This window comes from Xiphophorus maculatus, chromosome 8 (genome assembly GCF_002775205.1).
Source record: "Xiphophorus maculatus strain JP 163 A chromosome 8, X_maculatus-5.0-male, whole genome shotgun sequence".
In the NCBI taxonomy this organism is placed as follows: domain Eukaryota; kingdom Metazoa; phylum Chordata; class Actinopteri; order Cyprinodontiformes; family Poeciliidae; genus Xiphophorus; species Xiphophorus maculatus.
The window spans coordinates 4,066,507-4,136,816 of record NC_036450.1 but is presented as its reverse complement, the minus strand read 5'-3'; the positions used below and the strand labels follow the sequence as shown (position 1 = coordinate 4,136,816).

At 38.3% G+C, this 70,310-nt stretch overlaps 6 protein-coding genes across 6 annotated transcripts in view; 4 read left to right on the top strand and 2 right to left on the bottom strand.

The window, feature by feature from the left end:
• Positions 1-2,927, bottom strand: part of spag8 (sperm associated antigen 8) — a 3,716-nt gene extending 789 nt beyond the window's left edge. Inside the window, exons 1-5 of the mRNA XM_005813645.2 lie at positions 2,798-2,927; positions 1,717-1,876; positions 1,529-1,574; positions 603-723; positions 388-450 (exon numbers count right to left, since the gene is read on the bottom strand). Coding sequence (XP_005813702.1) covers positions 388-450; positions 603-723; positions 1,529-1,574; positions 1,717-1,876; positions 2,798-2,866 — 459 coding nt within the window. The 5' untranslated portion in view covers positions 2,867-2,927. The remainder of the gene's footprint in view (positions 1-387; positions 451-602; positions 724-1,528; positions 1,575-1,716; positions 1,877-2,797) is intronic.
• Positions 2,928-9,771: 6,844 nt separating this feature from the next.
• Positions 9,772-10,370, top strand: LOC102225761 (pro-MCH-like). Its single transcript, XM_005813644.2, has one exon. It carries the CDS (start codon positions 9,850-9,852, stop codon positions 10,246-10,248), a length of 399 nt encoding a protein of 132 aa, XP_005813701.1. The 5' UTR covers positions 9,772-9,849; the 3' UTR covers positions 10,249-10,370.
• A 19,927-nt stretch (positions 10,371-30,297) lies between these two features.
• Positions 30,298-34,274, bottom strand: ccnb1 (cyclin B1). The gene is made up of 9 exons (XM_005813643.2): positions 34,174-34,274; positions 33,809-33,940; positions 32,954-33,064; positions 32,692-32,880; positions 32,225-32,383; positions 31,911-32,147; positions 31,699-31,839; positions 30,834-30,944; positions 30,298-30,753 (listed from the first exon to the last, which is right to left on the bottom strand). The coding sequence occupies exons 1-9, from the start codon at positions 34,192-34,194 to the stop codon at positions 30,649-30,651; spliced, it is 1,206 nt and encodes a 401-aa protein (XP_005813700.1). The 5' UTR covers positions 34,195-34,274; the 3' UTR covers positions 30,298-30,648.
• A 1,384-nt stretch (positions 34,275-35,658) lies between these two features.
• On the top strand, positions 35,659-41,405 carry LOC102227304 (AN1-type zinc finger protein 5-like). The gene is made up of 6 exons (XM_023337919.1): positions 35,659-35,894; positions 38,374-38,560; positions 38,645-38,783; positions 39,579-39,664; positions 39,819-39,947; positions 40,565-41,405. Exons 2-6 carry the CDS (start codon positions 38,404-38,406, stop codon positions 40,711-40,713), a joined length of 660 nt encoding a protein of 219 aa, XP_023193687.1. The 5' UTR covers positions 35,659-35,894; positions 38,374-38,403; the 3' UTR covers positions 40,714-41,405.
• Positions 41,406-42,736: 1,331 nt separating this feature from the next.
• LOC102227052 (transmembrane channel-like protein 2-A) lies at positions 42,737-57,166 on the top strand. The gene is given in 22 exon segments (XM_023337887.1): positions 42,737-42,906; positions 43,019-43,188; positions 44,025-44,063; positions 44,755-44,824; positions 44,827-45,223; positions 46,122-46,277; positions 46,727-46,817; positions 46,908-46,989; positions 47,064-47,170; positions 47,597-47,695; positions 48,147-48,289; positions 48,367-48,514; positions 48,593-48,781; positions 48,860-49,039; positions 49,599-49,757; positions 50,610-50,738; positions 51,814-51,881; positions 52,617-52,856; positions 54,002-54,127; positions 54,260-54,338; positions 54,501-54,612; positions 55,983-57,166. Coding segments are annotated over 22 exon segments (3,102 nt in total). The 5' UTR covers positions 42,737-42,797; the 3' UTR covers positions 56,192-57,166.
• Positions 57,167-57,386: 220 nt separating this feature from the next.
• On the top strand, positions 57,387-65,554 carry LOC102226793 (annexin A1-like). The gene is made up of 12 exons (XM_005813648.3): positions 57,387-57,632; positions 57,847-57,942; positions 58,475-58,580; positions 58,757-58,851; positions 59,892-60,005; positions 60,752-60,842; positions 61,867-62,003; positions 62,191-62,284; positions 62,984-63,079; positions 64,073-64,131; positions 65,194-65,316; positions 65,397-65,554. Exons 2-12 carry the CDS (start codon positions 57,874-57,876, stop codon positions 65,451-65,453), a joined length of 1,041 nt encoding a protein of 346 aa, XP_005813705.2. The 5' UTR covers positions 57,387-57,632; positions 57,847-57,873; the 3' UTR covers positions 65,454-65,554.
• Positions 65,555-70,310: the final 4,756 nt, after the last annotated feature.

Here is a 70,310-nt window from a genome sequence, read left to right as displayed (position 1 = left end):
AAAATAAAAAATTTAATTGTTTTCTGTGTAATACCTTATTTCATACTTTCCTACACATTATAATATCCTGCAACTGTGCAGGAATCACATTTTGTAACTTTTGAAACTCCAAAATTAATCAAAAAATTTTTCTTGCAAATTTTCAACTTTTGGAGCTGAAAAAAAATTTTTTCTGTGAAATTTCTGAAATTAATCTCAACATTTATAATTTTTTGAGCAAATTTCTGACTCTTCGCCAGGAAACTTTGGGGCCGATGAGGCGGACCGTGATCTTAGTGTGATGCCAAAACGAAAAACGGTTTGACCCCCGGCGGAGGTGAGTCGCTCTCAGTTCATGATTATTTATTATTAACGTATAAAAACATGTAAAGGTGATAAAATCCACACCTGGATCCTCTGGTAGTTGTCGCTCCAGAACGTGATGGCCTCCTCGTTTCTGTAATCATGATCCTGAACGCGACGGAAGAGATGAGAGACGTTAAAACGTTAAAAACGTTAAAAACGTTAAAAATGTTCCGGTTCCTCTGATTTTATGAGAGCTAACTGGTGTTAGCATGAAGCCCAGCAGAGGTCAGGCAGTTCGGAGCAGAAGCTACACGCACCGTCGACGGTTTCGGTCTGCTGGGGACGAATCCTGGAGCGCAGAAATGCCTCTGATGTGTGGTCCTGTAGTCCGGTACCAGGTCCACCGGTTCCGGCTTTATCTCGGCCAGAACCTTCTCTCTGTGGAGGCAGGAAGCGAGCCGGTCAGAGGGAAGCTGCCGGTCCACGTTTACAATGAAGAAAGTTCAACTGAAATAAACCGGGTTCACCTTTAAAACCAATAAATAATATTTTTTATCTGATTTCAGTTTTGTGTTTTCTTTGGTTGAGTTTACTGGAAAGATTTGCTCAAGTTTTCTTACTTAATTTGGATCAAATCTGGATCAGACTGAAGTTTTATTACTGTCTCTGGTGTTTTCCTAACAGGTTCTGGTTCTGACCTTTGAAGCCCCAGAACCTCTTATGAAAATGAACAAAAACATGTTTATTTATGCTCAGCAGTAACACGCAGCAGCAGTTACTCTTTTGCATCTTTTTTTTATATACTGGAAAACTGCATTGTGTTTACTCTGTTCTGTTTATTAAAAACATGTTTTATAACCTAAAACATCCAGACAAACAGTCAAAATAATGTATTTAAATGAGTAGATACATATTCCTCTCTGCATGTGTTTAACTCAACATCCAGAAACCCTGAGATGAACCAGCAGCACTTAGAAAAGAAAGGAAACTGAATATACGGCTTCAGAAGCTCTTCTGCGTTTTCATAAAATTCGTGCAGCTTTTTATTCCCTCTAAGCTCTGACATGCAGCAGGACGTTACTTTCTATGGGGGAGCCCTTCATCAAAATGACTGGCCTCCATGTAAAATAACACCATAAAGTCTGATTTAACCCAGACGGGTAAATATTACCCCATTTTCTCCTGCAACACTTTCCAGAAATGACATTTTCCTCCCCAGGATCAAAAGCGTTGTGTGACTCACCGCATCATCTGGGATAAATGTTTCTCCAGCAGCTCCTTCCTGACGCCTGCGCCACCAAATAAAACACAAACCAACTCAGAGAGCACAGAAAACAGGACTTTTCACAGTAAATCAATAGAAGACAGTCATCAGCGTATGTGTGAAGGCTGGAATGTGATTCTCTGATGAAGGAACATGGAGGCGCTGACCTTTGACCCTCACTCCTGAACCCCGCAGAGGGATGTAAGAAGCAGTGAACAGAGATAAAGTATCCATTTTACACCCTCGATTTATGGTGATGAGCCCCTCGTGTCCTTCCAACCGGATGCTCTTCTTCTTGTCGTCGATGTTGAGAGCCGCCACTGCTCTCTGGCAGGAAGTCACAGAGACAAAAACTGAAATTTAATGTAAATACCAACCAGACACACCTTCACTTTGAAACGTTTTGTGTGTTAATGTCATTTATTCACACAAATTCAATGAAGTAGCGGCAGAAAAAATATCCAAACTGTGAAAAACAAAAGTTATTTGCTGAAAGTAGGGCTGGACGATGTGTTTCATATAAAATCGATATCAATAATTATTGTCCATGGCGACCAGGTATTGTTTATATAAACAGGAACAGCTGATTCCCAGCTATGTAACATACATTTTATTAAATCCTGTCAAGTGTTTTTATTGCTCTGGTATAATATTCTAGTCCTAAATATTGAGTTTTAATTTGCTGTAAACTGATAATTATGACACTTAACAGAAATAAGCCTTTGTGTTATAAGTTTATAAAATGTGTTTAATTAAAGGCTGGAGTTACTGAAATGTATAAATTTATAATTTTTATTAAATGGGGTCTATTGGTTTATTAGATTATAAAAATGCCTGTAAAGCCAATTCAGTAAATTAGAAATGTAATTTAATTTATTTCAGTAACTCAGTACATAATGTACAGACTAATTACACATGTTTGATGTTTTCAAGCCTTTATTTCTGTTAATTAAGATGATTTTCTGAGAAAAGCCAATGAAAACACGCTGTCTAAGATAAGAATATTACATCAGACCAAAATATTTAATAAGAAAGATGTGGGATTAATAAAAATAAATAAATAAAAACTCGTTTAATGTATGCATTTTCAAAAGTTACTTCTAAAATAGTCGGTTTTGATCAACTTTTAAAGTCCATTTTCTACTTCCTGTTTGTTTCGCTTTTGTTTACATCAGCAGTTAGCAGCTCATTATTCTCATTATTATTATTATTATAATTATTCTCTCAGCCAGCGGTAACTCGGCTCACCTCCTCCACCCAGTTGTCCTTAAGGATTCCTCCAGTGTGGCTTTTCTCAGCGACCGGCTCCTCGGCCATGGTGACATAAAAACTGCTGCTAACTCGGTAGCGAAACCACTCAGAAATGTCCTCGGACTGCCGTTTCTCCGCTTATGAGTCTCCCGTAGCAACGGGCAGCGCTTCGCGGAAGTGTTGTCATAGAAACCGTGGTGGACGTATGCTAGGCTGTGTTAGCCCGTTGTTTGTGGATATAACTACGGAAATACTGTAAAGAACAACGCGTTTCCATCTAAGAGGACTCAACAGAACATTACTGAGCGATATGTTTACCTGATAAAGTTTACAGAATGAGAGAGAAACACTCCAGAAAGTCCAAAGAAGAACTTTGAAATTCTTCCAAAAATGATTGAGAACAGTTCAATATTTCAGGAAAGTTTAGCTGTTTTAAAGGAACAGAATCGGTGCATCTCTTAATGGCATTAAAGTTGGTCTTTATGTATGTAAAAATAAAGAGAGAGAGAAAGATATTAAATCCCTGAAAAAATATTATAACCCTTTCAGACCAGAATATTTTCTAGTAAAAAACTTTGTGAACATTTTATATAAACATTCTTCATGTTCTACATGAACATGAAGAAGTCTTCATGTGTTCAAGTGTTCAAGTCTTTATGAATGTTTGACATGTCATTTTTAATGCAAAGCTGCGTTGAAAGTTACATTAAGATTTGCATTAAAACTTTGCACTGTTTGGTAAATACTGACACTTAAAGCAAAGTTGTGCTAAACTTGCATTAAAAGTCCATTAAAAGTGTCATAATTTACCAAATGACACTTCATGACAACAAATTTATCATTGCTGTCATAAAGGTTAAATACAATGTAGTTAATGCTAAATAATACACAGTGCTTTAGCATTAGCTTCTGCTAAATACTGTGTTAGTGTAGCACTTTAGTATTAGCTTTTGCCAAGTATAATGTTAGTATAGCGCATTAGTATTTAGCTAAATACCATATTGGTGTAGCGCTTTAGAATTAGCTTCTGCAAAATACTATTTTGATATAGCACTTTAGCATTCTGCTAATTACCATGTTGGTGTAGCTCATTCATATTAGCGTCTGCGAAATACCACGTTGGTGTAGCGCTTTAGCATTTAGCAATGGCCATAGCATGCTAAATACCATAGCATTTATCTATGGCTAAATAGCTAAATGCATTTAGTTATGGCTAAATGCTATGGTATTTAGCATCCTGCTAAATACCATGTTGGTGTAGTACCGCCTTAGCATTAGTTTCCACTAAATACTGTGTTGTTTGTGTAGCACTTTAGCGTTGGTGGAGCTAATGTTTATGATTAGTGGTTCAGGTTTAGCATGGCTAACATTGAATTAGTGGCACCATATTGCCATATCACTACAAAATCCAGAATTTCTTTAAAAATAATACATATAGTTCAAATGTATACCAGTATATTTAATTCGTGTCATACTGTATGTGGGAAGATGTTGAGATAATGTTGCGTTAGCTTAAAGCTGCATTAGTTAAAATTGCATATTGATAAACCAAAGTTGTGTTTGTTGATTTATTTGTGATTTTATATGTCCTATCATACATTAGTAAAGATTATTAGCTTTCTTAAAAAAAAAAAAAACCTAAATAATCTCATTTTTGCCTGATTATAATATAAAACACTGCTCTCTGAAATCCACTGACGGTTTTTAGGTCTCCTTTCTACCACCTACAATTGAGACGCCTGAAGCAAAACATCACTGTTGTTCTCTAAAAGGTAAATTCATTTTACATCCAAGTCAAGAAACGTCACCACCTTACAACCTCCTTCCTATTTTTCAGGCAACCTCTCTGAATCACTGTATTTATTTATTTATTCATATCAGTGCAAACCCGGCTAAATATAACACTGTGCTGGTTACTGTGGAAATAAAGCACAGAAACAAACCTCTGTTGCTGAGAAACAGCGAGCAGACCTTTCCCTGTAGCGGTCACCAGCAGCTCAGCAGGCAGCGCGGCTGAAACAGAGTCAGGCTGTGTGGATGTCAGGAGCTGGACTGAAACACGGCCGTCACTTTCACAGCGACGTGGGATTATTCCAGCTGGAAGTGACAACATATCCTGGAATTAAAGCAGCAAAATGGAGCCAAATGTAGCAACACATTGGAGCTTTAGGAGGTTTTAAAAGCTGCAGTATGTAACTTCTATAAAAATTATTATTTTGCATGTTTGTTGAATAATCTGTGAAAAAATTGATCTCTTTTGCCTTTTCCCTTTTAACTAGAAACAACCAATCAGAGCCAGGGGTCTGGTCTTAGCGCTGTCAATCACTACCCCATCCTCTCTGTTACTGCATGTTGTGAATGCTAAGGCTAGTTAGCATAACCCCTGATGACAGCGCTTAAAAGTTGTCCTGTATCTGTAAGTTGTTTAGTAGCCAGTATAGTGTTGATTGACAGCGCTAAGACCCTCCTCCTCCTGGCTCTGATTGGGTGTTTTGTCTGACTGGGCCAACCAATCAGAGACAAGCTTACCAGTGACACAAGGAAGAAGAGAGAAATAGAAATTTCATAACTTTATATTTTTAGTGGACAAAAAAAAAGAAGAAAAGGGGGCGGAGCTAAAAGACCAAATCCAGAATAATTAACAGTCAGGTATGAGCAGACACATGCTTTAAACACATTTTGTCTAATATATATATTTATAAAAGAGGATTAGAGACACTGGAAACAAAATATTTGACTTTAGTCTCAGAATTCAAATATTTTTTAGATTAAAGTTAGAATTTTGAGAAAACATCAGAGTTTTGAAAAAAAAAACAGAATTTTGAGGTTAAAGTTGAAAATTTGAGATTATTGTCAGAATATTGCATTCTTGATTTTGATGTGTTGGATTAAGAAACGATCCGCAGTGCAGCGGCTCAGAGGCGCCAGTTTCTCTTTCTCAAAATATACCTGACATTAAACTTTATCCTAGGTTCTGGTTGACCTTTATTTTGCCGTTCTGTTTCTTTATTTTTCAAAGAGCCATTTAAATTGAAATAATTACATGTTTCCAACAACAGGGCCCGGCTCGTTTTGCAGCCAAATGTTCCAGTGAAATGTCCAGTGAGGCGTTCAGGGTCGCCTAGCTGTGAGGCATTCAGGGTCGCCGAGCTGTGAGGCGTTCAGGGTCGCTGAGCTGTGAGGCGTTCAGGGTCGCCGAGCTGTGAGGCGTTCAGGGTCGCCGAGCGTTTTGGGTTCATCTTAACAGCACCAGCGCCGCCATCAGACACATCCTCTATCATCGTCTCCTTCAGACCCCCACAGCTGTTACTTCTGAACCACTTGGATGTTGACTGGCCGTCGCCATGGCGACCGGCCTCCCTGCAGATGTATTGATGAGGGATAAATCTTCGCATTCAGCGCCACCACTTTGGCCACGAGTCACTTCCTCTTGGGCCAAATTACTGAGAGGTTTCAGCTTTCATCTTCTTCACTTTCATCTTCCCCCGAAGTCACAAACCGACCCGAAACGACCAGAACCGACCAGAACCGACCCGAACCGAACCCCCCCACCTGAAGCCGGACCACCGCGATTCTGCAACAACAAACTGCAGCATCCGCCTTTCATCTCTGTCACTTCATTATCGGGTTCAAGGTGACGGAGAGGTCAACCGGATCAGCTTCTCAAGTAAACAAGCAGCAGGCAGCGGCATTCTGAGTTCTGCTCACAGGTTTACGCCTCAGTTTAAAACTACAAACCGAAAAGATTCTCCAGGAACTGAAAGTGGAGAAGCTGCAGCTGCAAGAGCCAGAATAGAAAAGGTAAAGACCGTCCCCTAATGGCGCCTCTCTGTCTGGAACCAGCAGGAGACAAAATCACAGATCAAACTGTCATAAGCACATGGAAATGAAATATTTTTTATTTCTGTATAAATGGAAACTCAGCACGATGGAGGCTTTCCAACAGATAGAAAAAAAGAAAGTAAGTTTCTGACAAAAGTCTCAGAAATTTTTGTGTTTTTTCTAGGAAATTTCTCAGATTGATCTCAAAGTTTCAGTTTCAAAAGTCAAAAATTTGCTTAAAAGACAGTAAAGAATGTAGATATTAATCTAGGAAATTTTCTTTAAAAAAAAGACGTTTGTGAGTTTAAAAAGTTGAAAATTTGCTTGAAAAATCTTGGAAATTTTGAGATTCATCTCAGAAATTTGGAAGAAAAAACGCGGAAATTTCTGATGTTCAGAAGTTGAAAATTTCCACTGAAAAAATTTTGTAGAACAAAACATTTTTTAAAAAATTCTTTGAAACTTTTACATTCATGTCAAAAAAAGTTCTGGAAAAAACTTGGACTTTTTTTGTGAAAAGTCAAAAATGTGCTAGAAAAAAATCTGAGAAATTTTGAGAATAATCTCAGAAATATTTTAGATTTTTCTTTTTATTTCTGAGTTTGAAAAACATTTTTTTTACTTTCCTTGTTTATTCTAGAATATTTTGTTATTTTTTGTAAACATTTACTGATTTCTTCCATCTACACGGCCCTAACTCGCCGTCGTAAATGTTTATTTTAATTTTGAGTCACATAAAGACGTCATTCTGCCAGAATCTGTAAATAAATGATCCTCTGGATGAAAACTACAGATTTGCTGTAACAGGATTAAGATGTTTATATAAAACTGTTCATTTAATGACGATTATTGACGCATAAATGTGATAAATTACAGTCATCAGCTGCAACAAGACACATTAAAGTTTTTTTCTTATTGTCTTGAAGCTCATAATGTGATCGACCCAAACAGCCAAACTGTCCAGTTTGATCCCGACCAGAACCAGAACGTCTCGTTCCTCTTGGGTGACCATTTATTTCACGCTGCGCCAGGAAAATCCTCAACCTGTCTGTGTGATTTCAGCCACAGGAACACGTTCTCCAATCCAACATAATTTAATTTGCTGCTGGATTTTCCTTCCAGGTGGAATTACGCCGGAGTGTCGGCCTTGTGGCGTTCAGGTTGGCACCCAAACTCAGAGATTTTGAGCTTCGGCTGCAGTTTGGGGCGCATTAACATGTTGCCTTTAGAAAAACCTCAGTCTCCAGTAACTAATTGCCTGAGAAACACGTCGACCTTTTGCTGACAGCCGAGGGCAAACATGGAGAAACGTTTCAGCAAGAATGAGGGGAAAGTTATCGGTTCGTTTATTAGCACAGATGGAGAAACAGATTCACATTTATTTCTGCTACACAAATAATACAAGCTAAAATGAAATATATATAAGTATAAACTATAACAAAGTACTTTACAACGCTGCAAATATATACAGTATATATATACATATTTGCAGCTTTGTAAAGTACTTTGTTACTGTACTTCAGGTATCTGATTACTTTATACTTTTACATTTTAAGATAAATATCTGTAGTTTCTACTCTATATCTTCTAATATTCCTTCACTGTAAAACATTTGAGCCACATTTAGTTGTGTTTATCTTCTACGCCACATGTGTCAAACTTGAGGCCCGGGGGCCAAATCTGGCCCACCGTTGCTTTTTATGTGGCCCTCTAGACTCCAAATTACATCAAGGATTTCTTCCAGTTTTTCACAAATAAGCAGAATTAACACAAAATCAACAAATCTCCACATTTTGTTCTGATTTTACTGCAGATTTTCTCAAAATTGGTCAATAATCGTTGAGTTTAATTGTCTGCTGCTTCAGCCTCACGTGATGTTAAGTTATAGCCTGTAGTTGATACGGCGAGTAATAAAGTCACATTTAACATCATACATTAGCACAAATATTGTAAACATTCCTTACAAACATTCCTAAATCTGCAATTTTGATTGAAAAAACCACTAAAATAATCTCAAGATTCTGGAGGAACAGCTATTTATTGATATTTTAACAGTTTAATTGGTTTTATCAGTACTTTCTGGCACAACTGGCCCTTTAAGAACCTTTAGATATTTGACATGGACCAACATGAAAATCAGTTTGCCATCGCTGTTCTACTCTTTGAGTCAAATAAATTCAGCGAGTTTTAGATTTTAATGTTTAAGTTTGTGAAAGATAAACTTACAGTAGTGAGCTGTGTTTACGTTTTATTAATTTTTAAAGAGTTGAATAAACTAGAGTTTTTACTTTAAAAAGCTGAAAGGAGAAAGAGAGGAGTTGGAAATATTTCCCAGAAAATAGGACAACATTATACAACATGTTGTATTTTTTTGGATAAATAATATTCCTAATGCCTAAATATTGATTTTTCTTGCTGCTGATGAAACTAAAACATTTTTTAGACCAGGAAATAGAAAATAATTCAACATATTGACCTTTCTTTTAATATTTTATATAATAAATGACAATTTATAGCCAATGTTTGACAACAAACAATAAAATAATGCATGTTTGGTTAATTAATTGTATTTGAACATTTTTCTGTTTTATCCTCTGATGATTTTGACCAGCATTAAAAAACGTTTGGACATCAAACAGACGCTGGAGGACAAACAGAAATCAGAGGATTATAATCACTTTTATTTGACTATCAAAGCTTTTTTAACGTACTTTTCCTCTATGAACCATAGATGGATTTAAAACCAGATTCCCGTTTCCCTGACTCTTTGACACGTCAGCAGATCTGCTGCTGAAGGACTCGAACACGTCAACAGACGTTTGTTTGCTCTTCCTGTCATTAAGCTTTGGGTCTAAATCCCCTCTTGACAGTTTCTGCAACAAAGCTTTGGGGAAACTGGTTTCTTGGTGAAGCATCGACCACCACAAGCACACCAGGCGGTTCATCCGTCCTCGTTGTTTTAAAGGACGGCCATTTTGGATTAAGACCTTCCACTTTTTCATTTTGAAGTGTCTAGAAGGAGCCAACACACCAGAGGTTTTAATCAACTCCTCTCCACTTCATCTCCGCCCAACTGTTCTCTTCATCCTGACAGACAAAGGACGACGACGTGGTCAGTTTTCTGAAGCGGTATAAAAGGCGATGGATGTCCAAAGTCCAAACCAGAGCAGAGACAATTCCGAAGAAAATCCATCTCCTCCAATAAAACGCCGTCGACCGCTCAGAAGATGAGGCGATCCCTTTTGTCCGTCACTTTTGCTGCCGCTCTCTTCCTCAACTGCAACGCGACACCCATGGGAAAGACTGAAGATGGGTCGTTGGAGCAAGAGGCCTTCGCCTCCATCCTAAACGACGAGGCGATGGAGGGTGTCCTGGGCGACGCGGACCTGGCCTCGGCGGCCAGAGCGCGGGCGTCCAAGGTCATCGTCATCGCCGCCGACCCGACGATCTGGAGGGACCTGAAGGTTCTGCAGAACGGGATGTCCGTCTACAAACGGAGGGCCGATGACAGCAACCAGGGGGGCGAGCACGGAGACGGCGGCCAGCAGCTGAGCATCCCCATTCTGAGGAGGGACAACATGAGGTGCATGGTGGGACGGGTGTACCGGCCCTGCTGGGAGGTCTAGGACTCTTCGTTCTGCTGCGTGAGGCGACCAGAAAGCAAAGAAAGAAGTCCCTTCCTGTCTCACACAATGTGTCTTTGAAATCACTGCAGATCTGTGAATAAATATTATTCAGTTCTGCTTAATGTCTGCTGTTTTCTTAAAGGAGGCATTTTATGCTGGTTAGGATCGGATTCTGTACGATACCAAACATGTTTTTGAACAAAACCATTCTTGTATAATGAGATTTAGGTGCCTATTGTGAGATGCTTTAGAGCCTCTGTCACTTTAAATCCCAAAGCAGCTTCTGGCCTCACTCCCCAACTCAGCATTTACTACTCAAATGTAAAAATGGCTGCAAACAGATGCTCAACTATACAACTGTACATCTTTAAAAAGCAGACGTGGAGCCTCCTGCACAGCCAACAAGAATACAGCAAGAGGTTTCTGGATGGTAAGTCAACAACAAAACACTTTGTCTTTTCCAGCAGCCATTATAGAGAAAACCAGCTGACCAAACCTGCTGGAAGTCTGCTTGGGTTGCTAGGTAACAGGCGGAACTCTGCTTGGGTTGCTAGGTAATGCGCAGAAGTCTGTTGGGGTTGCTAGGTAACGGTACGCTAGCTGCGTTTCCATGTTTGTAAAGCTTTGGCGATATGCCACACATGTTGAAAAAACACAATTTTGCAATTGCGATGTTTTGATTAAATAAAAACAATTAAAATCACATAAACTTGTTAGAACTACAAATCATTAAAAAAACGCGCTGCACCGTCATCCTCCAACTACTTCCTGTCGTCATATTTGTTGTTTCCGTCAGTAGTAACATCCAGTTGTCGATCACATGATCACAAGGTCTTTTCAAACTTGTCATGTTTCCACTGAGCAAATTTATTTTCGTAATTCCAATTTGTGCCATTTTATGGTCAATGGAAACATGGCTACTCCCTGTTACATTTACCCACCATTCATATCATTTTTAAATCTGAATGTAAAAACAGATTTAGAGAAGAAATTTGTCCCGAAGACCAAAACCAACAAACGGCTAAGAAACCCAAAAATAAAGTGTTTAAGGATCTCATTGTTGTCGTTCTGGAGTTGCTCCATTGTTCTGACAGTTCTGACTAATACAGATCAGCACTTTTAAATCCGATCGGGTTCAAGTTGTTTCTGCAGCAGCAGCTGCTCCATCTTGGCCGGCTCCCTGGGTTTCTCCCTGGAGGTTTTACTGGCTCTGATTCAACCAAACATCTGGGAACAGAAGCTTTGATTTCGCCGAGTTTCTGCTTCGCCGACTTCTAAAATCACAGACAGATTTTCACAAAGGTTTGCTACGTCAGATCCTGCCTACTGGTAAATTTCAATTTCTCTTCATTTCTTGACGGTTCGCTGTTTCGGGAAAGTCTAAAGGAATCAATTAGGTATTAGTTTACTAAAAGCGAGAAGTCTAATGTGATAATGGCTTCCCGTTGTTATTCACATGTTTTCAATTCACATCTGTGTGACGGAGCATTTGGGTCAATGAGCCAGAAAAGACAGACAGAAAAAACAGAGTAAATTTACACCAAAGAAAATCGCAGAGTTTTTTTTAGATTAATCTCAGATATTTTCATGACAATCTTGGAAATTCAGAATTATAAAAGTTAAAAATTTGCTAGAAAAAAACTTTACTTTTGGAAATTTTCAGAGTTTCAAAAATTGAAATTTTTCAAATTTTCAAAATTTGGAGCGCAGACTTTTCCTTTTATTTCTTTTGGAAAATTTCTCAGATTCATCTAAACATTCCTGTGCTTTTATTGCAAATTTTCAACTTTAGAAGCTCAGAAAATTTCCAAATGTCTTTTTTTTTTTTACTTTAGAAACTCAGAATAAATTTTTTTCCTAGAAACATTTTCAGATTTATCTCAAAATTTTAGATTTGTTTTCTTAAAAATTTTCAAACTGTGAAGCTCATAAATTTTTCAAAAGTTAAACATTTTCTTCAAAGTTTTGGGTTCGAAATTTACTATATAAATCCATATCAATAATTTCTTATATATAAAAGCAAGATTTTTTCTTCTTATTTAGTTGAACTGTAAATTATATATGTCATAAATAAAGAGAAAATAAGTAGGAAATGATTCATTATAGCCTTGACTTTTATTAGAGGTGTTTAAACTTTTGAGAGACAAATTATTTTTTGATTTAATCATGTCCTCAAGTGAACAAGTTAAACCTAAAATAGGAATATAGAAAGACAGATTGTGTTTAAATTTATATCTTTGGACATTATTAGTGAAAACATATTTCCTTTAGTTGGTTAAAGTTTGTAGGAATGGAAAAACAGCTGAACATTCAGGCTGAGCCAGTAGAAATGTTTCTTCTGGAAATTTCGGCACCTTTTCACTATTTACTATGAGCTTCTGGTTGGAAAAACAGTTAAAACGGTGGCAGATATCCACAATGTGAAAAATTCAATTACCAACACTGTGGTCCTTTAATGCTGCCTGACAACATGAGAAAAGATTTTATGAGGTAAAACTCCTGCAGCTCAGAACCAGCGTAATGACAGCCTTTTGGTTTTCAGGTTGTGGGAACAAGTTTAAATGGACAGAAGTTGTGCTGTTTGTCTGAAAGTCACAACGCCGTGATGCGATTGGTGGATTTCTGTCAGACATTGAAATATTTCCACAGGATTTTGAAGCATTTTCATATAACTCTGATCCCAGGAGGATCAGCTGTAATAACTCTCAGGTCCCTTCAGGTTGTTTCTGCTCCACCTGAAGGTCACGTATTAAAATCAGACTCTCCTTTGATGGGCTAACAGCATCCTAAAGTTGTTACCATTTAAACTAGTTAATTCACCTTTTTAATTGACCTGAACATGACTCTAGACCTGTTTTACTTGGAGTAAAAAGTTTATTTCTAACAGATCGTAACAGTTTTATGACACGGTGAACACAATCACTATGACACTTTGTGTCCACAGGTTGAAATGCCAAATCTTTTTGCCCTTTTAAAACCTCAAATTACATTGGAAGCCTTTTGGCATTTTCACACCTCTTAACACAATTCAGATAAAAGGTGTTTTGTTTTCATTGATGTCAGTGAGGAATAACATCACGGAAACGTTAAACAAAAGGCTTTGAGACAAAATATTAATGTCTGCAGATTAAAATTTGGGTCAATATTGATATCTGACACTATGAAACAAACATATTGTTTCTAACTGTTATTTGAAGTCTAACTGACTCGGTTCAATTCGGGACCAAAACTGCAACATTTGTTACATTTTCAGCTGCTGTGATTCTCTTTCACTCTGCAGAGTCAAACAAACCAAACTAATTTAAAGGCCTGTTCCCCTCCTCGCCTGTGGGGGCGCTGCACCAAGAACCACTGAATGAAACGAGACAAGAAACCTCCTTAGAAGACGCTGAATGCAACGTCCTTCTTAAAATGTAGGTCAGGACCGACGATATGATTGAAAAACGTAAAACAATAACAGTTTCACATTAGCCAATATCGATAATTATTGATTAGTTTTTTGTTTTAAATGTTTGAAATACTGCCAAACCCGGTGGTGTGACCTTTTCCTGATTTATCCACAGTTTTCACTGTGGCGAAACATGAGGCGAAACCCAAATCTGCAGCTGCGCAAGCTACTAAACAGGTTGTTGCTAGGCAACCAAAGAGTTACCTAGCAACTCTCGAGGCTTGCTTAGCTAAAAGTGAGAGCTAAAACCTTTCCTTTGCCTTCATCTCCCAGAATGCTGTGCGGTTCTGGATCGGAGTTCAGGTAATATTTTATATATTGATTATTGAATATTCTATCAGCTGTATAGTTTATTGATATTGATCATGTGTCTATAACAGAATATATATTGCTTTGATTTGTTGTCCAGCTCTAACAAAGTGTAAACAAAAATGAAGTAGCGACAGATTTTAGTGGTTGTAGGATTTGGTAAAATACCACCAATCATTTCTTCTTGCTAGCGCTAGAAAATGAAGTTTGTTTTGGTGGCATTTACCCAGAATGCCCTGTGTTGTAGTCCACTTCCTGCTTTTGGAGCAGCCTCTGGTGCATTTGGCGTTCACTTATGTATTTGAATCTCACTCTGTCTTTGTTCAACCAAACATAGACCGAGTTCAAATTTAGATTTGGCTTGTACATCTCTCCAAATAAATCTGATTTTCTCCAAACAAATTGGACTTGGATTAAACAGGACAGGTTAAAATGCGCCACTAATGTGCTGTGAAAAAATATTAAAATATTTTTAGAGAAGAAAGTACTGAGATCTGTTATATCTAGGTTTTTTGGACATATCTTCCTTTAATAAGCTAAAAAATGTTTGACGCCCTAATTGGCCTAAAATGCAGACTCTGGGTTTTAATTGGAAGATAACATTTTAGCGTCCCAGAGTAAAAACCTTCAGAATTTCTCAGGAGAAACGAAAGTCTAAGGGTTGATAGTCCAAATATTTCTACAAACTACACAGAGACAATAACTTTATCCCCTTATTCTGCACATGGGATGGAAATTCATTCCTTTTGTAATAATAAAAAAGGTATAAATAAGTAAAAAAGTTCAAGTTTTTCATGCATTCATTTTCCAGAACTGTTAAGAACATATTGCAGTTTAAATATTGTTATATCCCATGTTTTACACCTTCATTACACGCCTTCCTTACATGGCAGGAATGTTTTAAAACATGCCAGCTCACAATGTGACAGCGAGTTCCCTGTTAATGTCTGGAGAGACAAAAACGGCTGAGTCAGAGAAAAGGAAGCGAACAGATGACGTCTAATTATAGCAAAAAAAAAGAAAAAAATCTGTCCTCCGTGTGTGGTTTCTTCACGTTTATGTTTGCTCAACACGTCTCGTTTTGCACGGCTTACAATAAATGAGTTTGCCCTCAGTGGGGCAGATTGAGGGGAAAAAAAACCAACATATGGAAGCCATTTTTGACAGAGTGATTACTCTGTCTGCCCTGTCAAGATAACCGTCTCTGCAGAGGTTTTGCACACTGCAGCAACTTTATTTTGTTATTCTGCTAAAATATCTCACCCAGCTAAGTTAAATAGTTCCCTATTTTAAAAAATAATACGACAGAAATGCTTAAAAGCTTGGATTTATTTAGTTAACTTGTACAGCATGAGTTCACCGCTGACCGACGTATTTTCTGGATGTTATTTCACCATGGAAACAGAAAACAACTACTTGCATCTCCTCACAGAAACAAATGAAATCAGAGAGCGTTGCACTGTGCTGGAGGGTCTGCTTTTATGAACAACTAGTCGAAAATATTTCCAAACCTGAGCCGTTCCCTGTTTGGTTTTCATACCAGAAAGCATAACAACAAAGACCCTCATTATGCCTTAATCTCTATGATCTCAGATAAAAAAATACATTTCTGGAAATAATTAAGATCCTCTTCAAGTGTGTGATTTTCTGTGATGTAGTTGGTTGGTGATGCAGCCAAGTCCCGGTCCTCAACAATGGGCCATTTGAGCCGGGCACGGTGGAAAACTGCAGTCATGGTTGGGCTTATTGATCCCTGAAGACGAGGTTAACTTCCTTCGTTCTGGATGTGAGCGGGGAGGACGGGAAGGGGTCAGACATTTGCCGGAAAACCGCGGTCCAGGAAGGTCCCCTGGGTCCGGCAGGAAGTGACTCACTGATCAAACCTTGGAGGTTTCTGCTTGGATTGTTCCAAATGTCAGGACCTCCACTCATGATTTCTCAATAAATGTCAAAAAAATCTGACTTTTATGAAGGAAACTAACCAAAAATGTTCTTTATTATGAAAAAATACCCACTCCTGATCAGAGTTTCTAAATGAATGCCTTTCTCTGATGTGTTTAGTAGAGCGGCTCAAACTGATTGACAAACTGATAAAACATGAATAAACAGCTGCCTCTGCTTCTGACAGTTAGAAATATTCTTTTCACTGCTTTCGGTGTCTGGAAAGTGAGTCGTTTTGAAAAGCTACGTTTCATTCCACTGGGACTGCGCCGTTACCTAGCAACTCCCGCCAAGCCCGGCCCGTCGCCTAGCAACCCAGGTAGAGCTCCGAGTTGAGGGGGGCGTGGCTAGACACTCAAACTCACTAGAAAACTGTTAAAATATCAATAAGTAGTTGCTTCCACATTGTTTGATTACCTCTTAAAGTTAAATAATGTTGAACATCTTTTCATATTAATGTAATTTGGCATCATGCCATTAAAAATGACTTTGATTTGATTGATAAAATATTATTTAATCACGATTTATGCATCCCTGTTGGAGGCTAGAGCCATTTTGACTCTCAGTCCAGATAAATAAAACGTATTGAAAGCCACAAGTGTTGCATGACATTTTTAAGAAAGACAATTTATAGCTGTAATTTCAGATAATTATGTAGAAGATTTGTCATTTCTAAAGAACAACTATTTTATTTCTATTTTGCGGTTGTAAAATAAAGAAAAACTAAACTTTTGCTAAAAGTACATAAACAATTCTGAATATTTGTGGATAACTACATAAAAAAAACTTAATGACAAAAAATAGATCTAAAAATACTTTTGGTACTTTTTGTGTCATTATTTAGTTCATTGAAAAACAGATAAAACTGCATTTGTTATGGCTATATTTCAAAACATTAGTTGATTTTTAATAATTTCTAGCCAAAGTTATTAAGATAAATTGTAAAAGGTCTAAAGAGCCACAGACGCCAAACTATATATTCAAATTAAAATATTTGAATATTTGAATTATGCCTATTTAAAATGTATCTTAATCTTAATAAGTAACCTTATTACTTGTTATAACCTGAGCTAGTGGTGGCATGTAGATATTAAATAGGACAGACCCTTGGATCGAACCTTGAGGAACCCCACACAGCAGAATGCCTAAAAGAGCTGAAAACAGCATCTCCACAACAAAAAACCAAAACATCTCCAGTTTATATGTAATGAGGTTTAACAGGTTCATCTTCACAGCCAGGGCTCTTCATGTTGCCCAGTTTAAAACAGTGTTGGTTCTGTCAGTATCAGCTGAACGTGTCTGGAAGCATGTTGCTAACTGGTGCGTAAAGCTGCACACAAAGCTGTTAGACGGTTTGATTGGACGTTGTTGTTGCTTCCCCTTTGATACGGCTCCAACTCACTACCCCAGTTTTTGCATAAAGAGCGTCTTTTCTCTGTCTGCGCTTGTTTACGTCTAACTGCAGCATACCAATGAGTTTCCAGGGAATAAAGTTTTAATCAGAATCAGATTCCTGTAATTCCTTTTTAGTGTAACAACAATTAAAAATGTTCTCCATTCTTCAGTGATCGCATAGTATTAGATGTCTACAGCTAATTCAGAAAGTCTAAGTACAATAAAAACCTCCTGTAGAACTTCACAATGAGAATCACTGCTCTAATAAACGAAAGTTAGTGATAGTAAGGAGAAATGTGGATAATGGTTAAGAAACATTTTCTTTGTACTGATTTGTTGTTATGGCAGCCAGAATGAGAAATGAACTGGTTTGTGTCTCCAACACCTTTTAATGTGTTTTGCTGATGGAAGTGAAACCCGGTCATTCAGTGAAAGGTTACTGTGATCTGCTGCCTTATTCTGTTTTAACTGAAGTCAAGATGTTTTCAGACCATGAACCTCCAAACATTTCATGTCAAACAACATGAAACAGCAACTAAAACCAGAAGTGATGCTGCAGACGAGTCGCAATCACATCAATAGCTTGAATTTTAGTATTTTTTGAATGTTGTATGGCAGAGCAGCTCTTTTTATACAATCAAAAGGCTATATTCTCTAAAATGAAGGTAAATTAACATACAGAAAAATGTCTAATTTATAATGTACCTAATGCTAGGTAAAAACCTTCAGGGATACTAGCATGCTACCGAATTTAGCCATAAGTTATTCTGATGTCAGTATTATTGCAAACTAGCTATATTTGGTTCATTTAACAAGGAAAAACTTTTCACAAAATAACTGTTTAAAAGTTAACATACGTTTCCTCGTGCCATTAAACAGGACCTTTTATACAAAATGTACATTTTGAATGTTTTTATACTTACATTTGGGTCTAAACTGCTTCTGAAAAAAAACACGGCGGTGTGCAAGTTAATGTTTTTTGGCTTCTGGAAAATTTGCTATTTCAAAAAACTCCTGATTGTTAAGTCACATTCGACCGGCACAGTGCCGTTACCTAGCAACTCCAGGAGAGTTACACCCGTTACCTAGCAACCTAAATAGAGCTCCAGGAAGTTTGATCAGCTGAATGCTCTGTATAATGGCTACTGGAAAAGACAAGTGTTTCGTTGTTGACGTAGCGTCCAGAAAACACATAGTGCGTTTGTGTTGGTTGTGCAGGAGGCTCCATTTCTGCTTTTCAAAGATGTACAGTTGCTTGATGATGCATCTGTTTGCAGCCATTTTCATCTGTGAGTTGGGGAGTGTGGCCAGGAACAAATTATTTGGCTTTAAAGTGACAAGAGACTCTAAAAGAGCTCGAAATATGATAGGCAAGACTGAGCAGACAGCAATCTAACACATTCTAAAAATGATTTTGTGCAAAAAAATGTAATTAACATGTTTTGTTCCTTACATTTAGATCTATCCTGACCTGTTAAAGGAAACATGATAGGTCATATTTAAAAACCTGGTGAGATATTGTCCTGGAAAATATTAATATATTACCAAATTGAGCTAATTTGGTCAAATTACAAGCTTATTCTTTTCCCTCAGTACTATTTGTTTGGCAACTCTCAATTGTTTCTCAATGAAGAACAAACAAAGCTAGACTACAAACCTCAAAATGTAATTTGGGCTCGCAGTAAAACCTAAAAAAGGAAATATCTTCAATGCAACGCCTGAACTGGATGATGAGATGGAAACTAAAGAATGTTGCACTTAAGCTGTCAGCACTATCAAGTGTGACAAAGCATCTACTCTAACAGACTCTGTAGTGCCAGACAGTCCTGGGGTCGGCCTCCATTCTGGAACGCGTTTGAGTCATGGCGCTCACGATAATCCAACATATTCCACATTCATTTCAGGCTCCTAAACGTTCAGCCCTCCTGTGTTTGGGGCCAAGCACTTTATCCATCCCAAATCCCTGCTTTAGTATTCCACACACATCCTTGTGGTGGCTTGCCACATGTTCACATGTGCGAGCGATCTGTAGACCTTTCCAGCCCTCATGAAGCCGACTTTCCCAGATGGCAGGAGTCGGCGAGAGACGGATGATTCTTGGCGTCAGGGATCCTTTGGCCTCTCGTGTCTCTTGTTGCCGGTCGTGTTGATTTACCAAAGCGTTTCAGTGTTTTTGCTGCGTAAACTACAATCTGAGCTTCCCAGAAATGAGACTGAAAAACAGCAGGAGAGCAGAAATACCTCACACTACTGTCAAAACAGTCATAGCTTTTGTTTTTATGCACTTTTAAGATTTTGATTAGCAGCAGGAATTTCCTCCTGCTTTTCCATTTGCATAACTTCCCATAAGAGCAGAAACATGTTGGAAGTCAAGTGGTCATCCTTAACCTTTGTTGGAAGAAGACAATAAGCAGTCAACTCCAGAGAGAAAAGCTTTTTTTACTATCCTGTGTGAAAAATTACACCTTCATTTTACTATTTTATCTAATAATGTGAATTATTACATCTTGCTAACAGGACATTCAACCCTCTGCTGGATTTACAGAAATAAATATCGGTGAAAGTCTTTTGAGATGTATGATAAGTTTATCTCTCCTAAACGCTGGTCAGCAGCTCTTCCCTCTTATTGCGAGTTCATTCACCATCAATGCTGTTATATTTGGTTCGTCCATATTTACAGTTTCCTCTTGACCAATCTGTTGGTAAAGACTTCCGGCAGACCTGTGGTCTTCCACGTCTGACTCTATCATCCAGTCCCATGATGTCTGGCTCCACTGGGCCTGGTGAAATCATCGTTAAAGTCTCCTCCTCCTCGTTCCCATCTCCCTCTCTGTATCTAATGGAGGCGTGGATCTGCTGAGGGGCCTTCTGAATAATTTAGGAGCTCTGGAGCACTTTATAACCCCGGCCTGCGAGGCAAGCCAGGCCATCCAACCATGAGTGCATTAGTATAATATTCAGAAAGGAAACTGGCCTTTATTGACTAATATAATCAATAACTATACCTCTGTGAGCTGTTGAGTCCCCAAAGGATTCTGTCTGTCTCAAATGATTGAGCGCACTGACAGAAAATAGTAACCTAATCATGCTTTAAGCTAAGTTTACCAAATCCAAAGGGATACAATGAGCTGAACTAGTATTGGAACAAAAAAGTTATAAACATTTTCCCATTGTGTTTAGAGTTTGGTCTCAAACAGTTGGACATTTCTATAATCTCTGAAAGTGGTCTCTGGACTTTTCTGATTAATCAGTTAATTGTCAGGATAATTGATCACCAAAACAGTCGTTAGTTTCGGCTGCAGAGTTTCATTGCTGGATGCTTTCTGTCAGCCCCAGGCTAGTTTCGGGGACAACAAAGTGACCCCAGAGGTTGATTTCCATTGTGTCAGCAGCACGTCCCGTCCCGTCCCGTCCCGTCCCTTCCTCCCACCACTCTGTTGGGATTTATCCGACGGCTGCCAGGCATCTGACTCACCACACCGATCAGATTACAACACCCTGCAGATATCAAACGAGTTCGCTACAGATCAGCGTGCTGAGTGTTTACATCACCTGAGATTACAGGGTGCCTCAGCTCATGCCATGACAGGTAAACTCACCTTTTTGCTCAGGATGGAGGCTTATTCTTTCCTGGATTTCAAGCAAAAACTCTAAAAACACTGATACAAACAAAACTACAGCATTTGAGAAAAAGTACGTCATAAGTGTTATCAGTAAAATAAATAATGCATTTCAGAAAAAGAGACCCTAATCACAGGAAAACAAAGGTGCCAGACTCCATCTTGTTGTCATTATTGCTTAATCAAAATGTAAACACTGCCATGTTTCCCTCCAAGTAAAACTGTGATATAACCTCCGATAATCAGCTTTCCATGGCAACATCAGCTTAACAGTGACGTTAAGGTAAATTCAGCAGTAAACTGTAGCAGCCCAATCAGCTTAAAGTATAAAGTTCAGCTTTATGGGTGGTAATAAGGTTAAACACAGGAGCCAGAAAATGAAATTTCAAGAGTTTTAGTCTTGAAAGAGACGTTTGAGAGAACTGCAGCTCTTTTTAGAAAACAATACGAAGTGAGCTGAATTATTTCACGAGTTTCCACTTTAAATGGTTTTCCTTGGGGACGAAGAACCTTCAGGGAAGCTTGTTTACTTTACTGGCGTTCCAGAGAAGAAGCCAAGAGGTTAATTAGCTTCAGCTACTAAATTCCTTCATCATGAGATGCTCTACCTTTCAGCTTCTGGCTCCATGAAAACTGGAAACAGAAACGGGAGGAACGATGATTTCATGGATGCAGAGACTCCACTGGTGGACAAACAAATCACTGGGGTTGTTACCGTGGTTACCACAGATATGGTGGACTCTGGTCTGTCCGTCCATTCAATCATTCATTCAGTACATCTGTAATAAAATATTCTTTTGATAATTAGTGAAACAGAGTCAATCAGAGAAATGCGCATTTATCTTTATATATATATATATTTTTTAATCAGAGTAAAAAGAAAAGCCTTGAAGAAAAGGAAGAAGATATCAATTCTGTACGAAAAACATCTGCTCAGAAACCTTTATCAGTTCATTCTTCCCAGAAAGTTTCTACTTTGTCATTACACGTCCGTCCGTCCGTCCGTCCGTCCATCCATCCATCCATCCATCCATCCATCCATCCATCCATCCATCCATCCATCCCTCCATCCATCCCTCCATCCATCCAGACTCCAGTCTTCCTTTGTTCAGGCTGTGATATCTGTCTTTCTTTCTTTCTTTCTTTCTTTCTAATGAAACAGTTCAGTCGAGTTCAAAATCGTTATTTAAAGTTGCCTCTGGTTTATTCGTGTGCTGCCGGTTCCCGTTGCCAGCTGCCGACCTGTTAGCGCCCCAGAGCTGTGGCTCAGGCCCGCTGTTTGTTTGACTTTGTCATTATTGAATTGAAGTCTGCAGACTTGGTGAATGCAAGGTGAGAAAGGCCAGCCACTCATTTCAAGGGTGCACTTGTTAAACGTCGGGCCCTCGTGGACAATGTTTAGACTAGGACACGCTTCCAAGTGTTGGACTTGAGGCAAGGAAGATTTGTTTGCGGGTTCGGGCCGCATTGCTGGAATATCAGGAGGTCTGAAGACAAGCGTGGCATTCTTTCTGGACCTCAGTGCTGACTGGGGAGTTTTTTAGTGCTGAGCGTTTGGATGAACATGAGCAGAAACATTTGGACTCCAAGTTTGTTCCAAAGATAAATGAGAATCTTTCATCTGACATTGATCATGTGTTTAACGTTCCTTTGGGTTTATAAAGTCTGGTTTATGTATCATAGCTGTCATTTATGTTACCGTCTGACTTATAAGCAGATATAAATACAAAAGGTATTTAACTCTGTTTAGCTTTGGTTTGACTTTCGTTTATGAATTTGAAGATTTCATGATGAGACGAGAATAACCAGTTTATAGATGCTTCTGTTTAAATAACCAGCAACTCTAGAAACATCCGTCCAGACATCCATCCATCCAGACATCCTTCCAGACATGCATCCGTCCAGACATCCATCCAGACATGCATCCAGACATCCATCCATCCATCCATCCATCCATCCAGACACCCTGAACCATCTCAGCTGACTGTTTCTATGTAGATGATCGAATCCACAGTGCTACTTGCTAGCACTAGCTCTTTATTGTTGTGGTGTACGTTCATCTGGCCTCGCCTGGTGACATGTGATTCCTGTGATGGGGATGTGAGGGATATTTGGTTGCACCAGTTCCAGCTGCACGGCTACTGTATTAGAAATGTTCCCTCCTAATAAATATCAGCCCACGGTTTCTGTCAGAAAGACCCAGCGCCGCTCCAGAAGAGTGTTTGCTTTGTAGCTTGGTGTTGTAAACTGATACCCCTGCCCAGTCATGACCTCAGCCTCCAACTATGAAGTATTCTGGGTTTAAAAGCCCAGCTTTTACTGGATAACTGAGATTAATGATCATTTGTCCCTGAGGAGAAGGAAAACAGAAGGCTCTGAAAGGGATATGTGGCATGGCAGTCTCCAAATTATATCAGATAACAGATGTTCAGGTTGGGGGTTTCAGACCAATATAGCCCTGTACATGACTCACTGATGTTTTCTGCAACGGCAGAAAGTAAAATACTTGTTTTGCCGCTAAATTTCTGACGCTTTAGATCACATCTTTGTCGCCCTTTTCAACAGCAGATGACTTTTCAGCCTCTGCCTTTTCAGCAACAGATGTTCTCAAGCTGTTCGCCAAGGACTTCTGGCCTTACGAAGCCGACTCACGTCACCCGGATGGCAGGTGGCCTGAACAACAAACATCCCCAGATCCCCCTTGAGGGATTGGAAGGGTGGTACAAGCCCCCTCCCCAGGGTCTCAGCTGTCAGCCGGTCACTAATAATGACGACCCCCCATCATGCTGTGTCCATTAGCTTTAACTACTTGAGGCCTAATGTTGGAGCTGCTGTAAAAACTTAAAGAATGTCAGTTTGAAGGTTTCAACTGTAAAAAATGTAAGAGTAGCACGAGTTTTACATATTTTTACTCAAGTAAAAGTAAAAAGTATTTGGTAAAAATGTGCCTCAAGTACTTTGTAAATGATCAAAGAATTAATCATTTAATATTTAAAAAATGACAAACAGACCAAAATTTAAACTCCTGAGGAAATTATATCTCCCGTTAGGGCCAAAATGGCAACATTTGTTACATTTTCTGCTGCTTGGTTCTCTTTCACACTGCTCTGAGTCAAATTAACCAATTTGAAAAAGCTGTTTCCTTCCTCGCCTGTGGGGGCGCTGCACCAAGAACCACTATATAGGAAACGACACAAAAACCTCCAAAGACGACACTGAGCACAACATCCTTCTTCACTAAATGTAAATAAAGATGGAGTAGCGTCACATTTTTGCGGTTGTAGGATTTCTCCTGCTAGCGATAGCTGTAGCGTTTGTTTTGGTTGTATTTACCCAGAATGCCCTGCACTGTAGTCCACTTCCTGCTTTTGGAGCGACTTCCAGTCACATAATCAAACCGCACCAGAGTTTAATTCAAGCGAGACTGAAGGTTTTAGACAAGAGACCGCTCCGGACTACGACACAGGGCATCCTGGGTAAATGTAAAAAACTCTATAGCTAGCGCTAGCGGGAGAAATGTATCAACATGGTCTTTAGCCAAAGACGAGAAATCATACAACTGCTTTTTGTTCTGTTCTCCGATATGTGTATTTAATAAAATCTTGAGGCTACACAGAAGCACGCGTGAGACATCTCCATCTTAGCAGGTACCCCCTTTATTCTGGTCCGCCCCGAACACAATACAGCACAAAGGTTCCTATCCACCGATAGCCTGATACTACATCCCCCTTTCTGAATGGGATATGTTATGAGGGTTTATATACGAACATGTAGAACTGTAAACTTAAATCACACACCAGAAAGATGCACCCTGTGGAATACCCAAGATTAACTCAGTATCTTACTAGTACTTTTCCCACAGTAGAATGTGCCAGAACTTTAACTTGTTATTACTGTTTATTTATCTGTTTTACACTAAAGGTGCACAAACTTAAATCTCTTTCCAGTCACAGTTCAGCATTAGAACTAAGACATATATAAATCTCAGAACATTAAGTATTCTCTATAACATTTAACTTTAGCTACTAAGAGGAAGGGGTGGACTACCCAAAACCTCTATCTGAGTGTGGGGATTATTCTGCCCCATGCAGGAAACTCACTCAGTTCCTATGAACAAATATAATCATCCAGATAGGCTGGAGGTCTCCTACTTCTCAGTGAAACTCGACTCTCAGGTGGTGGAGTCTGATGGCTAACCTCCTGCTGGTCTCCATCTGGAACAGGTATGTGTGGAGAATTGTGAAGATTTCCTTCAGGTAATGTCTCGTGTGGAACAGCAGAAGTTTCAGGTGGAACAACAGATGTTTCAGTTGCTCCAGGAGTGTGTGAAAGGTGGTAGCTATTCCTTCTCAGCATGCCTCTGGGTGTCTCAATGATGTAGGATCGAGGTGACCCTGCTCCAGACACTACTGTTCCTCTGGTCTTCAGATCTGTCACCCACACCTTCTCACCTGGATGTAGGAGTGACATGTTGCGGGCCCGGTGCCTCCGGTTGTAGCTTTGTCTTTGTTTCTGTCTATAATCGGTTTCTGCAGTCCTCAGCTTTTCCATATCAATAATCTTTGGCGTTAGCTGAGACTGAGTAACAGGAACAGTTGTCCTTATCCTCCTTCCCATGAGAAGCTCAGTTGGACTGAATCCATTTGCTAATGGAGCGGAACGGTAGGCCATAAGAGCAAGATACGGATCCCCCGCCTTTTTAAGGAGATTCTTGGTAGTTCTGACTGCTCTCTCAGCCTCCCCGTTGCTCTGAGGAAAATTTGGGCTGGATGTTTCATGACTGAAACCCCATTCTTGTGCAAATCTGCTGAAGGAATCCGAAGCAAACTGTGGCCCATTATCAGAACGGAGACGCTCTGGTATGCCATGGCGTGCAAAGATGGACTTACAGTGTTCGATAACTCCCTCAGATGTTGTGGTAGTAAGCTTTGCAACTTCAAAAAATCTGGAGAAATAATCCACGATCATCAAATATTGTTTGCCCTTAAACTGGAAAAGATCAGCTCCCACCATGGCCCATGGTCTTTGTGGGAATTCAGTGGGCAGTAGTGGCTCTTTGTGTTTAGTTCTCTCCCTACAACACGTGTCACAGGTCTCCAACAGCTTAATCAGCTCGCTGCTGAGACCTGGCCACCACACTGAATGTTTGGCCCTTTCTCTACATTTAGTTATCCCCAAGTGACCCTCATGTAGCTTTGACAGAATGTCCTTTCTGAGAGAAGCTGGAATCACTATTCTGCTACCATAAAGAAGCAGGCCATTTTGAACAGTGAGTTCACCTGAAAATGGCAAATAAGGCTGGAAACCTTTCTCAATAGAGAATTTATCTGGCCATCCTTCCACACAGAATTTTTTCAGTCGTTTGAGTATGCTGTCGCTGTCCTGATGTCTTTGGATTTCCCTCAGCCGTGGTTCCGTGGCAGGTAAACATGCAACGACTGAGTCAACATACAAGTTGATCTCCTCTTCTTGCAGTCCTCCCAAATCGTTGGGGATTGGAGCTCTGGACAAAACATCAGCTGTAGCAATATTTTTGCCAGCCACATGGGAAATACTGTAAGAAAATCTCATTAGTCGCATTCGCAGTCGCTGTATGCGAGGAGGAAGCTCGTTTAGACACTTCGACCCCAGCAGCGGAACTAATGGCTTATGATCGGTTTCAATGTGGAACCTCTTCCCGGTCAGAAACTCTGCAAACCTCTCACAGGCCCATGTTGAAGCGAGAGCCTCTTTCTCAATCTGAGCATACCTCTGCTCTGTGTCGCTGAGAGACCGTGATGCATACGCCACTGGCCTCCATCCTGTATCAGCGTGTTTCTGGAGAAGAACTGCACCGAGTCCATACGATGATGCATCTGCTGACACACATGTTTCTGCATTCGGGTCATACAATGCTAGTCCTGGAGGTGTTGTCAGATCTGTTTTAATAGCGTCAAAAGCTTGTTGCTGTGGTGGACCCCATGACCACATATTTGACTTCTTCAGAAGATCTCTCAAGGGTCTGGTTTTCTCTGCCAGGTGGGGGAGGAACTTCCCAAGATGGTTCACCATACCCAGGAAGCGTCTCACCTCACTTATATTTCTGGGCTCCTCCATGGCTCGTATAGCACTCACTTTATCCGGGTCTGGACTGACTCCTGATGCATCAATGACTTGTCCCAAGAACTTTATTCTGCGTTTAGAAAACTCACATTTGTCATTTAGCGTAACTTTCGCCTCCTGGAGTCGAAACAGTGCCGTCCTCAGTCTTTCATCGTGCTCCTGCTGCGTCGTCCCCCAGATGAGGACATCATCCATCTGACAAAGGACTCCATCCAGACCCTCCAGAATCCGTGTCATGCGTTTCTGGAAGTGCTCTGGTGCTGATGAAATCCCAAAGCAGAGCCGATTGTAGCAATAGCGCCCAAAAGGTGTAATGAAGGTGGTGAGCAGGGAAGACTTCCTTGACAGTGGAATCTGCCAGAATCCAGCATTGGCATCCAATTTGGAGAACACTTTTGCTCCTGCTAGCTGTCCGAGCGTGTGCTCTACTGATGGGAGTGGATGTTTTTCTCTCATGACATATTTATTCAGTTCTGTGAGATCAATGCATATCCTCACCTTGCCCGAGCTCTTGGGAACCACCACCATAGGTGCACACCAGTCTGTTGGCTCCTCCACTTTGGTGATGACCCCTTCCTGCTGCATACGGTTGAGCTCCTCTTTAACCTTAGGCAGTAGGGGGAGGGATATCCGCCTCGGCGTTGAGAGGGAGAAAGGCTGCGCATCTGGTGACAGAACAATGTTATACTCGCCCTCCATCAGTCCTAGTCCTGTGAAAAGTTTAGGAAACTCCTGTTTCACAGCATCAATCGAGTCCAAACCTATTTGGTTTACCCTGGCAACCAATTTTAATGCCATTGCGGCACGCCCACTCAGCAATGATGTGCATAAATCCTTCACAACATAGATGTCCTCCTCAGTACTAACACTGTTGTTGCTGAGTGTTGCTGTAAACATGCCTTTCACTTTTAATCCGGTGCCTCCTGGTCCCTGCAGGATTTTCTTTGGTTTATCTAATTTGCCAAATTGGTACTGCGAATACAGTGTTTCTGGGACAGCAGTGACATCAGCTCCCGTGTCTATTTTAAATACAGTCTTATGCTTGTCCACCAGTATGTCAGTCATCCATGGATTGTCTTTAATGTCTGTAGAAAGCGATCCCAGAAAAGCAACATCATTGTCTGTATGTGTGCTTTCTGTTGCAAACCCAGCATTCACTTGACATATTTTTTTATTTCTGCAGACCCTAGCAAAATGTCCCTTTTTCCCACAATAATTGCAGGCTGCTTCTCTAGCAGGGCATTGCTGCATACTGTGTCCTTTCGTGTCCCCGCATCTTCTGCACTGTGCCTTTTTATCTTGTGTAGCTTTTGTGACGACATATTTGTGTGGCGCCTTCGGTTGCCTGGAGCGCGCGCTCCCACTCGCGTGAACGCGGTCCAACTGCGCGCCAGCAATGTCTGACTTGAAGTTAGCATGAAGCATTTCCTGTTGCTTTTTTACTAGCTCGCTCTGACGGGCTCTGTTTAACGCCTTCTCTAGCGTCAGCTCAGCGTCCATTTGTAGCTGTTCTGATAGTCTTTTATCTCTCAGACCCACGACGAATCTGTCCCGCACCATCTCATCATGCAAAGTCCCGTATCCACAGTATTCAGCCAAACAGTGTAACGCGGTGTGAAAGCCGTCAATGGACTCACCCGTCTCCTGTTGGCGCTGATTGAATTTCGCCCGCTCAAATATAATATTCCGGCGGGCTACGAAGTGAGCATCCAGCCGTCCCTTAACAGTCTCGTACTCACTCGCTTCTTGCGGAGTTAGATGCAGGGAAACCAGTATATCTTCTGCCTCGTCCCCCATGGTGTATATCAGCGTATTTACTTGGTTTTCGTCCGCTTGTGTCTCCAAACCAGACGCGATACGAAACCTCTCGAAACGCTTTATCCATTTCGTCCAGTCTTCAGCTCTGAACGTGAACTTTTCTGGCGGGGTGACTTGAAACTGGTTCATGACGTTGTCGTTCTTATTTTATTCGAGCCGTCAGTTCTCACTTGTTCTCTCTTCGCTTAGTAGTCTATACTTCTGACACCATGTTCTGTTCTCCGATATGTGTATTTAATAAAATCTTGAGGCTACACAGAAGCACGCGTGAGACATCTCCATCTTAGCAGGTACCCCCTTTATTCTGGTCCGCCCCGAACACAATACAGCACAAAGGTTCCTATCCACCGATAGCCTGATACTACACTTTTTGTTTCCATTTTGTAATAAAGGTAGTTGCACTCATGTCTTAAGAGGTTTTCACGTCTTTTCTTTAAGTAGTTCTTTGTGCAGTGCAGAAAATACTGTAAATGTAGACCAAAACACAATCTAGTCTTTAATACCCGCCATCTTGTCCCTCCTATGCTGTTAAGCACACTACACTTGAGGCCTGCACACTAAAGGTTTAGGTAGAACAGATGCTTCAGTGGATTTATACCTAGGTAGCTTCTAAACAGGTGTTTTGCTTAGTTACCATAGAAACATGAGACTGAGTTACATCTGTCAGAGCCATTTTGCAAAAGGAGGAAAATGTTTCAAATTTCTTGAGTGGTAAAAAGTGGATCTCAGCTTTTTTAAAGCAGTATTGTGTTTACCTGCCTGAGCTTGCACCTCTTTACTCCTGCCATTACAATCTAAGGTATAAAAGGAGCTAGTTTTGACTCCAGGTGTTTCAAGCCCTGGGAGTTAAATGCTTAAGCTTTGTGCCATAAAACCCTCATTTGAATCTGTAGTTGGTTCTTCAGGCAGATAAAAGCTATTTTCAGAGATCCAGAGAGTCACAGCCCTACAGTTTGACACTCTAAATAAGCATTTAAGACATCCTTTTAGGATTTGCATTATTTTTGACTGAGCTGGAAAGAAATTCCAGCTCATACTTTTAAGTAAAAGTATTTGGTAAAAATGTGACTCAAGTACTTAGTAAATGATCAAAAACATCATTTAATGACAAACCAAATTTTACAATCACAAGGACTTTAAACTGTGAACAAATGGTGCCAAGTTTAACTACATGATAGATCTAGTGTCTTTGCCTCTTTGGAACCATTTCAGCACAAGTTCAGTTTAGGATGGCAAAACTTAGATTAAGGTAATCCACATGTGATAATTACAAGTCCCCCTCACCCAAAAACCAAGCAACTAGTTTTATGCATCCATTAAAGATTTTACTTTTCCACCTGAAACACTAAACAAACCAGTAACTAAGATCTGGTCTTCCAGCTCCCTCTAGTGGCAATTTAGACTCATGACACCAAGTTCTGGTCAAAACCATTTAATAGAAGTTTAAAAATACAAGGCATGTCATTTAAAAAGCATTGCTGTACACATTACAAAAAAAAATCCCTCCTGATAAACTCCACTGAACATTTACACAACCAGCCATCTTGAAGTGGTGCAGTGAGCCTCGTCGTCTGCAGAAGTTGATTCAAAACTTTAGTTAGCCCATACTGTGCAATCATGATGTAGATATAGTGTAAGTCAACTAAAGCAGAAGGACTTGGATTGCAGAACAGAGCAAGATTGTTTGGACGCCAACTGTCCAGCTGCATTAAAAGTCTTTAAAAGAATCATTGTACAAGTCAGCACACTGTGCCGATGGGAGTCCGGTCACTGAGCAGCCTGCTTCGCTAAATCCTTAACCACTGAAGACTTGAGCTGGGGGATGTTGGCGATCCTCATCTGTTTTGAGGTGGCGTATTTACCTTTGACGGCCTGCGAGACGGTAGACATTGGGCCGTTAAGGTGGTTTTAAAGGTTTAGCGTCATGATTGGTTGAGAGAAAGCAGACTTACCATGTGTTTTGTCAGACCGTCATTCACCTTCACAACATTTTTAGCAATGTGCGCCATAACAGGAAGCAAACTCTCTGCTGTGTAGTTCATGTAGTGCTGCAGAGTGACATCCTGAAGGGTGAAGAGAGTAGCATTAATCACCAAGATGTAGAGTAGGGCTGGGTGATTTGTTTCTGGAAAATCCAGATTTTTCAACCAATGCACTCTTTGGGTTTCCATAGAAATGGAAGCAAGGCCAAGGCAGCCATCTTGTTTTACAGCCTCCATTTGAACTTTGAATTCAAGTCAACTCTGACAGGAAGGACCAGGCTATAGTTTTTCCATTTTTAATCACAAGGCAAAAAGTTATACCAAAGTATAATTTACAAGATGCTTAACATGTTGAGTTAATAAAGTTTTACACCTGTGTTATGCTAAAGTGTTAAAAGATTAAATACTTCAGCAAAATTTCACATCTTGGCACATGTTGCCAGGTGTTTGCTTTTGAATGAAAACAAAGTTGCCACCAAAAAATTCAAGATGGCTGCCAAGGAAAATTACCGCATTCAATTTGCAAATATTTATCATATATCAACAGTTTCAAATCACATTTTCAATTTCATGGAAAATTAATGCTTGCATTAAAAATGACCAATTAGACAAATGCTGTGTCAAATCATAGCGTTCACATATTCCAACCATTTAAGTCTTTTTTGGGGCCCATTTTTCCTCAAAATGGCAGCCATGTGTAATCAAAGCATCTTGCATAAAGCTCATTCAAGTCATGAAAACTGGTAACATTTTATGCCAATTAGTTGGCTCTAAGACGGCAGCCATCTTGAAAAGGCAAGTGGTTAGAGTTGCATCACCCAGGCCTGATACCTACCCAATCTCCTGCATCCAGGATCTTCAGTGTGAGCGCCAGAGCAGCGCTGGCCACCATAGACGGCGGGAAGTGAATCATCTCGTAGTCGACCATGGTGAGCTCCAGCAGGTATTTGGCCAACGTGTGCTGCTCTGCGGTTACCTGCGGCACAAACCAAAGCTGCTCAACTATACACTGTCTGCATCAGCAGGGTTTTAGAACCGCCAACCCACCTCGTAGATCTTTGAAGCCCGCCTGAGGAACTGCAGGGGCAAAGGTCGTCCGAGCTGGAACTTCAGCACCCGCAGGATTGTCATCTCCATGTCGCGGATCTGGGCGGTGGTGTAGGCCCGGTCGGTGACGTAGGCGAAGTCGGAGATCTCTGGCGGGTACATCTCCTCGTACTTTGAGGCGAGGAACATGGCGGTCACACCAACCAGCTGCAGTTGCTTCTTGGGGACTGGGTGGTCCTGTTGGTGGGGCAACCAAACACAATTAGCAAAAAAAAAATAAAATAAAAATTGATAGTATGTGCGTTTGCAGTTACCTGAAGAAAACGGTCAATGATCCCGACAGTCATGTACATCGTCTCCTGCAGGAGCCGGAACTTGAGGTTGACCTGAACCAGCCAGTCGATCAGGATGGCCCTCATGTTACTGGTGACCTCCTGACCTTGCAAGTAGTTGGGTTTGACGTTCTGCTCGACCTGAAACCAGAATTCATTGTGAACCATCATTCACCATCCACATGGAGACCATTTTAGCTGCTGCCACAAAAGTTTGTCATTTAGCATGCAGCTACATTGATTCAGCTGTTTGGGAGTCCAGAAGTGAAGCTAAAATAACTTTAGTGGAAACCGATCTGGCAACACTTTTGTTTGATGTTCTGCCGCTGTTACAGTGCCACCAACTGACCAAACATACTCAGTTTCTACAGCACTGCCCTCTTAATTTACAAAAATATACCCTGCTCATCTCCCCAGGTTAGAGGTCAACTCATCATTTTGTTGCTCACCTCAAGCTGCCGGAGGTACTTGTAGATGTCCTTTACGTACTCGCTGCAGAGCATGGGGTTGTCGTAGTCGTCCGCGTCGACATCCCTGATGGCGGTGTCCAGGATAACGTGCGAGAAAGCCTGGCAGAGTTCAGCGGGCTCACAGCCGGAGGTCTCCATTGGAGTGGGAGACGCTGGCTCAGGCTGAACCTGAAAAACCCAGATGGTCGTTTATAAACAGAAACGTTGGGGTTACACAGCCACCAAGATGTGATCAACTCACCTGGACTTCAGGGATGGGCTCAACGGCAACGACGGCATTTTGCTTTGGCTGCTTGGTCTTTTCAGTTTTCTCTGTGACTTTTGTCTTCTTTACCACATCAGTCTTGATGTTCTGAAGAACAAATTGAAAGTTGGTCTACAGTAGATAAACAGACACCTCAAAAACTGCAAAAGCTGTAGTATACAAAACTTTACTCCATTTAGTGCCCTCATTACGAGTCAGAACCAGCATATTCTTCACCGTAATATTTAGTGTAAAAAAAAAAAGAAAGGAGCACAAATCCAAATGTAAAATCTGGTTTATAGGCAAGAATAACTGACACTCACTAAAAATTAGATTTAGCATAGCAGGACAATTTATGAAGTACAAAGTGAAAAACCTCCATTTGTTTCATTACTACGGACTTGTTCAGATTTAAAATGAGCAAAATAAATTCCATTCTAAAGCCAAAATTGTTTACGCTTAAAAAAAAAAAAAAAAGATTAGCATGTGGCTCCAATTTCACAAGCCCATCCCAGCCATTTTATGATAAGGTTGCTTGCCATAGCAGAGTCGCCGACTCGCATAAGGTTTATGTCAAAAAAAAAAAACATTACAATGAGTTTGTGTTCAAAAAGAGGGTTATATGTGAACGACATGGGCCAAGTTGTTGCTTTTGACATTTTAGTACAACTTAATGCAACATATTTCCTGAATGGTTGACGAAAAACCATAGTGCAATCACAGATAAATAGCGCCCCCTTGCGGAATGCTAGCAAACACGCTGCACTGAAAATACAGAGTTCTAGTCATTTTAAAGCGTGTTATGACAACCATGTATGATTGAAAATAAAAGGGATTTATAAGGAGTTTCACCTTTTTCGGGTTCTCTTTGTTAGCTGCGATGTTTCCGATCTCACCCAGCGCAGCCCGAGGCTTCAGCCCGGGCCCAGCCACCGCGCAGGCCTTCACCCCTCCGAGCTCGGTCCTGGAGGAAGCCAGGCGATTCTGCAGAAAAAGAGGAGAACATTACTATAAGAAATGCAGAAAGCCTCGTAATGTTGCTTTAAAGCACGATCAATAGCTTTAACATGGAGTAATGATTGCTTAAAGCATGAAGGGAAACCCCGTGTAGCAATAAAATATATAAAATACCGCATTTCACATCTAAATATCAGCCAGAAGTAACTAAATATGTTCCAAACTACTGTAAACAATAATAAAAGTACATAAATACTCACTCTGGTCACTCGCAGAGCCATTCTGAAATGTGCGTGGCTTCAGCAAACAAGTGAAGAGTCGTAATGAAAGGAAAATCTGGTTTGGTTACGAGTCCTGTAGTGTTGGTTTAAATCCTCGCTCCCTGAAAGCTGATTGGCTGCGCGCTGGCTCTTCCGCGACTCTGGTTGGTCGAGCGCGGCTGCTTTAAATGCGTTCCCTGGACAACCGGTGGTGACGTGACAACAAGGCGTATTTCCTCTTCCTATTACAGAGCGGCCAAAAATGGTAAGTTACTATCATAATATTTTACGAGAAGTCTTGTGTCCTTTTTTCTTTCTATTTTTTTTGTAAAACAAATGTTTATTTATTGTTTTAATTTATTGTTTATTTATTGTTTTAATGTACTTTACTACGACGGATTGTCATATATATATATTGTCATACGTGAACGTGAAGAACAGATACATGTGAAAGCCAAATATCTGAAACTGGATGATGATAAGGACAAAAATGTTTCAGTTTTTTTTTTTTTTTTTTGCTCGTGGCTGAATTTTGACTCAAAAAAAATAAACATCAATTCGCACAACTTATATTTGCTTTTTATAAGCAAATAATATACATATATATATATATATATATATATATATATATATATATATATATATATATATATATATATATATATATATATATATATATATATTGCTGTTATTACTTTCCAATTTTTTTGGCTTTGCAACAATAGTAACTGGCAGCATATCCTTCACAACATGTTTTCCAGGATCAACAAACAACAACACTGTTTCAGCTGATGAACATTCCCTCCTTTAATACGTAGCAACATGAAACTGCAGCCCAGAAAAGCAGCTTTGCTGTTTCGCAAGGTGTTGAAATCTTTGGTGGCCGCCATCCAATCGCAGGATCACAATTTCCGTGACGTCTACTACCGGAAGTACAAAAGATGCACAGGCAGCGGTGATGTGTCGGTTGTGGACGATCCGGTTGGAAATGCTAATTAATTGATATGAACTATTTCTTCCACCAGAATGAAAATTAAAGCTGAATGAAAACTAAAAAATGACTAAACAATTGTGTACCCAACATAGTTTATGTATAGTTCAAGTCAAAGAGACCAAATGTGAGCCTAGGGCCCATTTTACGCATTCAAACAGTAAAAGAAAACGTTACAAAAAGAAAGAAAGAAAAAAAAAGAAACACTGTTTTTGTATTAGACCCAAATTTTAAATTCAATTATTCTTATTTTCTTTCCCCTACATTTTATATGTATATATTCAGGGGAAAACTTTGACTCAGTGATATAGTTGTTTCATTCTATCTCAAAGCCAATGTCTCTGATTTTAAAGACCGATTTAGTAATAAATCACTAAAATATATATAATTTATTGTAGTGAGGAGGCCTAAAAAAAGAGAGTCGTATCTTTAAAATGATCTCAGCCAAATGACTCGGATACCGAAACAGATCCGTAATTCCCATCAGCAGAACGCCAACACGTAAAACAAAACAGATGCCAACACAGCGCTACAGACCGAGGGGCCGTCGATAACAAAATTAGCCACCATCCCCAAGGTGAGGAACGTCCGAAACGAAGGAAAGAAAGGAAAAAGACTCACCTAGACGGCCCTAGTTCGTTGGACAGCTAGTTAGCTTCAGGATAAGTCAGGTTTTTTGGTCGTGATCGCTAAACCGGCTACAAAAAGCAGCGTTCCTCAGTCACAAAGGGTAAGTTAAAACCGTCCTGTTATATATTTTCCTATTGCTTTAAACGTTAAACACATAAAGAATAGTTTTAAAAATACACTCAACTTGCGCGAAAATGCCCGAAAACACAATTGAAGCTTATCTAGAAAGTTGTTAAAGTACAAATCAGATAGAGAACGGTTTGCTAGCACGTGTCGTCGGAAACTTTACCTGTCCTAATTATGAGTTTTTTCCTACGAATAATCCATATTTCGGTCAAATAACAACTTATTAGCAGCAATAACCTTTACTAGGTTTAATATAAAAGTGATTACTTTAATATTTTACATGTTTTAACTTGGCTAACGTTAATCTGCTAGCAGCAGAAAATGATCATTAGCTACCACTGTGGCTAACAAAGCTAGCACCGTTTATTTACTTGAATAAATTATATATGCAGGAGTATAATTTTAAGTTATTGCTTTTAATTCAACATACATGTTCCTTACGTAAACTTAGTATTAAAACAGTTGTCCTAATAAGTTTTATCGGGGGGTTTCTTCAAAGCGAAGCTGTTAGCATCGGTCGTTAGCCTGCTAGCATGACTCAGTGGATTTGTAGATTTAAAACGGCTGTGGCCCAGAAACCGATCAGGAAACAAATGAAAACAACAGATTATGTTATTGATTTAATTCAATTTTACTCAAAATGTTTTGGGGTTGCGATTTTAATTTTTTCTTAGCGATATAATCAGGTATTCTCCACGCTAAAGCTAGAAAAGACTAGCTAGTCTGTCATGGAGTTCCTCATTAGAGGCTTTTGTCTCAGTGATCTCCAGGTGCATGGGTTAAATAATCAATATAATTTACCATTTTCATTTGATTTGAGCCGCTAGGAGTTAGTTTGAGCTATTTTTGTATCAAAATCACAGATTGATCTGGTCCAACTAGAGACATTAGCTCAAAAAGAGACAACTTCATGTTGGTGATAGTATTATATTTTTCTTTCATTTCAAATTAAAAATGTCCTTTTTAATCCTAGATTGAAATTAAATGTTTTAATTTACACCATTTTACTTAAAGAATTGCTGTAGATACTGATTTCTGTTTTTAGGAAGTATATCCTGTTGCTGTCTGTGTTGCAGTGAATCTGAGGAAGCCTCTGACTGAAGCAGCATATTTTAAAGATTTTAATATATTTGGGGGGGAAAGTAACAACACAAATCTACAAACGATACCAGAATTATAGATTCAAAGTTAAAGTTAAGTTAGTGGAGTAAATTTAATTGAATTTAAAGGAATTTAATTTCCCTTTGGGATTATGAAAGTATTTTTAAATTTAAACATATAAGGCCCTTTAAAATTTGTTTTATTTCTAAATTGTCCTTTTTCACTCTTAACCATAAAAGTTATGGTTAAGAGGGAACTCCATATTTACACATAAAAAGTGTAAATATGGACTGAATGAGAATAATTTAGGAAAAGGGCTAAATTTATCTAGCAAAGCATGAAAATGCATTTTTTTTAATTGTAATAAACATAATAAATCATTGGACAATTTATATCATACAAATTAAATGTAGAGATATTTTTATTTACATATTTCTTCACAGTGTTTTCCAGTTTAGTGATGATTTGGTTTTAAATGCATTTATTGTTTGTTCTGTATTGGATTTTCACATGATTATTATTATTTTCTTTCTTTAAACTATGACAAATTGTAAAACTATTAAACAGTCAGTGATGTCAATTATTCACTCTTTAAGTCACTTTCCAAATAATTTGTGAGTAAATAGTTACTAACAAATGATGAGATAAATAGATAAATTTTTGTTTGTTGTGAGTAAGGGGAAAAGTTTTTCAACTTTTCTTAGCCAGCAACTTTAGCTTGAAAATAATAGAATGAATGAAAATGAGTATAAAAAAACAATGTAAGCTGATTCCCTGTCTTTTAAAACATTATTATATTTAGTGTTTCTGGAAGTTTGTGTCCCTGATGTCACACAGCACACAATGTACAGCCGGTTCAAATACTAGCAACCTAATTTTGGGTACAACCAAATATGACGGTGCGGCTACGCTAACATGTTACCGTTTATAGGACGAGCCATGATATTGTACCTCAGGACAGACTGCCTAAAAAAGAACAGAGAGCAGCAGGGAGGCTGGAAAAACATGATCAGTTTTTATTTATTTTCACTTTATTCTCACATAAATTCATTCTTGAAATTTTATGGCTTAATTCTCAAAATTTTATCGCTTTATTATTGTATCATTTTCAAATTGTTCCCCTACGCTTTTATTCTCGGACCATTATGATTTTAGTCTTGTAATATTTTGACTTTATTTGTGTAATTTAATGTATTTTTTTTCTATCCAGGCCCTAATACTCCATCATAGTTATTTACATTTAAATCTGTATGTTTGTTTCTCGGCTGACCGTTCTGTAATTCCCCTGCGCGGTGACCCATCTGTCCTCATTATTTTCCCTATCTTTGACGTGAATCTGTTTGCGTCTCCAGGATCTGTCAGTCGGTGGCGGACATTTTGCCATGGCCCAGGAGACCAATCAGAGCCCGGTTCCCATGCTGTGCGCCACTGGCTGTGGTTTCTATGGCAACCCCAGGACCAACGGCATGTGCTCCGTTTGCCACAAGGAGCACCTGTCGAGACAGAACAACGGCGGCGTCAGCTCTCTGAGCCCGATCGGTGAGAACCTCAGCTTCTGTCTGCTCACTCTGACCTGCTTAGATTGTTCCTCCATCTTGATCCTCCATTTTCTTCCCCCATCAGGCAGCAGCTCCGCATCTGAGGAGTCCGCCATCCAGAGTTTAGAGGACACTCTGAACAACGCTGCAGCCGCCGCCGCTGCCGCAGAGGAGGCGGCGGCGGCGGCGGCGGCTGCTGCCTCCGACACCACAGATCCTCTCAGGTGAGAACTTCCTGTTGAAGCTCTTTCACAATAAATTATATCCAAACAACTTGATTTTCAAACCCCCCTCAAAAAGATACTCAAGAAAGCAATATTTTATTCAGTATTTTGATTCTGTAGTCTCAAGAACTTATTTGCTCTTTCAACCAGTTTTTCCTTCCACTCAATTTCCACATTAAATTATAATGTGTACTAGGTCCTGTTGAGTCTTATTTTTCAGTTTAAATTTTGAAAATAACCTTTTAATCAGTTATAAAACATGTTTCATTAATCGCACATTAGTTTTTTATAGGCATTATGTAATATTCTAATTTTAAAAGTTGTCTTTATTAACTGAGTGGAAAATAATAATTTAACAGAAATAAAGGCTTTCAAACATCTAGCCGTGTAAATGAGCTACATAATATATTTCACATTGTGGTAAATTTAATAAAATAAATGGTCTTTTTAATAATAATCTCATGTATTGAGCAGGTCTGTATCAAAACGGAAAAGAAACACTTTAGAAATCTGTTTTGTTTTTAAATAAAGTTTAAAATAAAAAATTTAGGATATGAAATTTTGTTTGTTCCTGATCTGAACAAGTGAAGGAAAAATACATATTTTTTAAAATATAATGTTTAAATATTATAAATAAATTGATTTTTTTACATTCTAGTTCATTTCCTGCTTCATTTTCTGAATTAAATGGAGGATTAAAATGAACAGAGAGACTCTGTTTCAGTCTGAGGAAAAATTGAGAATATATTTTCTAATTCATGATTTGTTGCTCTTCGTCCTCCTCCTCCTCCTCAGTGGGAGTTCAGCTGCTGCCTCGGTAACGCAGCAGATGACTGAAATGAGGCTCTCGTCTCAGGAGAAACTAGACGACACAGAAGCAGGTTGGTACCAGAAACAGACCAGCTGATTTTTAACGTACACGCTTTTTGGTTTTATTAAAATCAGAATCATAATTTATTTATGTTTTATGATACGGAGCACTTTGAATGTGCTGTAAAGATAAACTTGGTTTAAAACCCGTTTCTGTGTCTCCAGTTGTGAATCAGCCTCCCAGTTCAGTTCCTCAACCCTCCACTGCTGGCAGTGAAGAAGTCGGACCCTCCGAACCCACCAAGCCCAAAAAGAACCGCTGCTTTATGTGTCGCAAAAAAATCGGCCTCACTGGTAAGAAAACATGATTGTTTTGCTCCTAATATTCTGTCTTCCTTAACGTTTTCCAGTGATGCTGCTGAAAGTTAATGATTTCAGCAATTCATTAACTTTCAGCCTTTTTCTGGAGATTTCAGCTTTATCTGTTTATTATTAAAATTTTTATGTCTTTTAAGCAAGTTTCTTAAACTTTTTGATCTGTTGTGGTTTTTCTAAAATCATGTTTGGAGTTTTTACTCTTTTTCCCATTTTACTTATTTTTCCAAAAGCAAAAAAACAAATGATGCTGTTAGTGCAAATTTCACTCTACATAAATATTTTATGCATCAAAAAGTAGCAGTGGGAAAATTTAATGGGAATATAAAACACTGAGTGCCGGCAGGTCACCTTCCTCCATTGAGCTCCATGTGAAATATTTTCACTGCCTCTCTTTAGCTCCGTCTCTCCTGATTCGTTCATTCAGAATCTTTTTATTCTCACGGCTGTTTCACAAGGAACAGCCATTTTTCTAGTCGTAAATAACAGTCTAAATCCTTCCATCCTGATTTATTTTCGTTTTTCTTCCTGGTGTTTGTCTAAAATCCTGTTCCCGTCCTCATGTTGTGTTAATAAATCCTCTCCGTCTCTTCCAGGTTTCGGCTGCCGCTGTGGGAATCTGTTCTGCGGGATCCACCGCTACTCCGACAAACACGACTGTCCGTACGACTACAAAGCCGACGCCGCTGCCAAGATCCGTAAGGAGAACCCCATGGTGGTGGCCGAGAAGATCCAGAGAATATGAACACACGACTCTGTTGGACTTTTAACAGATTTCAGAACACGGACCTGAACTCAACTTCTCTTCCTTCCTTCTCCCTCCGGTTCTGACCCGGTTCACATTTTCTGCTAACGTGATTTTTCTTCTTCTTCTCGTGATTCTCTGCGGCGTTTGGAGCTTTAATGCTGGCTGAGGAGGCGGATTAAGGTGTGGCTTCCCTTTAAAAACATCCTGCTGATTGCTTCCCGCTCCGGTGTTTTTTTTTTTTTATGAAATCTGCCCGGTAACAGCGTTACCTCGGACTAACGGGCTGAAATCTGCCCGGTAACGACGCCAACTCGGACTAACGGGCCGTCTACGCTTGCTCTCTGCTGGCTTGAGTAGCAAAAGAGATTCGTTCATCCCTCTGGATTTCTGCCAAGACACAAACCCACAACTTGGATTCCTTCTAGGAGACATTTTTGCCAACTTTGTGCTTCACTTCCGGTCGCATTGGGCTCTAATGGAGTCCCCAAACCGTCCAAGACTGATTGTTGCCGTTACCGTGGCTTTCCTGAACACTAGCGTGTGTGCAGTTTGTTCAACTGGTTTTGGAAGGGGTTCACCTTTCACCTGTTGTTTTGTTTCTTTAAGAAGTGACGTTGTTGGGAACTGATGATTTAACTGATTGGTGGTTGAAAGTTTTACGATTTCCATTAAATTTGTTTTGTCTTGTTTTGGGTCTTGCTGCTTTTTTTTTTTTTTAACCCCTCTTAGTTCTAAAAGTTTGTACATCGTATTTATATTCTGCTGTGTGTGTGTGTGTGTGTGTGTGTTTAATCTTCCATTATTGTATTATGTAAATAAATTATGTTCACAAATGCACAAAAACAAATGTTTGGTCATTTTTTAGTGTGATGTAGATTAACATCAGTGAATTTATTTCAAGCTGTTTTCACACTTTTAATGATCAAAACAGTTTTTCCTACCACTCAATTTTCCGCTATAGAAACAAATACAACAAATCTCATTTCAGAAGCTGTAATTTTTTTCTATTTATACCAGTATATGTCTTCCTTTTACAGTTAAGGGTCAACATTGATCCTGTAAATGTATTGATGACCAATTGTCTAAAGGCTGATTATCAGAAATGTGACTTTTACGCCACCTAGTGGCCAATCAAACCTTTTCTGAAGCTGAATTTCAGGAGAAAAAGAAACTACTTTTGCATTTCTTTCCTTTATAATCCCAGCTGAATATTTCTGCCCTCAGTTAAAACTAATATAACTTATTTAGAGGAAAATAAACAAAAAAAGGCTTTTCTTTTAGGAAATATTTATTTCCTGACCTTTTTTTCTTCACCTGAGGTGTCAAAGGTCAGCTGGCTGTGAGACCAGTCATGGATAATGACTGTGTAATCGAGTCATTATCCCTGTGAAACATGAACGCTGCTCGGTTTTTAACGAGCCAGCTCAGCTCTCTCACCTTCCTCTCCAGGATCGGCTGATTCCTCATCCAAACTGCACCAAGAGAAGAAGAAGCTATGGGAAGCCATGTGTGCCACAAATCAACACTTTTATCATGCATCTGTGACTTTTACCATGAAAGTCACAAAACACCTGGCGGCTTTTAGGAGTTTATGACTTAAAATCCTATAAAGTGCAAAAATCCTGTCAAAACATTACACAATAAGTATAAATTGCATAATTTTTTATAACATAGTATTGCATAGGCTTTTGCCACATTTTACAGCTTTCTGAGCCATAAGCTGGCTTTTTTTTTTAAAACGTTTTAGCCAGACTTTTAACTGGTGGCACTTGTGGCACTTTTGACCTTCCATAATAAATTCTCAGATGCATGATCAGTATAAACGGTGTAATTTTTAGAACGTAGTCCTTACAACAGTGTAAAAAACGTCGTTTTAAAAGGATTTTCACCATATTTTACTGCTTTCTGAGCCATAAATCGACATTTTTTGCATGACTTTTTGTGTTACAAAAGAAATTGTGATTTGTGGCTCTTTTGGCTTTCCGTAGAAAGCCTCTCAGATGCAGAGCCACGTGTTCGTATTTACAGGTCGCTAAACGAGCCTCTCACAGGGAAACCTAAACCTTCATTAAATCTTTAAGATGGCTGCCGCTGTCTTCTCGGGTGACAGACCGAGTGAGAGTGTTTCAGCGACTCTATGCCAACTTTTTGTTCCCAGGAAAGGAAACCTGCGCCATTACACCTGGACAGGTACGACACTGCCTCCTTTTCAGGATCCCCTCCCCCACTCTGGGCAATAAAGCAGAGGTTTTACTTCATCACCTATTTATTTATTTTTTTTTACTAATTTATTTTTTTGCAGATCTGCACCTCACAACAAAACACCCTTTGTTACCTGCGTGTGGCCGTCGCCATGGCAACAGAGCTGTTAGACACCTGAGTTGGGCTCTGGCAGGAAGCCGAGGCAGAGCAGACGGAGGGCGACGGAAAGAGAGAAGATCATGCCGAGAAGAAGCGCAGCGGCGGAGGACGGTGAGGCGATAATCCAGGAATCTGCCTTTAATTTAATCACGTTTCATTTTAAATATGTTGCTTTTTGTTTCGGGAATATTTCTAATTTATGAGTTTGGTTTGCAGCAGATTATTCTGATGGATTTCTTATTTCTTCAGTCTAAATTATTTGTTATCTAAGACAGGCTGGCAGGGCCACAGTAGGTAAAAAAAAACTCAGAAAATTTGAGATTAATCGTTGATTTTTTTTTTAGAAAAAACCTGGAAATTTCTGAGTTTGAAAAGTTGAAAAAATTTTATGAAAAAAACCCAAAAGTTTTTATTCTCAGAAATTTTCTCGAAAAAAAAAAACCTGGAGTTTTTCCTAACTGGAGTTAGAAAAATCAAAAATTGCCAAAAATAAAAGAATAAGGATTTTTAAAAATTAATCTCAATTTACTGGAAAAAAACTGGAAATTTAAGCGGGTGAAAAAAACATACATTTTGACGTTAACTTGAGAAATTTTCTAAATAAACTTGGACATTTCAGAATTTGTAAAGTAAAAAAAGTTAGTTCCACTTTCAGATTATTTCACTTAAAACAAGGGAAAATGTCTTTTTACATGAATGAACTGGAACTTTTTCATCAATATTAAATTATTTATGTAAAACAAGAAGCTCCATGTCTTGCTAAAATGTTAACCTATAAGTAAGTTTTTTCTTATTTCAAGTGTGAGAAGATATTTGCACCAGAAACTAAACAAAAATATAATTTTGTGTTTTTGCAGTTTATATTTTTAAACCAGTTCTGCTTACAAGCTTGTCAAAATTAATCCTTTAATAAATAAAACTTTTCTTTCATCCACGGTTTTCCTCAGTCGGAATCGAGATTGATGAAGATGAGACCGACAGCGATGGTGAGTAAAAAACTTTTATGTTGAACGACGGCGTATTAAGGGCCGTTGTAGATTTTTTGAAATAGAGCAAATTTTCGCCAAAAATAATCAGAAACTTTGAGATTAATCTAAAAATTTCTGAAGTTTGAAAAGTCAAAATTTTGATGGAAAAAAATTTAGAAATTTTGAAAATCATCTCAAAGTTTTTTTTATTTTAGAAAAAACAAAGAAATTTCTGAGTTCAAAAAGTCCAAAATTTTCTACAAAAACTCAGAATTTAGAGATTTTTCATATACAATTTCTAGAAAACAACTTGGAAACTTCTGAGTTTGATTTTTTTTTTAATTTAGAGGTTTTTTTTATTTCTGACTCAAAAAATGTACAAGTTTTTGTAGAAAATTCCTGAAATTAACTTCAAGTTTTCTGCAATTCTCTCTAGCAAATATTCAACTCTGAAATTTCTAGAAAATTCTTGAAAATTTCTGAGATTTATTTCAGTTTTTTTTTTCATTCTGAAATTTGTCTCAAAATTTCTGAGATTCTTCTTGCAAATATTCAAACTCAGATTTTTTTCTCTAGAAAATTCCTGATTAATCTAAAAAAAAAGTTTTTTGGCAGAAGTTTGCTGTTTTTTTTCTGTCTATATTGGCTCTAATTTGCCTCCGTAGCTCAGGATTTCATATTGTGTTCGATGTGATTTAACTTTTAAAAGGCGGCAACTGGAGGAAAGCCAACAGGAGGCCAGCAGGTGGGCGAGGAGGAGGAGGAAGAGGAAGAGGAAGAGGAAGAGGAAGAGGTAAGAAGGCCGGCAGCGACGAAGAGGAAGACGATGAAGATGAGGCTCCAAAGGGACGAGGAAGAGGAGGAAACAGGAGGAAGCCCGGCAATAAACGAGGCGGCGGTAAGAACAACGGCGATGATGATGACAGCGAAGATGAGTCTCCCAAGAAGAAGAGAGGAGGAGCAGCAAACCGGAAGAAAGGCGGCAAAGCCCAAGACAGTGATGAAGACGACAGCGACGACGGGAAAGGAAAGAGAGGAAAGAAAGGAGGGAAGAAAGGAGGGAAGGAGGAGGAGAGCGGGAAGGGAAAGAAAGGCGACGCCAAAGGAAAAGACAAAGGGAAAGACAAAGGGAAAGACAAAGATGACGACAAGAAGAAGAAGAAGAAGAAGGGTGACAGGTAGGAGAATGTATTATTATTCTACTCCCTTCACCTCCCCTTTAATCAAACATGCTGCCCTCTGGTGGACGATCTGAGTATTACAGGTGGTCATTTAAAGGTGACCCATTATTTCTCTCTGAACAGTTTAGGAAATCAAATTGTTTTGCACAACATCATTCTTAAATAATGAGATTTTAGCTATATAACTGTACATCTTTGAGAAGCAAAAGTGGAGCCTCCTGCACAACCAACAAAATGCATCAAGTGGTTTCTGGATGGCAAGTCAACAGCAAAAGACTTTGTCTTTTCCAGCAGCCATTGTACAGCAGTAAAACCAGCTCCAGACAAAACATGCTGGAGCCCTGCTTTGCTTGCTAGGTAACAGGTGGAACTCTGCTGTGGTTGCTAGGTAACGGTGCCTTCTGATTTGTGACGTTACATTCTGGAGGTTTTTGAAATTTCTCATTTTCCAGACACCAAAAAGCATCAACTTATTACCGAAAACCAGCGAAGTGATTTTCTTTTAAGTGCTTGGAGTTTTTTTTTTTTTTAAGCAATAGAAACCAACATTTTTGCATAAAGTGTCTGCTTTAAGTCAAACTAAAACATTCAAAAATGTGATTTCTTATTATTTTAATCAAAAATCACATATAAAACATTGGATATCACCACTGACATGTTACTATTTTTACTATTACTAATAGATGTAGAAACAAAAATAGTGCAAGTTAAATAAATGTTTAAAATATGTATGAACACGAATGTATCAATATGACTGTAATGTAGCTCCATACAAGAGTGATTTCCTACTAAAATGTATTTTCTGATCACTTTTATCAGACTTTGCTTTAAACTGGAAAGCGAATGTCGGACCTTTTAATGTTTAAAAACTAATTTGGCTCCGTTTCTCCTGCAGTTCGTCGGACTCCAACTCGAACTCAGACGAGGAGGAGGAGTCCATGTCGGAGGGGGAGATGGCGCGGCTAATGGAGGAGGTGGAGGAGAAGAAGAAACTGATCGCCACCATCAGGAACAAGCCTTGGCGGATGAAGCGGCGGCTCGTTCTCTTAAAGTAACGTCATAAAAACTCAGATTCCTCAATGTCTGTGTCTAGAGAACAAAGGTGGAAAATTTAAACAGAGCCGGCCCAATTCATATGCAACATAAGGATCTATTCAGTGTGTAAGTATAATTAAAATACTTACACACTGAAATCCCATTCTGCATCTCAAAATCCAAATAGTACTATCTTTTGTTTGTTACTCCTGTAAGGTTAAAATCAACAGCCATAACACTGGCATGATGTAGGCTAATTGCTAATAATGCTAATGCTACACACATAGATTAGCTTAGGAATGATGAAGGATCTGGTGTTCACATGCTGGTATCGGGGACCCAAATAAAGCTCTGCTTCGGGACCCAAAAATTCTTTGGCCGGCCCTGTTTAGACAAATATAAACCAACCACTGCATCATCTGCATATTGTTGGAGTTTTTTGAGTGTTTTTCTGCTGCTCTGCAGGGAAGCTCAACAATTTGTGGATAAGTTTGAAGGTGCTCTGGGAAAAGGAAAAGGCAGGAAGTGGTATGCCTACAAAGTGATGATGACGAAGGTTTGGACAAAAAAACAACACATTTTTGTCTTATTCTCTTTGATTTAGCTTTTGTTTTCAGACTATGTGCTTTGTCATGTTTTGTTTTAGAAATGGATTAAGTTTCAGAGAGATTTTGAAAATTTCAGAACAGCCTGCATCCCCTGGGAGAGGAAGATTAAAGAGGTGGAAAGTAAGTTTGGTTTAACAGAAAACCAATTGGATTTGGTAGACACCATATTTACAAATGTGTTTCTGAATCTCTAGGTCACTTCGGGTCATCAGTCGCTTCTTACTTCATCTTCCTGCGATGGATGTACGGCATGAATCTCGTCCTATTTGGTCTCACCTTTGGACTCGTCGTCATTCCTGAGGTGAATTTCTGCAGTTCAGCGTATTATTGTAAACAGACAAAAAGGAGTCAATTTCTGCCAAAATTGTTTGATGAATCTCAGAAATTGTCTAGAAAATAAGTTGAAAATCAAATGAAAATCAAATTTTCAACTTTAGAAAAAAAAAATCTAATTTTAATCATTTTGACTTATCAAACTTGAACATTTCCAAGTTTTTTTTCTTGAATTTTTTTGAGATTTTTCTATCAAATCTGTGGCTTTTCAAACTCAGACATTGTAAATTTTATTTTGAATTTGTTTTAGATTAATCTCAAAATTTCAGATTTTTTGCAGCAAATTTCTGACTTTTCATACTCAGAAATGTCTTTGTTCTTTCCAGAATATTTATGAGATTAATTAAAAAAATTCTGAGTTTTTTAAATGAACTCTTTACGTTAAACTGTCCAGGTCCTCATGGGTCTTCCTTACGGGTCCATTCCCAGAAAGACGGTACCGAGAGCAGAGCAGGACACTGCTCAGGATTATTCAGTTCTCATGGACTTCAACGTGAGTCTCAGAAAAGACGGCATTTATTTCCTCCTGCCTTTATCAACGGGTCGTTAAGGTTGCAAAAGGTTTTAGTTTTTGCTGTTATAAATGTCCAACATTGTCCCACGTTGACGCAAGATTATTTGTTGCTCTATCAGTTGAAATTTCACATCAGCATTCTTACTTGCGGTGGGTAGTGTGAAAAAAGGTTAGCGCTGCTAACACTAAAGCAGTAATCAGAAGCTAACTCTAAAGCGCTACATCAACATGGTATTTAGAGGAAGCTAAAGCTAAAGCTCTGTATTCAACGATGTGACCAGCCCAATTGGATGGAAATCCGCTCAATCTGGCAACATTGCCCAAATCCTGTACTCAGAAAATGAGAAGATTTTGACGCTCCGTTAGAGAAAGCTTCCATAAGCACTTGGCCAACTCCCTGCCTTTCTGAAAACCCTTTTCTACCTTTTAGGGATACTGTAAATACTCAGTCCTGTTCTACGGATATTACGACGACAAGAGAACCATTGGTCCGCTAAAGTTCAGGTTGCCTCTGTCCTACCTCTTGGTGGGTATCGGGAGCTTCGGATACAGCCTGATGCTGGTGATCCGGACGTGAGTCTCCAAAGCATCGTCTCACATTCAATGGCCAATGCCAATTAGTGGCAGTCTGTTTCTGGTTGGTTGTTTAGAATGGCTAAAAATGCTGACGTCGGCGGAGGAGATGGAGAAGAAGGCGAGTTCACCTTCGCCTGGAAGATGTTCACCAGTTGGGACTACCTCATCGGCAATGCCGAAACCGCTGACAACAAGTACGCCTCCATCACCACCAGCTTCAAGGTACCTCACAGCCTCTGAGATGGCATTCACGACTTTAACCACCCGCCAACCGTCAACGTTGTTTCTTGGTAAGAACAGGAATCCATCGTGGACGAGCAAGAGAACCAGAAGGACGAGAACATCCACCTGCGGCGGTTTCTCCGGGTTCTGGCCAACTTCCTGATCACCTGCAGTCTTGGCGGCAGTGGGTACCTCATCTACTTTGTGGTGAAGAGATCGCAGGAATTTGCCACCAGGGATGACCTCAGTTGGTATGAGAAGAATGAGGTAAAGAAGTTAGATATACACACCAGGAGAAAACAAAGACTACTGGTTTCTGTTGATGGCTACGGCGTGTCTCACCAGTTGGAGATCATCATGTCCCTGCTGGGTTTGGTGTGTCCGCCTCTGTTTGAGACCATCGCCGAACTGGAGGACTACCATCCTCGAATCGCCCTGAAGTGGCAGCTGGGACGCATCTTCGCCCTCTTCCTTGGAAACCTCTACACCTTCCTGTTCGCCCTGTTTGATGAGGTCAACAGTAAGGTATGTTAGCGCTAACGCTAGCTGCGCTTCTGTCATTTTGTTGTTTTTACCAAATAATGCACAGATAATCGAATGTCTCAGTAAAATCATTCACATGTGGATGCAACAAGGCACAGATGTTCCCAAATGAACGTTAGCCACTGAAAAATTCAAGATGGCCGCCACAGTCAACAAGGAAATTTTATTTTTGCGTTAGATTTGAAAAATATTTGTCACAGATGAACAAAAGTTGAAAACTTGCTAGAAAAATCTCAGAAATTTTGAGATTAATCTCAGAACTTTTCTAGAAAAAACGTAGAAATTTCTGAGTTTCAAAAATTTCGGACTGTTTATCACAAATACTCAAATCACTGAGTATTTGTGTAAATGACTGGATTGTACTGGTATCCAGTTAGTTTAGAGTTTATATCTGTATCACTGGGAGTTAACTGGATATGTTTGACTTTATAACGGAGTAAAAACGTTCCACACAGAACATCAAATTAAAGTTTTTTGATGCATTTCAAACCTTTTTACTGGTGTTTATTAGAAACCTGACTGGGTTGTTTTTCCCTTCCAGCTGGACGAGGAACAGTCCATCAAGAACGCCTCCATCTGGGCCATGAAGGAGTACTACGCCAACTACTCACGTTTGCTCAACGATTCGGACGCCACTCCGCCTCCGATGAGCCCGGCAGACGTCATCAGAGGCCCCTGCTGGGAGACGGCAGTCGGCATAGTAACAAAAATCACGTTTATCTCTCATAACATCCATTATTTTACCCTGAAAGTTTGTTTTAGTCAGAAATTTTACTCAAGTAAGAGTAAAAAAAGTATTTAGTGAAAAGTCTACTGAGTAACTGATCAAATTATCAATCATTTAATATTTAAAAATTACATCATCAGATGGATCAAAATATGAAGTTAAGTGGAAATTTTGGTATTTTAAGGACAAAAATGACAATAATTCATATAAATAACAAAATCAGATAAAATAAATGTTTTCACATCATTTTATTTCAATAAAAATCTTATAAAACTTTGACACAAACTGCAGGTTTGTGTCTTTGTCTGGTGAGGTTTTGGTTAAAACATTTTGTTTCCAACTCTGGTTGCCTGAATTATTGTCATTTTGTTCCTTAAAATTAAAATTTCCACTTTATATTTTGGTCCGTCTGATGATGTAATTTTAAAATATTAACTTCATCAGTTACTCAGTACTTGAGTAACTTTTTAAAAATTTTACTTTTACTTGAGTAAATTTTCTGGATTTTCTACCCACTGAATGAAAAACTAGTAAGTTATGAAAGTTTAAGTTTTATATTGAAAGAAACTGATTTGTAAAAAAAAATTGTCTTTTGCAAAATTTTATTTTTTGTAACAAGTAAGAGTAGAAATACTTGATAATAAAATTACTAAAGTAAAAGTAAAAAGTAAAAATACTCCCAAAAGTAAATTTTTTCCAAAACGTTACTCAAGTAAATGTAACTAATTACTACATAACTCTGGTTTTTACACTTTTACGATGAAGAATCTCAGTTTTATATGAAAATAAAACGTAATTTTCCTGGAAATTCTCGCTGTGCTGCAGGAGTTTGTGAAACTGACCGTCTCAGACATCCAGGTGACCTACCTGACCATCCTGATCGGCGACTTCGCCCGCGCCGTCATCGTTCGTTTCCTCAACTACTGCTGGTGCTGGGACCTGGAAGCTGGTTTTGTAAGTCACTGGAAACGCTGGTTTGTAAGAGAAACGCATAAAATATGCACAGAGTTTTTCTGCATTCAAAACTTTGACTGAAATTTGCATCAGATGGAGACAAAAACCTGGACAATGAAGGTTTCGTGCAAAAGTTGATCAACCTCAAGTTGCTAGAAGATTTTTGCTCTGAGTAAAAACTGGTAATCAATAGCACAGGTAGGACGATAAATTGTCCGAGAAGTTATCGCGATAAACGATAATATTGTTGTTTTGAGACGATTTTCAAGATATAACATATTCTGAAAGATCAATAAACTTTAAATTCTAATAAATATTTAACACTGGAACTTTAAGACATCTTGAATATCAATCAATATTTTAAATGATCAATTCATGTTTTGCTTTTAGTGACAGGTTAATTGGGCAGTTTATCAGGGTTGGTGTACATTTAAAAAAAAGGAGTACATTTCTGCCGAGTTTTTCTCAGAAAAGCTTAGAAATTTTCTAGAAAAAACATGGAAATTTGTAGCTTTGCAAAGTCAAACATTTGCTAGAAAAAAAGAAAAATTTTGCTTAATTGCAAAAAATGTTCAAAATATTTTTTTTTTATTTCTGAGTTTTAAAAATTTGCTAGAAAAAATTACATTTTGAGATTAACCTAGTCTAAAATTTTAGACGTTTGGAAATTTTCTGAGTTTGAAAAGTTTAAAATTTTTGATTTTGAAATTTCAGGTATTTGTTCACGTAAATCTTTAACTTTTGAAAGTCATGGAAGTTTTTCTCTCTAAAAAGTATAAGATTAATCTTAAAATAGTTTCTTCTAGGAAATTTTTTAAACTCCAAACTCAGAAATTGTTGTTCCTTGAGATTGTTTGGGTGGAAACGTATCCCTTTGTTGTTTTCTTTTTTTATTTACAATGACCCTAATACGCTGTCGTACTTAAACACCAGATTGTATGAGAAACATATTTTATTGTCTCACTTTAGTTTCAGGTCTAAATAATTCTCTAAATATGATTCAAGGCACCTGGAAATATCTTAGGTTGGACCCATTTCTCTGTCTTGGTGGTAATTGTTGTCTGGTCACTTTCAGCCGTCTTACGGAGAGTTTGACATCAGTGGAAATGTTCTCGGACTGGTCTTCAACCAGGGGATGATCTGGTAAAAACTAAAGACGTCGTCAGTGTTTTAACTCCTCTCCATGTTTCTGTTTCTTGGTTTTGCTTCATTATGGTAAAATGGAGTCATTAAAGGGCCAGTATCATGAAAATAAACTTATTTTATCTTTACATCATGTCCTGATGTTATTCCCTCATCCAAACAAACCCGGAGTGCTGCTTTGATTCCTTCATGTTTGAGAAATCCTTTAATCTCCATGGCAACCATTCAGCTGGGCAAAACGCCAGGATGGGCCCAGCCCCGCCTTCCAGGCAAAGCTCCTCCCCCACTCAGCTCCTTCAGACTAGCCAGCAGCAATTAGCAAACACCTGCTGAGCTCTTTATAGGAGCTGCTTCTCTGGGGGAAAAAACGCCGTTAAAGGGTTAAAAGAGGAGCCATGTTGGGATGACTTCCTATAGGCGGAGCTTCAAAAAGAGACAGAGATCCAATTTCAAGGCGTTAAATTAGAAATTGAGTTTCTTTTAGGTCAAATTTGGCATATATAGCATTTTAACAACAACTGAAGGTAACATAGTTACTTGATTTTGCTATAAAATTATACTATTTGGTTGGAAAACACTTTAAAAACAATCACAGACCACAAGATGCTGAAAGAAGTCTTTAAAAAACCCCTAAAATATCTACAACCGTTAATCCTGAGCTAGGTTGCATCATTTTACTCAGAATTCTGACTTTAATCTTGAGTTTAAAGTCACAACTGTGTTTTTCTCCGACAGGATGGGAGCGTTTTACGCCCCAGGGCTGGTGGGTATCAACGTGCTCCGCCTCCTCAGCTCCATGTACTACCAGTGCTGGGCCGTCATGGCCACCAACGTCCCCCATGAGAGAGTCTTCAAGGCCTCCAAGTCCAACAACTTCTACATGGGGCTCCTGCTCCTCATCCTCTTCCTGAGCCTCCTGCCCGTCGTTTACACCATCATGACGCTGCCGCCGTCGTTTGACTGCGGCCCCTTCAGGTACCGAACAAAACCAGCCCAGACTTTATGTGTGCAGATGAGGGCAGAGAACCCAAAAATAATAATAATAATAATTAAAAAAATAGAAAATTATAAAACAATAACAAAAAAAAGAGTAAAAGTAACCTTGAAATTTCTGAGTTTGAAAAGTCAAAAATCTGCTAAAAAATAAACAGAAATTTTTAGATTAATCTCAGAAAATTTTCAGAAACATTTTTGGGAAATTTCTGAACTTGAAAAGTAAAAAATCAGAAAAACCTGAAAAAAAGTAAATTCTGAGATTAATCTGGTCTAAAATTTTCGACTTTTGGAAATTTTCTGAATTTGAACAGTTGAAAATTTTTGCATTTTGAAACTCAAAATAATGGTATTTTAAGGACAAAAATGATAATAATTCATATAACCAGAGTTCTCTAGTAACTAGTTACATTTACTTGAGTAACTTTTTTGAAAAATGTACTGTTAGGAGTATTTTTACTACTTTTACTTGACAAATTGTATTATGAAGTATTTCTTCTCTTACTTTAGTAAATTTCTGGATTTTCTAACCACTGAATGAAAAACAAACATGTTTTAACTAAAAATTCACCGAACACAGACACACACCTGCAGGTTTTGGTAAAGTTTCACAAGTTTTTATTAAAAGAAACTCATTTGGGAAATTTTTCTTTTGCCTATTTTTTTGTTACTTATATTGTCATTTTTGTTCTTAAAATACCAAAATTTCCACTAAACTTTATATTTTCCAGGTGGATTTTTGGTTAAAACTTGTTTGTTTTTCATTCAGTGGGTAGAAAATCAAGACGTTTTACTCAAGTCAGAGGAGAAATACTTCATAATAAAATAACTCAAAGTACAGCGTAGTTAAAGTGTAGTTATTTAAAGAAGTTACTCAAGTAAATGTAATTGAGTAAATGTAACTAGTAACTACCCGACTCCTGCTTGAGTAACTTCTTGTGTGGATATTTTTTACTTTTTCTTGAGAAAAATATACTGAAGTCGTCTTTCTGTTACTGTCAGCACAATTATTGGGTAGTACAGTTTAATAAAACTAGTTCTAAAAGTACTTTTATCCCCAAAAGGTCACTTGTGTAAATGTAATAGAGTAAATGTAACTAGTTACTATTGTCTGTGTGACTCTGCAGCGGGCGGGCGAAGATGTTCGATGTGATCATGGAGACGATCAGGCTGGATCTGCCGGCCTTCATGGGGACCCTGTTCAGCTACGCAGCGAACCCCGGACTCATCATCCCGGCCGTGCTGCTCATGGTGTAAGTCCGGGTGCCAAACTGGAGGCGCAGGGGCCACATCCGGCCCGCCAAAGCCTTTTATATGGCCCTCTACACTCATTAGTCAAATCAAAGCCAAAGAAACAGTTCTTTAGTTCAGTTTATCTGTTACAGGCTGGCCATCTATTATCTGAACTCAGTCTCCGAAGCTTACCAAAACTCAAACATGGAGCTGAAGAAGAAGATGCAGATGGTGAGTAGATGATTATTAATGGTGATGATTTATTTTTATCCCAACGGGAATCACTTAATGGCTGTCCAGTTGTTAAGGAAACGTTGTTACCTCCTAGCTTGCCTTTCCATTATTGGCTAAGCGTTTAATTTTTCATATTTCCCTCCATCTCTTTGTGTCCAGGCCCGTGACGAAGAGAAGAACCGGAGAAATAACAAAGACAGCACCAACCAGGTCATGAAAGACCTGGAGGACCTGCTGCCCAACCGATCCCTCAGTCCGCCGCCGGAGCCTGGTCAGTCACACCAGAACCACCGTCACGGCTAACAGAAGGGAATGTTAGCAGCTAAACATCAGCTAAACATGAACACCTGATTTAATCATAAATAATTATCTCTATTGAATTATTAGATAATTAAAAAAGATAATATCTAAATAACATCAAAGCCTGTTAGAAATAAGTAGAGAAAAGTGTCACAAAACATAAAATTAACTTTAGCTAATGGCTAATTGTTTAATACGGGTTTTCCTTGCTCATTTCAAACTAGCAGATCTAAATTTAATACCTAATAAACAAGTTATTATTAAGAGTTCATGATTACATAATCATCAACAAGCAATTACTTGTCATTGTTAGCTATTTACCAAAATCATTGCTAGCTAACAATTCTTTAGCAAATACCATATTTACCCTGACTCTTCATACAATGTTATCATATTATGAGATAATAAAAAATGGAATTAAGTTAAGATGAAATGATTATTAATTAGTCATTATGCAGCTACTTAAGGAAATGTTTTCATAAGTTCTTCATAAGCTAACTGCTCATTAGCAAGTATCACACTATCTTCTTACAATCTTACTGTTTATTAAATTGTGATGAGAAATATTAGCTTTCTGTCCTTAATTTGTCTTGTTTATGTTTACTGATGTCAAATTATTAGCTAGTACTGAGCTAGTTTTAAAACATATCAAAACGAAGCTGTAATTAGTAAGATGGCTACCATTTAGCCACTTATAGCTAACTGCTAGCTGTCCTGATTTGTTCCTCTTTTTTTATTGATTATAGCCTAATTTAACAAATTTAAATATGAGATTATCAAAGGACTAAAGCAATCTGATGTATATTTAATCCATATTTAGCTAACTAAGTAGCTACATGAGGATGAGCTAAAGATAACTCATAAGACAACGGTCCATTAGCAAATAGTCCTTGATTTGTTTGTCGTTCTTCTCTTTGTCGTTCTAACTCTTATTATGAGTTAGTCAACATAACTGTAACAGTTTAACAGTTAAGTAATCACAATACAGCAACGGCTGTGAAATATTTTCAGATTTCTTCTGTTTTTGCTAGCTTCTTGCAGTGTAGCTACTTGGCTAATGGTTCATAAGCAGGTTGCATTTAATTTTTACTGAGTTGGTAAAAATAATGCCCTTATTTTATACTAATGTAACAATTTGACTCCTTCAAAATGTTACCTGATTATTATGCAATCATAATTAAGCTAGCTACCAAAATATAAGCTATTGCTAATAATTCAGAAGCTAATTTCTTAGCCCTGATTCTAAAGTGTTACCTTTCCCCTAATTTTCATCTTATTGGTTTTGTCTGGTAACCCATTACGGTCGTAAAGCCAAGTTTTAACTGAAGCCTTTCTTTGCAGAAAAACCACCAGAACCAGAAGCGAAACCCACCAAAACAAAACCTGGTTCTGCTGGAAAAGGAGTAAACTTACAGAAGGATGTGGCTCTGGCGTCTTCCAACCCAAACGTTCGAGGGCCAGTCGACCGGGCACCAGGACCGAGAGGACCCGGGCCGGGTCCGGGTGCTGGACGTGGCCGAGGCCGTGGGAGAGGAGCCCCTCCCAGTTAATATTATGAGAAAACCACAAAAAGAGAACAAAATAGACAAAGTACATACACTTAAACCAATTTATTGTTAAAATTTGAGTGTAAATATGCAACATTCACTACTGCAATGAATATAAAGAAAAGTCACGCAAAAAATATTGTATTTTAATTCAAACAAACATTAATTTGTCCTTAAATTATGTTGATCAGTAGTGACACCCTGCAAGATGATTGACATAGAAAGAAAATTGTCTTGTGCCTTTTCTAATTTGTGATGTTTATACATTTAATGTCTGAAGATTTAAACTACAGTGGAGAAATTAGGTTAATTTAACATGTCTGTTTATTTTTTACAAACATGTTTCTGATTGGCCCATTGACATGAAACACAACAGACATGAACTTCAACCCAAGTAACCAACACATTCATGGTTGATATTGATTTGATTTAAATAAATAGTAATATATATACAGTATATATATATATATATATATATATATAAAAATAAAGCAAGTGCTAAATCTGCTAATTTCTTTTTGCAGTGTTTTCAATATTTCATAAATTATTCAGTTAACTGCACATACCTTTTAATTTATAAGTACATTTATAGTTTAGGTTAGATAAGTAGATTAGATTTATTTATTATGTAGGCTAGATTTATTTGTGTGAGTGGATTATTTGTTTTGTTACCAACATCTGGTGGGAATTTCCTGTCAACATCCCCATTTTGATTATGTTTACTGGAAAAAAATTTACATGATTAATACTTTTTTCACTGTGCATTTTGCGTTTTTCGATTGTTTAAGCTTTCAAACCGTACAGCAACACGTTCACAAATAAAGACTGCAATGTATTAAGTGTGGAGTTGATTTAATGGACTTTGTATTCAAAAAACTGTTTAATTAATTCTTGGTCTACATGTCCTATTTTCTAAGTTAGCTAGGAATAAATCTGCCACCTCCAGCTATTCATGATTTAACTCCAATCATTCCTTAACTTTTCTATCCTACAAAACAGTTTTTATTTTATTTATCATCAAAGCCTCCTAACTGCAAACTCCATGTTCTGAAGTAACATGATTTCGGGTTCATAGCTTTAGTCCAGCTCTCCTTTAACACCAAACCTCTGAACGGAAGAATGTGGACCGTCTGGTTCAGCCGTCGTTCAACAGAACCACGCTGGGTGTGTTCGTGGATTCCAGTCTCTTTTGTCAGCTTGTCGTTGTCAGTTGTTGTCGGCTTTTATCTGATTCCTGAATCGTTTCCATGAGTCACAATCGGATTGAGTTAAAGGGGTAAAAAGGTGAAAACTGAACAGGAGCTGCTACACCTGTCAGAGACCTGGTGGGAAAGCTGACAGGTGATTGGCTGATGCCGTTCAGGTAAAACTACCTAGAAAAGGGTGGAGAGGGGCGTGATCTGAATTCACTGCAACGTTTGTCTGGACGAGCTTTGTGACTCCGGTAAGATCCTAAATGTTTAAATCTGTCAGTTTTTTAAATTATTGTTTTGTGTTTTTTGCATTTTGTTAGCTTCCTGTCTTTGTTTCTCACCAATTACGCACCAACCCATCTTTGTTTCTTCTGTTTTTCCTTGTTTGACAGCTGAAGTTCTTCTCTCCATTTCTCTTGTGACAACTAAATTACTTACAAATCTCCTATTTTTTGTCCCCTGCAGGTTTGTCCATTTAAAACTCGAGTTAAAATGTCTCTTTTCAAGAAGTTCTTCAAAGGTATCATCCACAACAGAGACCCAAAGGAAGAAACCGTCAATGTGAGTATACAGGTGGAGGCTAATACATTTAGAATATCATCAAATCAAGTTCAATAATTCAGTTCAAAAAGTGAAACATTTACATTCAGTACCCAAAATTTATTAATTTTGATAATTTTGATAACCACAAATTGGTTTTCATAAAATTAAAATATTACACAAGATCAGTCCAAATGTCAACTATGTTAAATATTTTTAAGCCATAAAATGTATTTTCCTAAAAATAAAAAAAAGAAGCAGGTAGCTTAGTGTGTTTTATGCAAGTATGGAAAGCTTAGTGGAAGAAAAAACTGAAGTGTAAGTTATATTCATCACAGTAAACACAAAAAACAGCTGAAAACAGAATAATTTCATATGCAATTCACTTTTTGAATTGAATTATTGTAATAAATCAGTGATAATCTATGTTGAGATTCATCTTTGGACTGATTTCTGCAAATCAAACACGTCCATTATCATTTCCTTGAGCCGTATTATGTTTTCCGCAGTATTTATTGTTTTGGTAATAATCTAATCTTGGTTGTTTATGAAGGTGAAGGAGAAACCCAAACCAAAGTACTACGGGACGGTCACTCCGTATCCAAACTTCAATGCTAGCAGTGACGCGTCGATCCTTCAGAGCGCCATTCAAAGTAAAAGTGAGTGATCAGAAATGTTCTTGTTTCTAAGTTTTAGATACAAAGGCTATGAAATGTGTTTTATTTTTGATAAATTACTGAAAAACTTTACCATTTCAGGTCATTTGAGGTTTTTATTGAGGTTTTAGCTTTGTAAAAGTGACTATTTAGCAATGGTTGTATTTTTTTCTTTCTAGAAGTGGATGAGGATGTGATCGGTGCCATTCTGGCGAAGAGAAACAACGAGCAGAGGCAGAAAATTAAAGCCGTTTACGAATCGTCCTTTGGAAAAGTAAGTTGTTGCTGGATCCTGAGTGCACAAAGATGCGTCATCACAGATCCTTCCTCTGCAGCCGTCAAAGCGTCCTTCTTTCCCCGGCTTTAAAGGGAACACTGGTGTATTCTTTCTCAAGGTTCCTGGCCGGACAAAGAGGAGATTTTTGTTCTTGTAAAAATGGCAGACAGAGCGGGAAAAGATTACAGTTTTAAATAACTGAAAACGGTTGCATAGTCATGTTTTTTTATTATTATAAATTTGGTACAAATTTAATTTAATGAAATGTAGGTTTAACTGAATAATAATAAAGTTCAGCATCATTGAGACACAGGACACTGAATACTACAATAAAATTCACTGTTATGTATTGAGAGTTTACTAACAATAACATATTACATAAATACATTAAATAGAGAAGCTTTAACGGCTTTAGAATTGGTGGAATTTCTGATGTTTTTCTTTAATCTCATTTTCTAAAATGGAAACAAGTGTTTTTTGATTAGTGTGAGGGTATTTGTGAATTGGCTAAGTTTATAATAAGATTAAAAATATCGAATTGTTTTTACTTTAAGGTATTGGCTGGTCAATGAAGCCAAACAATGACGGAGAGATCCGGTTCAATTTTCTTTTAGCTTTTTGCTAGCTTGTGTTTAGCCTCGTCACTGTTGCTATGCAACGGAGCATTCGCTGAGGATAAGGGCGGGAATCAATCTGAAAGCTCGACCGTCCATTTCGACAGCCGCTCATTTCCGGTCGTCTTATTTTGTTGTCAGATTTGATATTGTGAGATTTTATTTTCCCTGCTTTCAAACAGGTAACTGTGTCCGTATGCTTTTCTTTTCAGCACTTTTAAAAGGTGAATTTGAAGAAAAGTTTAGTTAAATACAGTATTAAATGTCACCACCAGAGGGTGCTACATTCTACTAATGGGACTTTAATGATGCTTAAACTACAGATGCATCTCAGTAACTTCAGCAGGAAGTTTATTTAAGTAATTCAGGTTCAAAAGTGAAAAGTGATTAAATAAATTTAATCCTTTGATGTTGTTTTTCCAGAATCTGGTTAAATCCCTGACGCCAGTCCTCAGGTCACATTTGGAGGATGTGGTTCTGGCTCTGCTGATGCCTCCAGCTCAATTTGATGCCTACCTGCTCAGGAGAGCCACCAAGGTAAACCAGTAATGATTTACAATCTTAACTGTGATCAAAAATACCGAATCCTTTCTATCTGTAGTACGAAGAAAACAAGTTAAAATGCCACTATTCATAAATATAAACATAAAAAGATGCACTTTTGTTCTATTTTCAGTACCAGAATGAAAATATTAATATTTAAAATGAATTCATATAAATTATCTAGAAGTAGGGATTATGTAGAAGAAGAAGATCTCAGGATAATTCGTCAGATTTTGGTACCAGACCACCAGCAACAAAATGGTGAAAAAATGCCTTAATTTTGGTCCAACATTTTTGTCTTTTACCTTTTTTGGGGGGAATTTAGTTTAAATTATGATTTTTTTCCTGTTCATTCTGCAAAAACATAAAACCTTACCAAATAACTTTGGTCTAGATTCTCACACAAATATCTTAGTGCACTTGAAATATTAACTCACAAGTAACTTCTTAGTAAAATAGGAGTTTGTTTTAAAGAAAATAATTCCTTAGTATTGATGAAACAGTTTTAGTTCTATTGGCAGATAATTTCACTTATAACAAGTCATTTTTTAAATGACTATTGACCACCATGTGCTGGTGAGATAAGCTAGTGTAATTTTTGAATTGTGGTCGGGGGCCCACGCAAAATCAGCCCAGGGGCCACATATGGCCCGCGGGCCGCCGTTTGGACACCCCTGTGTTTTAGGATCAACGTTGCCGTGCGTTGCTGATAAATTTCTTCGTCCTGTTTGCTGCCACAGGGTCTGGGAACAGACGAGGACGTCCTCGTCGAGGTTCTGGCGACGAGATCCTACGCAGAAATTCAAGAAATAAAGAAAGTCTTCAAACAAGGTTTTTATGAAATCCTCCGTTTACACGCGGTTCTCATGTGACGTCGTACTTCCGTGAACTTTGTAACTGACAGTCGGCTTGGCAGGCGGTTGCTATGGAGTTGCTATGACAACAGTAAACAAGCTAGGAACTAGCTCTCGTTTCGTTCCTATCTAACTTATAAACAATAAAAGCACATTACAACTATTTCATAACTCTATCCACCTTTGTGTAATAATAAGATAAAATATCTGTTATATTTACTGTATTTACTGCTAAACTAGTAAATGTAGCATAGCTACTGTAGCTTTTGTCTGCTAGCTAACACAAACATGTAGCCTGTGTTTGTTACTGCATGTTCTTACTCTGCCAGTCACCAGAACCTCGTTATTCACTTAAAGAGTTTGTGAGTCTTTTATTGATCCGTTTAAACACTGATTGTATTTGTCTATAGATTTCAGGCCAACTCTTTGTTTACTACATAATAGTATGAGATGAAAACACTGCAAAAACACAAAATCTTACCAAGTAACTTTGGTCTAATTTCTATTTCAAATATTGTAGTACGTTTGAAATACAACAAAAGTAACTTACAAGTAACTTTTCAGCAACATCTAGGAGCTTGTTTTAAGTAAATAATTCCTTAATAATGAGAAAACTATACTAGTTTCATTGGCAAATAATTTTACTTACAAGGAAAAAATGTTTTGTTGTAAGTGAAATAATCTGCCAGTTAAACTAGAACTTTTTAAAATCAATATTAAGGAATTGTTTACTTAAAACAAACTCATATATCTTGCTGAATTTGTTAATTTTAAGTTAGTTTTGTTTTATTTCAAGTGTAATAAAATATTCACACTAGAATCTAGGCCAAAAACACTTAAGATTAAGGTTTTGTGTTTTTGCAGTGAGGAAGCTCCGTCTCATACAGGTCGATCCCGACAGCAGCCATTTTGTTCCTGTATCTTTCTCACTGGTCAAGACTGTCCATATATTTTCTTCTGTTCAGTTTAAAAGTTGAACATTTTGATCTGAATTTTGTCAGAGTACCAGAAGGAGCTGGAGGAGGTGATTAAGGAAGAGACCGGCGGTGACTTCACCACAGCACTGCTGGCCATGCTCAACACCAAGCGGGACCAGAACACTGCGGTCGACATGGAGCTGGCCAAAAAGGACGCCAAGGTAGAAATTAAATTAAGAAACGCAAGTCTGAGTCATTCAACTTTGGTTATTTTGTGATTTTTCTTTATTTTTATAGTTTTGATTTGTGTACAAGTATGAAAAAAACATAAGTTCATGTGTTGAAGTTGAGATTTTAAGATTCAGGTATTTCTTTGTTCTCATTTTATTTTAATTTTTTCTTGTCCAGATTTTGTTTGAAGCTGGTGAAGGCATCGGCAAAGCAAATGTGTCGACCTTCATCAACATCCTGACCACGCGCAGCGGGCCGCAGCTTTCTAAAAGTGAGTCACAGGAAAGTGTTGATTGTTGGGTTTCACCTGGACAAACAGGTGGAGCAGCACTGACAGGTGACCGGGTCACACCTGGGCACCAAACAGAAGACTGGCTGAGAAATATTCAATAACCTGAACAAGTTATGTCACAATAATTTGAGGTGATGTTGCGTTTTAATCATACAGGAAAGCATTCAGGCCACTAGGGGGGGTACATTTTTCTGAGATTAAATTTAGGATTCTGATATTTTCATGGAAAATATCAAACTTTCTGCTAAAAAATCAATATTTCCCTCCTAAAAAATTCTGGATTCAAAGAAAAAAATTATTTATGAGGAAAAACAAAAATTTTGAGATTAAAATTAGAATTGTGAGTCTAGAGATGGGATTTTTTTTGACATTTTGAGAGAAAAAGCATTCAAATTCTGAGGAAAAGTCTATTTTTTTTTAAGATTAATTAGAATTTTGACATTAGTGGTAAAATTCTGATATTTTTGAAAAAGTGGCCATAATATTCTTCCGTATGGTCATGTAATCCAATTCAACAATTATTCTTAGCTTTTCAAGAAAAAAAAACAATATACAATACAACAATAACAACACAATATCTTCAACTTTATAGCAGAAATATATTTAAAAGCAGTACAACACATATTCCGTTCAGTCGTTCAAACATGAAATGAAAGTTGTGTTTTTGTTTCCTGCCAGCGTTCCAGCATTATGCTGCCATCAGCGACGTCACGCTGCCTAAAGCCCTGCAGATGGAGCTGAAGGGAGACATCGAGGACTGTCTCATTGACATCGGTAGGAGGGCCTGTCACCAAAACTCATCACTCTGTGTTATTATTATCACGATAAACAACAGTACTGCCATTAACAGACCATTCCCAACTAATAATATGATTAGTAATGGCTTGTTAATGCAGGTATACTCACTGAAATATAAAAAGTCCTTAATTTCTAAAGAGAATTTAACACTCCAGCTCAAACATTTTAAATATTCAGAGTATTAGAATTTTATGTCTCACTTGTTGAATTTGTGAAAAAGAAATACAATGAATTGCTCCCTCTAGTGGTGGTTCTAGATGTGGCAGCTCCTTATAAATCCAATAATTTACACATTTACATCCTAATCAAATTTTTGACTTTTCAATCTCAGAATTTATTTTATTTTTATTTTTTAGCTTTTCTGAGATAAATCTCAAATTTCAGAGGTTTTTTTCTCAGAAATATTTCACTTCTGGATCTCCAAAAATATTTTTTATTTTTTTTATTTTCAGACTTGAGTCAAAACTGAGCGTTTCTCAAAGTCTTCTGAAATTAATTTAAAAAGTTTTTTTCTAGCAAATCTTTTGACTTCAAACTCAAACTTCTGCATTTTTCTCTTGAAAATTTCTGTTATTAATATTAAAATTTTGAGTTTTTTCTATAAAATGTTTGACTTTTGGATCTCAAAAATGTTTCTAAAAATGTGAGTTTTTTGGGCAGAAATTAGCTATTTTGTCTTTATCTATAATGGCCCTAATATGTTGTTTTGCTCTTAGAATTGGATCTCAAACTGAACAGAAAATTGTTTATTTTTTGTTCAGTTTCAGCCCAGCAGCATCCAGTTGGTTTAAATGTTTCTCACCTTTTCGTTCATTTTAAAAAAGGTTCTGGACGCGTTGAGCTGAACCCTGAAGCTCCACAGCTGGGAGACACAGAAACATCTGGACTCTGTTATTTTTAGCCTGTGACAGAGTTTTTATTTTTGTATTACGTATTTTATTTTTACGGAGTTTCCTCTTTCATGTCCAGTGAAATGCGCCTGGAACACACCGGCTTTCTTTGCTGAGAAACTCAATCGGGCCATGAAGGTGAGTGAACGCGTCTGCTGCTCCTAATCCCACTAAAAACATGGTTAAAACAGGGATTAAACTGGATTATTACGACTACAGTGTTCATATTTTACCATGTTTTAATAAACTTCTTAGTTTGGAGTGATATGGAAAGCTATTTTAACATAAAATCAGTTTTAGCTGTCTGTCATTAAATTCCAGATGTGTAAAAATTGTTTTGTATGATGCCGTATTAATACCAGTGTAGATAGAAAAAAGGTACAATTCTGCCAAGAAACCTCAGAAAGTTTTACATAATCTCAGGAATGTTCTAGAATTTTTTTTTTTATTTCTGAGATTGAAAAGTCAAACATTTGCTAGAAAAATTCAAATTTTGACTTCAATCTCAGAAAATTGCTAGAAAATTCTTTGAAATTTCGGAGTTTGTAAAGTTCAAAATGTGCTAGAAAAATTCAAATTTTGAGATTCATCTAAAATGGGAAATTTCTGAGGCTGAAAAGTTGAAAATTTGCTAGAAAAAAATCAGAAATTTTGAATTTAATCTCAGAAACTCTTTAGAAAAAAAGTTTCAGAAATTTCTGAATTTGAAAATTCAAAACTTTGTTGGAAAAAACAGACATTTTCTAGAAAAAAATTGAAAAGATGAAAATTTTAAACTTTTGACAAGAAATTCACTTACAACATGATTTTTCCTCGTGTTATACGTAAAATAATCTGAAAGTGAAACTAGAACTTTAAAAAAAAAATCTATATTAAGAAATTAATGACTTAAAACAAGCTCCTATATCTTGCCCAAAAGTTACATTTTGAGCAAGATATAGTTTTGTCTTATTTAAAGTTTACCAAGACATTTGAACTGGAAACTAAACCAAAAATACTTGGTAAGATTTTGAGTTTTTGCTGTGTAGAAAGTAACTTTTGGCAAAATATATTTCTAAGATTGTTAACAGTTTTTTATGCAACATACAGTTTTTGTTAGAGTAACCACACATAATAATTTAACTTAACTTAGTTTGATCCATGAAAAGGAATCAAAATTTCCAACTAAAACTTCATTTGGTCCATTTTCTGCCTTACCAGGGTCACGGTACGAGTGATCACACTCTGATCCGGATCCTGGTGAGCCGCTCCGAGGTCGACCTGCAGAAGGTCGTAGAGGAGTACCGGGCAATGTTTGAGAGAACCCTACATGAGGACATCTTGGTAAAATACGTTTCCCAAACTGTTTCTATGTTTACGTTTCAAACCACATCAATAATGTTTCTGATTTTGTTTTTTAACAGAACGACACCAAAGGACATTATCAGAAAGTCCTGCTTGCGTTGTGCGGACCGAGTTAAAACCTCGGCCTCTGAGGAAGCAAAAAATCAGTCAAATTCATGCTCTAATAAAGTTTCTCTTTCCACTATTTGTTTTACTGCTGCTGGTGGAAAAAATACAAGAAGTTTGTTTGTTTATTTGTTTGAATTTGAGATTATATCTGGAAATTGTGTTTAAATGGAGACGTGTCTGATCCAACATGCCTGCAGGAAGGACATTTTATGGCTAATACTGAGATTAACTGACACAAATTCAATAAAAATACCTTTTTGATCCCAAAGGAAAATTAAATGTTTTAACTGATATTATCCAAGGTTCTTCAGAGTTCACCAGAAACAGACAACCTTCACTTCCTCGACATGAATATGCTTTTTATTCTCTATGTAACAGAAGTTTGATGTTTTTTTTTTGTAGTGTATTGTTTTTTCTGCAATTATTTAGAAGTTATGGATCCAATTTGATTGAAAACACAAACAAAACTTGTATTTATGTTCTACATCTCCGCTAAGACTTAGTGGAGATGTGGAATAGTGAGTTAGCTAAGTCATAATTATGAGATTAAAGGCTTTACTTTCACTAGATTGGCAGAGCTGGTATCTGTAAAAAGTCACAATTCATCTGTTGTACTAACGATTTAAAAAATACTGTTTTTAAACTCAAAAGAGCCGTTTTCCGCAATACCTTTAAAAAGCTAACAAAAACATACTGAAACTATAGATTACAACATTCTTTGTTTTAACTGACAGCCATGTTGCTAGGCAGTTGCTATGACAACATAAACAAACCACAACAATGCTAGCACATTACATCTATTACTCATTTACAGTTTTGAGTTTTAAGTCTGATATTAACAACGAGGCTTAATCAATCCTAACCAACTTTCAACAAGATTTATAAATCAATAGTTTTAGTTTTTATATTTTACTTTTCATGGTGTTTACATCGATTTATTATAAATTTTCTTTCACACTCCCTTTTTCCACAATACAAAAGAAAATAAATGTTTGACTAAACAAGCAAAATTAACTTCAAAATGTTTAGATACTGAAAAAAGTTCTATAGATTATCATATATGGCATGTGTGTCAAACTCAAGGCCTGAGGGCCAAATCTGGCCCGCCATAGCTTTTTATGTGGCCCTCTAGACTCCAAATCATAGCAATGGGCCCCTCCAGTTTTTACAAATAACCGCAAAATTCACACAAAAATCAACAGATCCCCTCATGTTTTCTGAGTTTATCAACATGTTTTCTGAGTTTATCAACATTTTTCTGAGTTTATCAACATTTTTTCTCAAAATTGTCCATAAACATTTGGGTTCAAGTGCCTGCTGTCTCAGCCTGACCTGATGTCAAGTTATAGTCCATGACCGATAGAGCGATTAATAAAAGATCACATTTAACATCATATGTTAGCGCAAATATTGTAAAAAATTCCTTACAGATATTTCTAAATTAGCGCCACAAAATCTGTGATGATTGCAGAAAAGCACAAAAACAATCCTGGATGAACTGATTAGTGTGAAAAGATGTTCAATATTATGTTATTTTAAGAAACACTTATTGATGCTGAAACACCTATATATTGATATTTTAACAATTTAATTGGTTTTTATCAATATGTTCTGGCACAACAGGCCCTTTATGAACATTCAGGTTTTTGATCTGGCCCAAAACGGAAATGAGTTTGGATAAAAACGAGTGAATCATGGACTATTTTGAATGTAAACAAGAATAAATAGTGAGATATTTGGTGGTGGAATGATGTCACACTGCCAGCAAAGGCAGATTCTGTGATGTCACTGGCGATGCAGTCTGTGATGTCATCAACTCAGAATTGTATGTGACACAATTCTGCATATTTTTCATTGCTTGCAATATCACTGACCAGTTCAGACGTGCGCAAAGCTCTTTCAGGTAGTTTACCAATCGACAACTTTAGTGATTGTATTGAGGAGAAATGTTTCACTTATTTCAGCAATACTGCAACAAAATGATGGGACCCCAGGCGAGAACGGGAGTCCAGCAAAACCCCCAAGGCAGCTTCGCTCCTGCACATCTGGATATCTTAGATGAGGAAACCCAAAGACTGGACTCCAGTCTGGAAATGGAGAGCGCCAGGATAGAAGACAATCAAAACATGGCCGACCTGGAGGCGGAGCTGGAAGAGATGGAACTCCGGCTAAAACAGCAGGAAGCCCTCAGAGAGAGATTTATCAACGAGGTCAAAGAGGCAAAGAGAGAACTTGAGAGACTAGAAAGAGAAGAGAGGGAAGAGATGTCCAGTGATCCAGGAGACCTTAACTCTGATGTCACTGCTTCCAAGGTTCACAACGATGTGAAAGACATGAAGGAGAAGCCTTTGCAACAAGACTTTGAGGATTTGAAGTCTTGTTGCAAGGGGAGGTTAGAAGACGACCAAAACCCGGCCGAGCTGGAGGCCAAACTGGAAGAGATGGAACTGAGTCTAAAAAGGCAGGAAGCTCTCAGAGAAACTCTTATCAACGAGGCCGAAGAGGCAAAGAGGGAACTAGAGAGACTAGAGAGACTAGAGAGAGAAGAGAGAGAAGAGATGTTCAGTGATCCAGGAGAACTTTACGCTGCAAACATTGCATCCAAATTTTACGACAGTGTGAAAAACATGAAGAAGAAGACCTTGCAGCAGGAGTTTGAGGATTTAAAGGTGGCCCACCTCCTCAGCCAGGAAGCATTTGTAGCTGGAATACAGGCTGAGAGAAAGAAAACTGAGGCTGTCCAAGAAGAACTGGACCAACTTAAGACTTCCTACAAGGAGCTGCAATGTAAATATGATGCAGACATTTCTCTGGTAAGGCAGGAGGTGAAACGTGAGAAAGACGCAAACATAGAAAGACAGAAAGAGAGTCTGAAGCTAGTCAACAAGCTGAAAGCTGAGAAGGAGGAGCTCTTTCGAAAAATGGCTAGAGAGATTATAATTCTGAGAAAGAGAGAGAAGCAGATGCTGAACGAACTGGATCAGGTTCACATTTCGCACGAGGAGATAAAACGTAGGTTTGAAGGAGACAATATGGATTTACAGCAGGAGGTTGAGACATACAAGCAGCAGGTAGAGCAGGAGAGAAAAGCTCACCTGGAGCAAACAGAGGAGGACAAGAAGCTTCTAGAGAAGCTGAGAGCTGAATATGCCATCCTCCAAGAAATCACAACAACAGAGAAGAAAATCCTGCAAGACAAGGAAAGGAGTGCCAAGGCTGAGCTGGAGAATGTTAACGGTTTGTACATGGAGCTAAACAGTCGGTTTGAAGCCGAAGTAACTGCATTTAAACAGCAAGTAGAAAAACACCAGGAGGAGCTCATTTGTGTGAAAAATGATTTAAAAAAAGCAAGAGACGATCTACTGCTGGCCGACACTCTGAGAGCCGAGGAAGAAGGTTTCCAACAACCCATCACAGTTTCCCAAGAGAAGGAAGAAAACTCACAGAACCAAGTTAAAGTATTAAATCAAGAGGTTTCTTCAGAGGAGGATCTCTCAGGAGAACCTTTACCAGGTTCTTCCACGGATCCAGAATCCTCAGAAGAGACCGAGGTCGCTGGAGAAACCATCCTGCAGGATTTGGACAATCCAGATGGTAAAAAAAAAAAGTCTAAAATTTCATTTTGGAAGAAGGTACGAAACACTCTGGGATGGAAGAAGCCAAAAAAGAAACAAACAAGTGAAGACCAACAAGAACGTGTGTAAAGTTCTTGATTTTGATATTTAGAGAAGGAGAAAGACGTGCAGGAGACGAACCGAGGACTGGAATCAAACACATGGAGGTTGTAGCCTCTGTGAACGGGGCGCCATGCCACGCTCCGTCAAGACCAAATTTAAAAAGTTTTATCCCCCCATTGACAATCTAGAAAATAGATCCCTTCCCAACCCAATTGGAAAAAATGTGGGCAGCACGGTGGTGCAGCGGTTACCGCTGCATCTTCACAGACACCATCTGTGTGGAGTTTGCATGTTCTCCCCGTGTTTGCGTGGGTTTTCTCCGGGTGCTCCGGTTCCCCCCACATCTCCTAAAACATGTAGGTCAGGTCAGTTGGTCACTGCAAATTGCCCCCAAAGATTTGAAGAAACCCCAAACACATGTGCAGCTTTATTGTTAAACTTTAAAATTAATTGAATTAGCCGTACGTTAGCCCTTTTCCCTTCGCTGTTTTAGCGCCGCAGCAACACTGGGCTCAATTTTTATAGCAACAGCTATATCTCATCGCCCAATTTGCCAGATTTTTTGTGCGTAGTCAGAGAGCACTGCCGAATGCGTAGGTGCATATCGCTTGGTGGACGGGTGCGGGAACTGTGCCAGAGAGTCTACAGTGGCTGGCGGGTGGCAGTGCCGGCACCCCGCGGTGGCCAATAGGCCGGAGCGGTGCTGAGCTGCGAGGGCTGCACGACGCCGCTTGCAGCATTAATTTATTTTATAATTTTTTTATCCAATTACTCGATTAATCATAAGAATAATTGATAGATTACTAAACAAAAATATTTGTAAACAAAATATTTGTTTACAACAGGCCTAGTAAAATAAAGTTTTCTGAAAAATATTGTTGTTCGGAAAACAATTTTGAAGAATTGCCTAGTAACAGAGTTTTTTCACTCTCCCTTCAGACTGAGTGGCTGTAACCTCTCAGAGAGAAGCTGTGAAGCTCTGTCCTTGATAGGTTTATTTTAATTCCTAACTAGCAAAGATTCAACCAGAGTTATAATTGTCTTTTCTGCAGAAAGGAGAGACTTGAAAACAGACGTGAAGAATCGCTGTAAAACACTGTCTGGGATCAACTCTGCCCGATCTTTCTCTGCATTTGGCTTTATTAGAAAATACAAAGAAGGAGGTTGGGCCTTCTCACATAGTCACAC

What these genes read in the sequence shown, in the direction of transcription:
- LOC102225761 (XM_005813644.2), top strand. Translation starts at nt 9,850, where the DNA reads ATGAGGCGATCCCTTTTGTCCGTCACTTTTGCTGCCGCTCTCTTCCTC.
- LOC102227304 (XM_023337919.1), top strand. Translation starts at nt 38,404, where the DNA reads ATGGCCCAGGAGACCAATCAGAGCCCGGTTCCCATGCTGTGCGCCACT. An exon ending in CAGCTCTCTGAGCCCGATCG is followed by an intron (nt 38,561 to 38,644) that starts GTGAGAACCTCA and finishes TTCCCCCATCAG; the next exon opens with GCAGCAGCTCCGCATCTGAG. An exon ending in GACACCACAGATCCTCTCAG is followed by an intron (nt 38,784 to 39,578) that starts GTGAGAACTTCC and finishes CCTCCTCCTCAG; the next exon opens with TGGGAGTTCAGCTGCTGCCT.
- ccnb1 (XM_005813643.2), bottom strand. Translation starts at nt 34,194, where the DNA reads ATGGCTCTGCGAGTGACCAGA. An exon ending in AGTACCTCCGGCAGCTTGAG is followed by an intron (nt 32,384 to 32,691) that starts GTGAGCAACAAA and finishes TTCTGGTTTCAG; the next exon opens with GTCGAGCAGAACGTCAAACC. An exon ending in TCATTGACCGTTTTCTTCAG is followed by an intron (nt 32,148 to 32,224) that starts GTAACTGCAAAC and finishes CCCCACCAACAG; the next exon opens with GACCACCCAGTCCCCAAGAA.
- LOC102226793 (XM_005813648.3), top strand. Translation starts at nt 57,874, where the DNA reads ATGTCTCTTTTCAAGAAGTTCTTCAAAGGTATCATCCACAACAGAGAC. An exon ending in AAAGAAAGTCTTCAAACAAG is followed by an intron (nt 60,843 to 61,866) that starts GTTTTTATGAAA and finishes GAATTTTGTCAG; the next exon opens with AGTACCAGAAGGAGCTGGAG. An exon ending in GGACTGTCTCATTGACATCG is followed by an intron (nt 63,080 to 64,072) that starts GTAGGAGGGCCT and finishes TTTCATGTCCAG; the next exon opens with TGAAATGCGCCTGGAACACA.